This window comes from Mesoplodon mirus (genome assembly GCF_964341445.2).
Source record: "Mesoplodon mirus genome assembly, chromosome: 18".
In the NCBI taxonomy this organism is placed as follows: Eukaryota; Metazoa; Chordata; class Mammalia; order Artiodactyla; family Ziphiidae; genus Mesoplodon; species Mesoplodon mirus.
In genome coordinates this window covers 20,576,182-20,648,270 of record NC_138994.1, presented here as the reverse complement: position 1 = coordinate 20,648,270, position 72,089 = coordinate 20,576,182, and positions in this window count along the sequence as shown.

The following is a 72,089-nucleotide window of genomic DNA, read 5'->3' as shown; positions in this document are numbered from 1 at the left end:
CTTTGTAGTACAGTCTGAAGTCAGGGAGTCTGATTCCTCCAGCTCCGTTTCTTTCCCTAAAGATTGCTTTGGCTATTCGGGGTCTTTTGTATCTCCATACAAATTTTAAGATTTTTTATTCTAGTTCTGTAAAAAATGCCATTGGTAATTTGATAGGGATTGCATTAAATCTGTAGATTGCTTTGGGTAGTATGGTCATTTTCACAATATTGATTCTTCTAGTCGAAGAACCTGGTATACCTCTCCATCTGTTTGCATCATCTTTGATTTCTTTCATCAGTGTCACAGTTTTCTGAGTACAGCTCTTTTACCTCCTTACGTAGGTTTATTCCTAGGTATTTTATTCTTTTCATTGCAATGGTGAATGGGATTGTTTCCTTAATTTCTCATTCTGATCTTTCGTTGTTAGTGTATAGGAATGCAAGAGGTTTCTGTGCATTAACTTTGTATCCTGCAACTTTACCAAATTCATTGCTTAGCTCTAGTAGTTTTCTGGTGGCATCTTTAGGATTCCCTATGTATACTACCATGTCATCTACAAACAATGACAGTTGTATTTCTTCTTTTCCAATTTGTATTCCTTTTATTTCTTTTTCCTCTCGGATTGCCATGGCTAGGACTTCCAAAACTATTCCAAAACGATGTTGAATAACAGTGGCAAGAGTGGACATCCTTGGCTTGTTCCTGATCTTAGAGGAAATGCTTTCAGTTTTTCACTATTGAGAATGATGTTAGCTGTGGGTTTGTTGTACATGGCCTTTATTATGTTGAGGTAGGTTCCCTCTACGCTCACTTTATGGAGAGTTTTTATCATAAATGGGTGTGGAATTTTGTCAAAAGCTTTTTCTGGCTCCATTGAGATGATCATATAGTTTTTATTCTTCGGTTTGCTAACATGGTGTATCACATTGATTGATTTGTGTTTTTTGAAGAATCCTTGCATCCGTGGGATAAATCCCACTTGATCATGGTGTATGATCCTCTTAATGTGTTGTTGGATTCTGTTTGCTAGTATTTTGTTGCAGATTTGTGCATCTATATTCATCAGTGATATTGGTCTGTAATTGTCCTTTTTTTGTAATATCTTTGTCTGGTTTTGGTATCAGGGTGATATGGTGGCCTCATAGAATGAGTTTGGGAGTGTTCCTTCCTCTGCAATTTTTCGGAAGAGTTTAAGAAGGATGGGTGTTAGCTCTTCTCTAAATGTTTGATAGAATTCACCTGTGAAGCCATCTGGTCCTGGACTTTTGTTTGTTGGAAGATTTTTAATCACAGTTTCAATTTCATTCCTTGTGATAGGCCTGTTCATATTTTCTATTTCTTCGTGGTTCAGTCTTGGAAAGTTATACCTTTCTAAGAATTTGTTCGTTTCTTCCAGTTGGCCATTTTACTGGCATAGAGTTGCCTGTAGTAGTCTCTTATGATGTTTTGTATTTCTGAGGTCTCCATTGTAACGTCTCCTTTTTCATTTCTAATTTTATTGATTTCAGTTCTCTCCCTCTTTTTCTTATTGCCTCTGACTAAAAGTTTATCAATTTTGTTTATCTTCTCAAAGAACCAGCTTTTAGTTTTATTAATTTTTGCTATTGTTTTCTTTGTTTCTATTTCATTTATTTCTGCTCTGATCTTTATGATTTCTTTCCTTCTACTAACTTTGGGTTTCGTTTGTTCTTCTTTCTCTAGTTCCTTTAGGTGTAAGGTTAGAATTTTTGAGATTTTTCTCATTTCTTGAGGTAGGATTGTATTGCTAAAAACTTCCCTCTTAGAACTGCTTTTGCTGCACCCCATAGGTTTTGGATCATCGTGTTTTCATTGTCATTTGTCTCTAGGTATTTTTGATTTCCTCTTTGATTTCTTCAGTGATCTCTTTGTTATTTAGTAACATACTGTTTAGCCTCCATGTGTTTGTGTTTTTTCCATTTTTTTCCCTGTAATTGATTTCTAATCTCATAGTGCTGTGGTCAGAAAAGATGCTTGATATGATTTCAATTTTCTTAAATCTACCAGGGCTTGATCTGTGACCCAAGGTGTGATCTATCCTGGAGAATGTTCCATGTGCACTTGAGAATAAAGTGTAATCTGCTGTTTTGGGATGGAATGTCCTATAAATATCAATTAAGTCTATCTGGTCTATTGTGTCATTTAAAGCTTGTGTTTCCTTATTAATTTTCTGTCTGGATGATCTGTCCATTGTTGTAAGTGGGGTGTTAAAGTCCCCCACTATTATTGTGTTTCTGTCGATTTCCTCTTTTATAGCTGTTAGCAGTTGCCTTATGTATTGTGGTGCTCCTATGTTGGGAGCATATATATTTATAATTGTTATAACTTCTTGGATTGATCCCTTGATCATTATGTAGTGTGCTTCCTTGTCTCTTGTAACATTATTTATTTTAAAGTCTATTCTGTCTGAAATGAGAATTGCTACTCCAGCTTTCTTTTGATTTCCATTTGCATGGAATATCATTTTCCATCCCCTAACTTTCAGTCTGTATGTGTCCCTAGGTCTGAACTGGGTCTCTTGTAGATAGCATATATATGGGTCTTGTTTTTGTATCCATTCAGTGAGCCTGTGTCTTTTGGCTGAAGCATTTAATCCATTCACGTTTAAGGTAATTATCGATATGTACATTCCTATTACCGTTTTCTTAATTTTGGGGGGTTTGTTTTTGTAGGTCCTTTTCTTCTCTTGTGTTTCCCACTGAGAGAAGTTCCTTTAGCATTTGTTGTAGACCTGGTTTGGTGGTGTGAATTCTCTTAGCTTTTGCTTGTCTGTAAAGTTTTTGATTTCTCCACCAAATCTGAATGAGATCCTTGCTGGGTAGAGTAATTTTGGTTGTAGGTTCTTCCCTTTCTTCACTTTAAATATATGGTGCCACTCCCTTCTGGCTTGTAGAGTTTCTGCTGAGAAATCAGCTGTCAACCTTGTGGGAGTTCCCTTGTATGTTATTTGTCATTTTCCCCTTGTTGCTTTCAATAATTTTTCTGTCTTTAATTTTTGTCAATTTGATTACCATGTGTCTCAGTGTGTTTCTCCTTGGGTTTATCCTGCCTGGGACTCTCTGTGCTTCCTGGACTTGGGTGGCTATTTCCTTTCCCAAGTTAGGAAAGTTTTCGACTATAATCTCTTCAAATATTTTCTCAGGTCCTTTCTCTCTCTCTTCTCCTTCTGGGACCCCTATAATGTGAATATTGTTGCGTTTAATGTTGTCCTAGATTTCTCTTAGGCTGTCTTCATTTCTTTTCATTCTTTTCTCTTTATTTTGTTCTGCAGCAGTGAATTCCACCATTCTGTCTTCCAGGTCACTTCTCCATTCTTCTGTCTCAGTTTTTCTGCTATTGATTCCTTCTAGTGTATTTTTCATTTTGGTTATTGTTCACCTCTGTTTGTTCTTTAATTCTTCTAGGTCTTTGTTAAACATTTCTTGCATCTTCTCGATCTTTGCCCCCACTCTTTTTCTGAGGTCCCAGGTCATCATCACTATCCTATTCTGAATTCTTTTACTGAAAGGTTGCTTATTTCCACTTCATTTAGTTGTTTTTCCGGGGTCTTATCTTGTTCCTTCATCTGGTACATAGTCCTCTGCCTTTTCATTTTGTCTATCTTTCTATGAATGTGGAATTTGTTCCACAGGCTGCAGAATTGTAGTTCTTCTTGCTTCTGCTGTCTGAGCTCTGGTGAATGAGGCTATCTAATAGGCTTGTGCAAGCTTCCTGATGGGAGTGACTGGTGGTGAGTAGAACTGGGTGCTGCTCTGGTGGGCAGAGCTCAGTAAAACTTTAATCCACTTGTCTGCTGATGGGTGGGGCTAGGTTCCCTCCCTGTTGGTTGTTTGGCCTCAGGCGACCCAGCACTGGAGCCTACCTGGCTTTTTGGTGTGGCTAATGGCAGTCTCTGGGAGGGCTCACGCCAAGGAGTACTTCCCAGAACTTCTGCTGCCAGTGTCCTTGTCCCCACGTGAGCCACAGCCACCCCTGCCTCTGCAGGAGACCCTCCAACACTAGCAGGTAGGTCTGGTTCAGTCTCCTATGGGGTCACTACTCCTTCCCCTGGGTCCCCATTGCACACCCTACTTTGTGTGTGCCCTCCAGGAGTGGAGTCACTGTTTCCCCTAGGCCTAGTCCTGCAATCAAATCCCTCTAGCCTTCGAAGTCTGATCCTCTAGGAATTCCTCCTCCCATTGCTAGACCCCCAGGTTGGGAAGCATGACGTAGGGCTCAGAACCTTCACTCCAGTGGATGGATTTCTGTGGTAAAAGTGTTCTCCAGTTTGTGAGTCACCCACCCAACAGTTACAGGATATGATTTTACTGTGTTTTCGCCCCCCCCCCCACTGTCTCATTGCGGCTTCTCCTTTGTCTTCGGATGTGGGGTATCTTTTTTGGTGAGTTCCAGTATCCTCCTGTCGATCATTGTTCAGCAGTTCGTTGTGATTCCAGTGCTCTTGCAAGAGGGAGTGAGTGCACGTCCTTCTACTCTGCCATCTTGAACCATTTTAGTCTAGCCTATCTTGAATGTGCTCAGAACACTTACATCAGCCAACAGTTGGGCAAAATCATCTAACACAAAACTTAGTTTATAATCAAGTACTGAATATCTCATATAATTGATTGAATACTGTACTGAAACTGAAAAACAGAATGACTGTCTGGGTATGGGGTGATTCGGTGGTTTATCCTCAGGATCGCCTGGCTGATTGGTAGCTGCCCATCATCACAAGAGAGGATGGTCCTGCATATCACTCGCCCAGGGAAAGATCAAAATTCCAAAATCAAAGTATGATTCGTAGTAAATTTGTATTGCTTTCACACCACTGTAATGTCAGAAAATCATAAGCCAAAACACCGTAAGTTGGGGAATGTCTTATTTCCATTATCTGGGGTTTTATTCATGGATTTGTTTAAGATCTTTACGTTTCAAGAACATTAAGTTTTGGTAGCATTTACTTGTTACCAGTGAACCCCTGGATTCACCTTAATTTGTTGACACACCTGTAGATTTACCCTCTACCTACAGCTACCTACAGTCTTGATACACACATGTATATGTCAGTGTACACTACAATTCTTTCTCTCTCCACAATTATAACATAGAAGATGAGGTAACTGAATCTGTCAAAATGTTATCATGGCATACTTCTTGGGACCCTACATGAACCAAGTCATAACCTTCAGGAGTGATTTCTCTGCACCATAGCTTTCTTTTTTGAAAATCCCATACTACCTGAAAAAGACTTCAGAACTACAACACTCGAAAAAAAATGTGTGTCCATTTGAAGAAAATTTTCCTGATACAAAAATATTTGCAGCTATATTTCCCCCTTTTCTGACAATCTTTCCTTGGCTATTTAAAAGGTAAACAGCATGCTTTATTTCTCCCCAAAGATTATTTCCATATAGATTCCATGATAGCTTAGAGGACACATGTAACTAAGTGGGTAGCCTGACTCCCCACACACCTAATATCTGAATAAAGAAGTCTCCCAGCTATGTATTCATTCATAACACTAAGTCCAATGTCTATAACTCTCCCTCCCTGGGACTTGATTGACTTCTCTCCTCAAAGCTTCTTCCAGGACTGGGTACCCAGCAGAACCCTGGGTTACACCATGCAGTATATTTATCTAATGAAATATGAGCTCTGGATACAGTGAGCCATGCTTTGCCACAGACACCCCATCCATCTGCTGAAAATAATCAATCTCGGAAAATAAAAGTCCTGGGAAAGTTAAAATTGGGTACATGCTGAGGATTAACAAGGGGTTCAAGGGCAGAACTGTAGTTATTTTATTGACTTGGAATCAGTGCCTGGGGAAGGGATTGGTCTAAAAAATGCATTTGTCATGTAAAAGCCGGGGTTGCCTACAAGCAACCACACAGGTTACTCAGGGTTGCCTCTCGGATGGAAATCACACAGTTGTCATGACAGCTGATCATTCCAAGTTCTGGACAGACTGATGCTCCTGGTTGGTCGGCTTAGTTAAAGAACCTTCATGCCGTCCCACGGCCCCATCCTTAACCTTTGCCGAAAATAGTGTTAATAACAACTACCATAATAATGGAAATAGCACATAACATTCATTGAGTGCCTGTGACGTGTCAGGAACATTTATAAAGATGCTTCAGATTCAAAAATCTCATGTAGTCCTCCTAAAAACCCTTTGAAGTAGTTATTACTACTGCTGGTTTATGGATCTGCACATAAACTGAGAAGATATGAACTCAGTGAACTCTGTGACTGCAAACCCAGCCACTCTGAATGCAGCAGCAGCACACTGGTAGAAAGTTAGGAAAGATTGGGTATTTGTCCCTGTGCAGTCCATTTTTCCTACTGGAAAAACACAGAATATCCCTCAGCTTTAATAATGCTGATCTCAGATTGACAGGCTAGTAGCTAACCAGGATGGGAAGAAAGGTTTTCCATGGCAGCATCTGGAGTGGGGAGGATGAATATTCTGAGGTGGCTTCCACACGTTATGAAGCTCAGGAAGGGAAAGCACACAGCCATGCCCATCTCTCCTTTGGGCTAGGCTGGCTGCAGGCAATTGCCTTTCTACCCTTGTTCCTGGGAAGAACTGCCAGAGCCACTGCACACTCCCAGCACTTCCTAATTTAGCTCTAAACATATTTATTCCTGAAGAAAAGAATCAGGTTCAGATGGGAAAGTATGCAAAAAAAAAAAAGAATGAGAAGCACTTGAAGCGAAAAGGGAGAGAAAGTAATGTTGCAATGGGCTCCCTAAATTTCACCCTGGATAAGAATGTAAGCTAGTCTAGAGTCAGCTACACTTAAGTGTGAATGCAGACTCTGTAATTTGGACAAAATAACTTTTCTCTTCACCTGTAAAATTAGGTTAAGACTAGAACTTACTGGGTCGGGTTGTTGTCTGGATTTAATGAGTTAAAACACATGAAAGAGCCTGGCAGGTAAAAAGGACTCAACATAGGACAGCTGTTACTGTCATCCTCATCCTCAGCATCATCATCAACAACATCATGTTCCTTCAGCTCCCCTTCTAGCAACCACGATGCTCCCTGCATCCTTACCCTCTCCCCACATCACAGTCTCACACCCTTTTATTTATGCAGAAATGGCAGTTGGGCTTATGATAAATAGGAGAGAATCGGCTTTCCTCTTTGCTTTCAGATATGGCCAATAACAAGTGATCGTATTTTCACCACTTCCTTATCTTAAGTAGAAGCAGAAAGAATGGAATCCTGAAGAACTAGCTATTCTCAACCCCATTTTTTTCCCTTAATTAAAAACCACGAACAGCTCCTAACTTTGCATGCCAGCCACACACATCCAGGTGTCTGATATTTATGCTGAGGGACCATCTCCTAGAAAGGGCTTTTTTTCTCTATATAAAGGTTGCCACCTGCAACGGGCTTTTACTAGTCTCCCATACTTTTCCTTAAAACTGATCAAATTGTTGAAGAAAATTTGGAGGAAAAATGTAGTCTGGCAAAATGCAGTTCTTAAGAACCAGAGCTGGAAGTCAAGATGTCTGGCTTGGAATAACAGGGAGGGACGTACACAGAAGCAAAGTGGGCGGGGGTGGGGCGGGCACTAGCTGAAGAGAGGTTACAGGACAGAGCAGGGAAAAGGGTCCTGATTCCCTGAAAGCCTGGCTGAGTTTCTAGATGTTTCCCATCCTGCTTCAGGAAGGTACTCCACTAGAATATGAACCTCATTACTCTCTTACACATCCATAAGCAGAGCCTCCTGATCATATGTGTACAAACTGGAGCGTCACCTCCGAAGCCTTCATACATCCAAACATTGTCTTTAGAAATGGGGTCTACAGAGAGAGACCGAGTAAGCCAGCGCAAATAAAAATTTCAGAAACACAATCCAAATAAAATAAACCCCAGGGTTTTCCTCCGCTGACCTTGAATCACAAATTATATTTCTTATCCCACACAGACAGACTTTTCCCTGCACAGTCCCAGAGATGAAGCCCAAGTGTCAGCTTCAATATTAGAACTTAATTCTACATTTCCTTCGGCGGATCACTAATTCCAAGGTTCAGCATGCCTGAATGTTCTGTGGTTGAGTAGATTTTAGTGGTCTTTAAGAGATTACCTCAAATGCAAAAGCCTCTCAAAACAAGACCAGAAAGATTTTGAAAGAAAAGAAAAACACTTCCAACTGCTTTATAATTTCACTTTCAAGAATTTAAATTTACTTAAAGCCATATTTCTGAATCTACGTTGTGCCAGGTTTCAGGCATGGGAGATGTCCTATTCTTGGTTTGCAGACAATGTGTTATCGACCAAGTATTTATTGAGTGTTTTAGTCATGCACAGCAGTATGCAAAGGCAAGCAGAGATCTTAATACAGAGGAGACCTCTCTCTGCCCTCCAGGGACTACAGTTTAACTGCAAGCCCTTAATTTTATGTGTTGTTGTTGTTGTTTTAGTTCCTCGGTGCATACAGTTGTTGGACATACACATCATCATTCAGTTTTGGAGAATGACTTCCATCACTGACCATTCGGACCTCCTCTATGCATGACAGCGTTTTAACCTGAAGTTGGTGAAATACATTTCGTTTCAGAAAGCGAGGGGTGCAAATGCATACGTAGAGGGGACACGAATGAAGTCAACATCAAGGCGCAAGAGCTAAGGAGGACTGGGGCAAATGAGGTCTGAATGGAGGTGACGGGCAGGCAGTTGTGCGGAGAAGAGAGGCGAGAGCATCCATTCCAGGTGAAGAAAGTAGCACATGAGAAGTGCAGGGGTAAAGAGCCAGGTGTGCGCCGCGGCCGGGAGCCCAGGGGACTGGCTGCTCTCTTTGCTTTGGCGGACTCGGCGTCATGTGGAGATGCATTCAAATTGAACTTTAAAGTGTAGGAAACAGAAAGTGTTTTGTCCCCTTCGGAGAGTGTCCCATTTTCCACTCAGGCCCAATTTGCGTGCCACAGTCCTGAGTCTGCGATCTTCCTCTCAATGGACGCTTATGTTCTCGCCAGGAAGGGCAGCCCTTGCTAAATGTTATGGTTTGGAATGATCCTTCACAAGGATGGAAAACCGAGTTAATTCAATTAAGGCCTGGGGTCCTGGGCTTTGAACCAGCCACAGTCTCAATTTTATGAGAGGATGAAAAGTTAATTATTTGCCGAGTTGGAGCAAAGTCCACTTTGAAAATCCCTTTCCAAAAGAGTCATTTCCACGTCAGCTTCCCTGTGGAAAATCAAGGCAGGTTGAACCAGGGTCATAAGGAGACTTCGGGAGCTAGGTGCTCAGGTGGGGGTCCCAGGCTCTCCCACCCCCTGCCTTGCCTCTCTGCAGCCCATATTCAGAGGGCTGGATGCATCTGGAAAGTGACCAAAGCTTATGTTTACTCCCACAGGCCACTTTGAAAAATAGAAAACAAAATCCAAGTTGAATTCAGAAATTCAAGTTTTTAGGGTGCTTTTATTTAGGGCAAGGTCTTAATAATTCAGTTGATGGGGTTTTCCTTTTCTACAAACTGGCAGCTTCGCTGCTGTTTTCAGTGTTATTATTTTATTTAACTTTAATGTTTAACTTTAAACGTTAAACACACATAGGTATGCATGTAGATATAATAACCATGGAACAATTCCAGGGATGTTGAAAATAGAAAGAAAGTGAAGATTATCCGTAAACTCACTGCCCAGATAACTGGCTAGTGGTTTCCGCGTATATACTTCCAAAACTTTTTAGGCATGTGTCTACAGATAGGCACACACACCACATAATTAAGCACACACACAGACAAAAAAATCCTTATGCTACCAGTTTTGTTTTATATTTCACAACCATATATCATAGATATTTCCATGTACGTTGGGAGAGCAGAAGGGTGAAGTGCATGGGTTCTAGAAAGGAACTTTAGAGTGGATTGAGAAAACTACCCAACCTTTTTAAGTCCCAGTAGAAATACAACCAATCAATGGTGTGGTTCTGAGACTTAAAGGAAATACTCTATCTAAGCCTTTTAGTAGTTAAACTTAATAAATGCTCATTAAATATTAACTATTGTCTTAACATCAGTGCATATAGATTTGTGTCTTCCCTTATAATGACAGCAAAATATTCTATTGTATGTATGGACAGACCACCATATTTTAGTATGTCCTTCTTGATGGCCATTTATGTTGTTTCTAATTTCTTACTCTCCGAGATGGATCTGTGATGCATATTCTGTATACACAACTTTTGTGGCTTTGGTTTTCATGTAAGAAACCAGAAAGAAATATTTTCTGAAAAAAAGAAATATCACCCCCCCCTACATACACACACACATAGAAAAGTTATTTTCATCTTACTAATGAGTTTACTTAAGTAATCCCAAGGAACACGCTGGAAATGCTACTACAGGATCTAAATCAAAGTAAAGGAACATTGTCAAATCAATGTACTCCTGGCAAGAAGAGTGGATGTGAAGTAAAGAGCCCCAAGTTCTAACTCTCACTTTATTATCAACCCCAAACAATGCCAAACGCTCTAGAACTCAGTTTTCTCTTTAGTAAAAGAAGAGGTTAAATGAAATGAACTGGAAGTTCTTTTCCATTTGATTATAGGATTTATACTCTGTCAGTATTGCTTGTGGGATGTCTTACCATTGACATTATGAGAAAACCTAAGTCCTAAAAGAACACTGGGCCAAGCCTAAAGGACATCAAGATACTTCTTTGCATTCAACTCTAATGCAATGAGATGAATCAAAATGCAAAATGTGACTCTTTCCTTTTATCCCCATGCTTTTATTCTGATACATATCAATAATAGAAACTAATAAAAATGGAAAGACCTTAGAAACATCCAGCAAACAAATTATTCAGCCTTATCATGTGCAAAAAAAGAATTTCAAAGAGCAATGGGGGACATAAGAAAATTAAGATATGATTTCTGCCTTAGCATTGCTGCCATGTGGTAGGAGAGAAAAGCCATGCCCATACAAAGATCTCTGAAAATAGAAAGCTTGATTAGTTATGAATTGGATGCCCTTTTTTGTTTCAAAAAGGGTTTATGTCAGTTTAGAAAACTGCATATAATATAAAAAATTAAAATGCATTAAAATAAATTAGAAAGACAATGCAAACAAAATGACAAATACAAGCATAAGATTAAGGTAGGGAAAAGCCAGATTCATTCAATAAAATGCTAGATACTACATCTTTAACTAAGCATTTTGGCAGCCAGTTCAAAGAGGAAGGGCTAGACAAGGAAAGATAGACATTGCATGGTTACCAGGATCATCATAACAGTAGTTAAGGCTTACATAGGGCTTGCTGTGTGATGCGGCAGGCAAGAAATATCCTGAGACTTTTACATACAGATTAACTCATTTAACCTCATGATAAACTATGAAGTAATTCTATTATTATCCCCAAACTACATTGAAGACACAGACTCAGAGTGGTCAGTTAAATTACTCAGGGGCAGGGCTTCCCTGGTGGCACAGTGGTTAAGAATCCACCTGTCAATGAAGGGGACATGGGTTCGATCCCTGGTCTGGGAAGATCCCACATGCCGTGGAGCAACTAAGCCCGTGCACCACAACTACTGAGCCTGCGCTCTAGAGCCTGCGAGCCACAACTACTGAAGCCAGAGCACCTAGAGCCCGTGCTCTGCAACAACAGAAGCCACCGCAATGAGAAGCCTGCGCACTGCAACAAAGAGTAGCCCCCGCTCACAGCAACTAGAGAAAGCTCTCACGCAGCAATGAAGACTCAACGCAGCCAAAAAATAAATTAATTAATTAATTGATTAAAAAAAAAATTACTCAGGGGCACCCAGCTAGGCAGTCCTAGCTAGGCTAGCATTCAATTCCAAGCGGTTTCCCAAGTCACTACATTGATACCCCTTCTCATTCGACCCCTGGGCTACGAAATAAAGGAAGAGGGTTTGCAGTTTTTTTGTTTTGTTTTTTATTCCTTAGACTTTCTTAAGCACTCTTCTTTCTCTGGAAACTAACATGAAAATATATATTTATAATCAGAAAAATTAATATACTTACAAAAATAAACAAGGCATGTTAAACTTAGGGATCAGTCGGTAAACTCACCACAAGACAGAGCAAGAGGGAGTCACCTGCTGAGGAGGGGTGGTCAGGAAGGCTTCCTGGAAGAGGTCAACCTCAAAGGATTAGGGAAGCATCTCAGGAAACAGGAATTGTGAGTAAGCTAGTGTATTTTTCAGGATCTGTTGACAAAATTGAGCTCCTGAGCAATGGTTGCTCGTTTCCACAGAACCCAAAGACACTGACCTTCCAATACTGATAGATCAAAGAGAGAAAAATCAGTTAGAGCCACATGTTTTCTTGGCATGTATTGTCAGATACCCACAAAGACCTCAAATTCCTTTCAGGAAGCTGGTAATTATGGCCTCTGTGTTGTCTTCTTTCTCTCCTCTGTTTTTCTTCTCACTCATTTATTCCTAAAGTCACAAATCCACAACTTCAGATGAGAATGACATAGCAAGGGAGGGTGGGAGGCCAGGATGGGGAGAAAGAAAAAGGAATAAGGAAAGTGGCTTTTGGACCCTACTCCTTGGTCATTCCTGCCAGAAGACCTCGTTGCAAAGATGCAAAAACCCACCCTCATTAACAGCCTGGTGACAGATATGAGAAAGTTCACCCCTCTGAAGCCACTGGAGCATCCTTGTCTCTGAGAGTCCCAGGCAAACAAAACCCCACTAGCAGATATTTTCGGAACATTCATTTATTCCAAAATCAGATCAGCGAAGGGTTGAGAATATTCTCTGGCAAATCAGCTCAGCCTTTAAGGAGAGGGTTCTAAATGCAGTCATTGATGCAACGATTAATAATTATCTCTTCCCTTTCTTCTGCCACAGAGGATTGCTAGAGGCCAAGAACTGATTAGTGCTGGCTAACAAATCCTGCCCTACCCTTACCCTTACCCCGCCGGCCCCCCGCTGGCTCCCAAATGGAAAAGGGCAGAATATTTTTCAGCTGAACTAATTCATGAAGCTATAAAACTAGCAGCCTTGCTTACCATTCACCATTTGGTATTTAAAAACTCAAAAATAGGAGATTAGACAGATTGGCTTTATTTACCATTACTACAATTAAATAAACAGGCCCTTGTGTGAATTAATCGCCTCACTGCAGTCTAAAATAGTGCAAGAATCTAGACAAGATTTTGAAAAATGTTGAGACTGATTTGAATCAACTAGGAATTGCTAATGCTTTTTGTAGCTTTCAACTCCCTCCCCCCAAAGCAAACACACACACACACATACACGTCTAAACTCAGGAATACGGTTGTGTCAGTTGTGTCTCTGTGGGTTAACCTTGATCTTGCAAAATGAAGATTCATGTTAGTCTTGCACTGCTTTCCTTCTCAACATGGCTAAGAAGAGACAAAGACTACAATGCAGGTGATCTTCCCTTTCCTAACCTTCAAACTTACATTTTATGACCTGCCCAGTGTTTATTTCATCCTGAGATCTTGGACCAGAGCCCCCAGTGGTTGCCGAATAATTCTCAAAACAAGACATCAGTGTGACAAAAAGGGCTAAAATTTACATGAACATAAGAGACTCTTATTCTCTAGGAAAACTCTAAATGCTTCGAGACTCTACCTAAGAAAGATAGAGAATAAAAGAATAGCAGCGTGTGTGTGTGTGTGTGTGTGTGTGTGGGAATAGCCATTCACATTAATTATTAAATTTTTTATTTTATATTGGAGTATACTTGATTGACAATGTTGTGTTAGTTTCAGGTGAACAGCAGAGTGATTCAGTTATACATATACATGTATCTATTCTTTTTCAAATTATTTTCCCATTTAGGTTATTACATGGTATTCGGCAGAGTTTCCTGTGCTACACAGTAGGTCCTTGTTGGTTATCTATTTTAAATATTTTAATTAAAAATAAAGATGAGAGAAAAATTATACCAAACCATTAAGGGAGAACATGCACTGAGGCACCAGCTCTGCCGAGGTGGCCTTATGATCACAGCTATGGGACGGGTGGCACTGAATTCAATTAGCTCAACTCTTTTTTAAAAAGGAATGGAAAACCTTACAAACCACAAACAGTGCATGCGATAGTCCTGGGGACTATCGAGGAGAAAAAAATGAAAGAAGAACAAGTTAAACAAGAACTGTGATAGACCGGGTAATGAAGGAGGGTGGATGCACGCCATGCAAGACCCAAACACAGCAGCAGGTGGAGAAGATGTTGACTTTATTTAGCATTAATTGCAGGAAAGGGTCTATAAAATGTGGTCAAAAATTATTAAACCCCCAATGTTATGCCAACATTATGCCATCCCCTGTTCCAAGGCAGGTGTATTATTGCTGGTCCCCAGGATTAGAGTAAATCATTGCTTTTCCATGTATTCTGAATATTGCATTTCGTTATTTTTTTACTGCCCTGTTTCTCAAGGTTTTGTGGCTTAATAGGCACTGTTATGGATAAAGTCAACGTCGGTTCCATGTTGGGGGAGGGAACGTGGGATAAAGAATACCAGAACACCCCTTCAACACTCCCTCTACACCCTTCAATTCCTAGGTGAGCGTTCTCTACATACATCTCCAGAAACTTCTCTGGGGTGAAACATACTTCCAGCGACGGCCACAGATAAATCTCTTGCATCCCACTAACATTGGAATACGCACTTAAGATTTAAGAGACGTCCCTCAAACTACTCACTCGTCCGTAGAAACCCAGGTTTGCTTACTTGAAGCCCAAAACTTGCTTCAAGAAGCCACAAAATGATGTTAATCATTTCAAACAAAAGACGGGTTGGGGTCACCCAAAAATCCCAAAGGAGTCAAAACATACTTATTAAATCTCAGTTGAAAAGTAAAACATCCAAGTAGCGTTTTGCAGTAGGCTCTCACTACCAGCCAGGAAAAGATTCACAAAGACCCAGAAAAAGGTAACTCAGACTGATAAACCACCTACTGGCAGAGTCCAGACAGTTTTCCATAAACTATTGTTTTTTCGTAAGCTATAAGAGCTCACAGATGGGTTGAGAAAAATAAGACAATTAAAAACATTCTCAGAATTCGTTTCATGAGATCGATGTGCCCGCAGACCATCCAACTTTGGCCACCGGGAAATAACACTCAAGCTACTGGAAAATGGGGCAGCCTCCTCCATCCCAGTGTTCCCTGATTTTGGACATGACCAACACACTGTCCCTTCAAGCTCTCTCTCACCACCCTCGCCCCGCAACATCCTGTATCTTTTTGTCTTTAATTCACAGAAAACAAAAGGATAGGCAGTCACTGAGAGACCTGCTGCCATGTCTCTGCTTCCCAGAATGCAAAGTGATGGGCAGAGAAACACTCGGAGAGCAGCATCCTGGTGACAGCATGGTCAGGAGCGGTAGTGGAAGGTGCACGGCACTTGTCCCCAAAGGCAGGTGCCATGCAGAGGCTGGGGGAAGAGAAAGTGCGATCATGCTACATCAGTGTTTCCCAGCCTTTTTTTCCCCACTATCACCCTCTTCCAAGAAAACTTTTTTGACTTTTTTCCTAATTGCCCCTCTTCTACATGAAATTTACTGTCACAGACTTACTGTGTATCCATTTATATAGTGTATGTATATCTGTGCTTTATATATTTAAAAGAAGAATGTTTTCTTTCTATTTCTCTCTCTCTCTCTCTCTTTCTTTCTTTGCTCTGGCCTAGAAAGAACAAATTATCACCCCCTTGGTAGTGATATTGTTCCTGTTGAGAATGCATATGCCAGCTACTACCAGCTCCTTAGATCCTGGGAGTACAGTTATGTGCCCACTGCAATTTTTTTTCCCCTATAGAGCAGGGCTTCTTAACTTCTGAACCCTTGGTCTTTGGGCCAAATCACTCTTTGCTGCAGGGGCAGTCCTGGGATGTTAGCATGCATAGCATTATCCCTGGCCTCTAGATGCCAATAGCACTTTTATCCCTCAGCCCCAGTTGTAACAACCAAAAATGTCTCCAGACCTTGTTAAATGTCCCCTGGGGCATTTATGGGGACAAAATGCCCCCTGGCTGAGAACCAGTGCTCCAGGGGACAGGGATACATCAGTGAGCAAGGCAGGCAGAGCCCCTGCCTGTTTTGCTACTAAACAGTTAATTAAGTTTAACAGCCCTCAGTTACTTTACCTCTCAAAAAAAATTAAATAATATCGAAGGTCCTCTCCAACTTTATTATCCTATCGCAAGTGATGTTTCTGTGTGTGTTTTTAATTTAACAAACCTGGGCTATTTAGAATGGCTCTTTTCCCCCCTAAAGATGTGAACTGAAATCACATACACAATTAATTCCACTTTAAACAAAGCTCAAAAGCATTTACTGATACTCTTCCAAAATCGGTTTGTGAGTGATTTTATACAGGGAAAGTTATGCAAATATCATCTCCTTGTAGATTACGGTCCTGAGCAGGCAACGTGGGGTCTTGTAGAGAGCAGGGCAGAGCAACATACAGAATCCAGCATACAGTAGATGTCATGCTCTATGAGTGTAAAGCCATCAGAGAGTGTAATAAAATCACATTGAGCCTCGTTAAAGATTTTGTTGACATTTCTTATAAAAGGAATCTCTCTCTTCTCCCACTCTCCCATATTCATTCATTTCCTCTCTCTCTCTCTCTCTCATATAAATTGATGTTTTGCAACTCGAAACCCAGGAGTGAATTAAATAATTGTAGTGGGTGATAAAACAAGACCTTATATTAACATGCCGCCTCGTATCATCACAGGTACTTAATTCTCACACACAGAAAAAGTCTTATGATGTTGACAGTGAAAAAAGTATTGTCCCAACTTAAGCAGTAATGTAAAGAAGAGAGGCTTAGAAAAGTTAAGTGATGGGAATAGAGTCCACTCCTAGGCCCTTTATTCAGGTTATGCGGGAGCCCTGTGGATGATATTGAAAATTCCCTAGCCATTCTTGCTACTGCCAAGTTCTATTTGCCTCAGGTCACCAAAATATTATATACTCCTGGACTTAGGAATAAACTCAGAGTGTCTCTGAGTGAAAAGAGGATTGAGGTCAGTTTTTATACCATTCATGTCTCTTCAACCTAGAAGATTATGTGATATCTCAGTGAACTAGGGGTGAACGTTAAAGGATTCCTTTATTTACCACCTGAAGCAGAAAATTCTACCTAAGTATGGAATTGACTTAATGAGAGGGTCTCAAACTGGATCTAGGACCCATTTGCATCTTGGAGTGCTGATATGCCCTCTAGCTTGATGTTTTCCTTTGCAAAACCATCATCTAAGAGATGGGTGACTCACATGCTTTGGAATCCCTTAAATAACTGGAGAAGGACACTGAAGATCAGGGTGAGTCCCTGATTTTTTAAACTAATGACCTATGTTCCTTGGATCACTGTCAGCCCTAGAGTAAACCAAAGAACTACCCATGAAGAGACTACTGTTTGTTTGGTTGGTTGTTTTTCTATGTAGATAGGTAATGGAGGTTGGCTTCTATTCTCCTTCAATTTTGATGGCCAAATCATCTTGAAAGGAGAGGGTATTTTGAGTTCTTAGAACTTAAAACTCCATTTCCCATTCTGAGGCTGGCTCAGTATCCAGGAACCATATAAATATTATCTGATGACTTGTTCCTTGACGGAAATGATTGAAGAAATTGAGGGACCCCCCCCCAACCCAGTGTCATATTCCCATAGCCACCAGACTTGATCCCCTGTTGGCAAATTCATCTATAAGTTAGCCAAGTGCCTGCTGGGGTCAACATCTGGAGAACGTTGCCAGAAAGCCTAAATGGTTATTATCCTATTTTGGAATCTTCTCACTCTCTGGCCCAAAGTTAAAATAACTGGCTGAAGAAACAGGAACTTCTCCTAAAGAAGCATCCAAAGGGAAAGCCAAGTAGCTCATAAAATCTTACCCCAGTCTGTAAAACAGTGAAAGAGACACTTAGCATAGCATGTTGCTTCCCTGGTTTTCGTTATTTTATGAGGTCTCAGTAAGTTTCCTGGGGCTGCTGTAAAAAAAGATTTCTTTTTTAGTGTCTTGCTAGACTAGATTCGCCCGGCCACCATGCTCTCAGTGCCACTTCCTCTCCATGCCTCCCCTCCCTTTGTTTGGTACACAAAAGTTCTTCCATGTCCCATGCTCATTCTGTCAACTGATGGTTTTTTTGCTCAAAATGCTTCTTTTCTCTCAGTGTTCGCTGCTGATGGGGCTTCTCACAGTTCAAATTATAGGTCGAGCAAGGCTCTATGTTTAGGGTTTTATTAAAAAATGAAGGGATTTTCCTGACAGTTCAGTGGTTAAGACTTCACCTTCCAATGCAGGGGGTGCAGGTTCAATCCCTGGTCAGGGAGCTAAGATGTCATATGTCTTGGGGCCAAAGAACCAAAACATAAAACAGAAGCAATACTGTAACAAACTCAATCAAAGACTTTAAAAATGGTCCACATCAAAAAAATCTTTGGGACTTCCCTGTTGGTGCAGTAGTTAAGGATCTGCCTGCCAATTCAGGAGACACAGGTTCAATCCTTGGTCAGGGAAGATCCCACATGCCACGGAGCAACTAAGCCTGTGTGCCACAACTACTGAGCCTGCACTCTAGAGCCCGTGAGCCACAACTACTGAGCCTGCATGCCACAACTACTGAAGCCCGTGCACCTAGAGCCCATGATCCGCAACAAGAGAAGCCACCGCAATGAGAAGCCCACGCACGGCAACGAAGAGTAGCCCCCGCTCGCCGAAACTAGAGAAAGCCCACGGTGCAGCAACAAAGACCCAACGCAGCCAAAAATAAAATAAATAATAAATTTATTTTTTTTTAATGCAATATGGTAACATCTCATAATCATGGAAGGTGAACGCTGGGATGTTCCTGAAGGAATGGATTTCCCCAGGTGCTGGTTGGGCTGAGATGAACCTCAGCTGTCCACCTCCTCCAAGAATGGCTTCCACTGAAGAAAGATGCCTCACCCAAGGCTGTGCTTTCTTCCATGGCAGCTCGCATCCAAGAACTGACTAACGAGAGTTATAAAGGCCCGCTTTCTCTAACTCTGGACAACTCAGAAGACGCTACTAGCTCCAGAGCTGCCTGTGGTGTTGGCTCTGCATTGCAACCCAGCTTTTCCTTCTGCCCAGGTCTCCTCCCTTCCTTTCTCTGCCACAAGATGCGAACCCCAAGAGTTCTCCCTAAGAACCGTCCTGCACACCCCCTCTACTTGGTAGTCAACCTCCCAGGGAACTCTGACTGTGATGGCTGGTGCCAGGAACGGGCTGATAAAGCAGGTGCCAAGATGGAATTCTGGAACTTGATCACTTGCCACCCAGCTAACGATGAGGACCCCTTACTGGTGTCAGATGAAGCACGATGGAGCAGTGCTATTGTTAAAGGTCCACCAGGAGTGGACGGGGGAGGCTGTATCTGTGAATCTGCATGAGATGGTGCAAAGTATTAGACGTTTAAAAATACAGGAGGTGGGCTTCCCTGGTGGTGCAGTGGTTGAGAGTCCACCTGCCGATGCAGGGGACACGGGTTCGTGCCCCGGTCCGGGAAGATCCCACATGCCGCGGAGCGGCTGGGCCCGTGAGCCATGGCTGCTGAGCCTGCACGTCCGGAGCCTATGCTCCGCAACGGGAGAGGCCGCAGCAGTGAGAGGCCCGTGTACCGCAAAAAAAAAAAAAAAAAAAAAGGAAGAGCAACTAGAGGGAGAGTGCAGTGGGTTGGCCATTGCTAAGCTTGACTGACACCCTAAGAAATGGAAAAGCTGAGTGCGATGGGTCAGCAATTAAAAGCTACGTGGGGAAACCATAAGAGGTCCTTGGTGGCACAGACAGAAGCTCGCCCCCCTCCAGAGGGCAGACAAAGCAGAGGACTAGGCCAAAGGAGGTTAATTCCCCGTCAAGGAGACCAGGCCAAGGCCAAAGCCCTAGTTAAAAAGGACGGGGCCTTGACTCTTGGGATGGGGACATTTGGGTAATGATACCCACAAATACTGCCCCCCCTCCAGATTCTCCTGAGCCCTCTGAGTCTGCAGAAGTCATCCACAACTCCCAGTAAGCTAACGTTTACTCCTTGCCTAAAGGCAGTGCCCGGGCTTCTTCCTTGCAAGGCAACATGTCCCACATTCAGGATTGTCCCCACCTCCTGTCCTGGCCACTGGAGTGACATCTAAGGACGAGGCACAGCCCAACCCAACCAAGGAGGAGCTGGGTTTGCCAAAGGGGGGAAAGAACTAAGCCCCAAGGGGGCTGGGGACCCGCCAACATGCCCTGCCAGGAGCCGGGACAGCGCTCACAGGACTGGAGTATGAGCACGTGAGACTAAGCACGTAGAGCGTAACACTGGATAAAAGAGAGTCTTATTGATGTGCATGCCCTTTCCCCCCAAGACAGGATTTAACCATCCTGTCAAGGACTGTGGGGAACGGCATGAATGCATCCCACGAATGGCTCCCGGATGTATGGGGAAAGTGACGGCCCCCCCTACTAAGGCAGGTAGAAGTACACGAACTCCCATGGCAAACATGGAGGAAGGGATAAAAGGCCAGAGAAGGGGACATTCTAGAATGGCTGAAAATCCCACCTGGGAATAATGTTCATGGGGCAGCCCAGAAGAACCAACATTTTCCAAAGCAATAGGAATGTTTTTCTGAGAGGGGTACCAGCCTCTCTAAGTAGGTCAGTGATGGCTCTGCTCTCTAGGACAGGGTCCTCAGGAGAAGATGCTGAGAGAAAACGGAGCTCACTAGTTGCAATGAAATGATAAAACCTCTAAATAACAGGGACTAGATTACAATGCTTAACTGCCAAAAGCCAAGGGAGTATAATTATCATAATGAACAGTAAGGAGAGGGAACAGCCAAGCCAAAATGTTAGCTCGGCCCCCTTAGTGGTTGTGAAACCTTGAGCATGTTATTTCATATCTCACCGAAATATGTATATTATCCCCCATCATGATTACTTTGGATCAGATAATACCTAAAATATCTTTCCATCTTGACATAACCTTGCAGTCTCTGATGGTAGCTACTAGCCACATGTGGCTATTTAAACTAACAGTTTAATTAGATTAAATTAAAATTCAATTCCTCAGTTGCACTAGCCACAGTGTTCAAAACTCACCTGGGGCCAATGGCTACCATAGTGAACAGCACAGATACAGAACATTTCCATCTCCACAGAAAGTTCTGTTGACAGCACTGCCCTATAATACTATTATAATATATCCCAGTCCTTTTAGGTTCATTTCACACATACATACACACACATAACTTAAAAATACATAAACTAAGAGCTAACAGAGTATGAAATCAACCATTCATAAGGGCTCAGCACTAGGAAATTTATACATAGTATCTCAATTTCATCACACAACATCCCTATGAAGTTGGTATTATGTTCTACCATGTATGGATAAGCAGTCTATTTAGTCTCCTAAAGTGACTGAGACCCTTACCCCAATCATACAGCTTGGAGGTGATGGAGGAAAGATCCAAACTCTTCTCTCATCCTCCCGCTTAAGCACCATACCCTACTTTCTTCCATCAGGCTTCGATGCTGATGGTAATTAAAATGTGACTGTCTTCTGAATTCCAACGTGACAGATTTGTAGGGGCTGGAACTCAAGTAGCTAGTAACCAGCTTGCAGACCCTTGGAGGTAGAGACTCGCCTAGTTTCTTAGTTCTTAGGGCAGCATATTGAAAATAAAGGGAGCATTGCCTGGAAATGCTCCCTTCCCTCTGGCTTTCAAGTTCATTATTTGTTGCCTCAAGCTGACACTTTAACCACTTTGTGCACATCCCTCCCCTGATCTTCACACATATCCTCTTTGTTAATACTTTTTTCTATACTGCAGTCTGAAAACAGCATAGATGTCTGGATGCTTTTATTTCATCAATGTAATAATAGCATAGATGTCTGGATGCTGTATTACTCCATTAATTTAATAATTCTAATAATATTCTGCTTTCACCCTATATGCCGCTTTCAGAGTACACATAGGTGCTTGTGTTTGTGGTGAAAGAAAACTACTCGCTGTTAGGATTGGAGGTTCAGAAGAATTCCCTGACACGGGCAAGTTGAGAACTGAATTTTATATTTTGGAAGGAAAAGGGGGATTCCCAGGTACAAGTTGTGAAATCTGACTGACTGAAGTTCAACTGGCTTTCAGTATTTTTGGGGGTGAAATGGTACGGCACATTTTGAGGGACAATAACGTTGCTTAAAGGCAACCTGGCTTGGAATCAGAAGACTTGTGTTTCGGTACTAACTCTGCCATGCATGCCTGTGGGACCCAGACAGGCAATTAAACTATCGAGTCTCATTCTCCTCCTCTGAAAATGGTAACCACGGTAATCACCAGCCTTACCTTCTGTACTGGATACTGCGGTATGTGGCCCAACTTACCCCTTTTTGACCAAGGAAATTATTTTCCCAGGTATGAGAAGTGTTGTCTGTTGACAGCTCACACACCAATCTTGTCCAGGAATTGCCTTTAGCCTAAAGGAGACACCTTACCCAGGTTTACGCACCATCCCAAGAGCAGCCCACATTCAGTGACTAGGGTATGTGGTATACCAAGGTCCAGTATCCTTATTTGAACTCAAGACATCTCCAAGGGGCCATTCTGGCTCCAGGCCTCATCCCAAGAGCAGCCCACATTCAGTGACTAGGGTATGTGGTATACCAAGGTCCAGTATCCTTATCTGAACTCAGGACATCTCTGAGGGGCCATTCTGGCTCCAGACCTCCCCGTAAGATCAGCCAATGCCTGTGTTGTAATTACACTGCAAGTCAATGTCTCCCTCTGCCCAATCCTGCTTTCCTCACTCTTTTTGGGTGGTTTCTTCAAGAGCCCTCCTGAATTAAGCACACATAAGCAACTCTACATCACAAAGTCACCTGGAAGTCACCTGGATCCATGACACATGCCATAAGAGTTTTGTTTCTTCACTCCCATCCCACAAACATCAAACCAAACATACTATTAAAAATATTTCTTGTGTTTTTATACTGAAGCATTTTTCTATGAAATACACAAACCAGGGGAAAACTTTGGAAGACTTAACTCTTTATATGCTGGTGAAATAACTGTAATCTGGATACAGCCATTGGAATGGTCAATTTCTTGGCCATTTTAGTGGGATCTAAGGTTAGAGTTAACATAGCATGACCTGCTTCAGAATTTTAAAACAATCTCATCAGAAAAGGTTTTATTAATATCACCCAAGACACTTCATGCTACCCACTTTCCTCTTCACAATGTCTTCCCCAATACTCACAGTCAAAATGAATCATTCTCTCCTTGCTGCTTCTGTATCATTCTGTGCAAGTTGGGCACAGTTATTCGTATATGTGCTTTTCTTCCTTACTGGACTGTGACGCTCTTGTAAGTCAGGGACTACATATTATTCATATTTTATCCCCCTAGTGTCAAGTACCTTACCTTTTACTTAATAAGCTGTCCACAAATATTGGCTGAATGTCAATTTGGGTAATTATATTTATTGTAGTTTATATGCATATATAGGCCAAATTTTCTTCCATTTTCTCTGAAGACTACAGGAAAGAGAAAATGTCTTAACCTGAAGCCTGAGAGATTTAGGTATAAAAGCTGTTTTTATAGTTGTGAAGTCTGTTATATGTTACAAATGGCTACTAACACCCATACAATTATGGCCAATTGATTCTTAACAAAGATGCCAAGACCACTCAATGAGGAAAGAATAGTCTCTTCAACAAAGAAAGAGAAAAGTAGAAGAAAGTGAAAAGGCAATCTACAGAATGGGAGAAAATGTTTGCAAATCAAATATCTGATAAGGGTCAAGTATTCAGAATATATAAAAAACTCTTACAATTCAACAACAAAAATATAACCAACTCTATTTTAAAATGAGCAAAGGGCTTGAATAAACGTTTTCCCCCAAAAGATATACAGATGGCCAAAAAGCAAATGAAAATATGCTCAACATCATTTGTCAATAGGGAAATGAAAATCAAAGCCACAATGATATAACACTTCACATCCATGAGGATGTCTAGAATTTTAAAAACTAACAAAGATAACAAGTGTTGGTGAGGATACAGGGAAATTGAAATCCTCACACAGTGATGGTTGGAATGTAAAATGGTTCAGCCACTTTGGAACTGTGGAAAACAGTTTGGCAGTTCCTAATAAGTCAAACATAGAATTACTACTTGACTGCATAATTCCATTCCAAGGTATATAATCAAAAGAACTGAAAACAGGAACTAAAAAAAAAGTACATAAACACACGTATTCATAGCAGCACCATTCATAATAGCCAAAAGGTAGAAAGAGTGAATAAACAGGTAAACAAATTATGGTCTATACATACAATGGAATATTATTCCATCATAAAAAAGAACGAAGTACTGATACATGCTACTACCTGGATGAACCTCTAAAACATGCTAAATGAAGGAACCCAGCCATAAAAGGTCACATATTGTATGATTATCTATTAAACATCCAGAAGACAGAAATCCATAGAGACAGAACACAGATCTATGGTTTCCAAGGGCTGAGGGGCGGGGGAAACAGGGAATGATGGATTAATATGTTTTATTTAGGAGCGATGAAAATATTATGGAACTCGATAGAGGTGGTAATTGCACATTTTTAATGTAATAAATGCCACTTTAAAATGTTAGTTTTATATTATATGAATTTATATAAAAATTTGTACTAAAATACCTCAAAAATTATTTTTTAATGTTTAAATAGCGATTACTAAGCTTTGAAACGTCTCCTGTGTTAGCCCTCTAGACCTTACAGGATTGTCTAAACATATCATTGTTCTTAAGTCAAGGGAATAAGTTGTTTTCCCTTCCAGGTTCTTTTTAAGTTGGCAGATAGCAGACAGCAGTATTATTCATCAATATCTTCTTCTGTTCTATTTTGGGGTATCTATAGAATGATACTTCTTTGGTGTCCCCTTGAATTAAGGAAAGCCATTTGACTATTTCGGTCCAGGAAGCTTTAAGCAGAAGTTACTTGTGTGATTTTGAGTGGTAAGAAATTCTCCATGTTCTCTTCCTCTGCCGTGATAATAGGAAAAACAAAGCATGGGTTGACATGGAGGTGTTACAACATGGAAACCTTCTGGAATGCTGAGCTCTTGATGGAAGACAGCTTTTCCACACCCAGCATCCGCTATAGCCTAAGACTGTTGGTCACAGGATGGCTGCAAGTGGCTTTATGCTCCCTTGCTGAGATCTAACACGAGAAAGAAAAATCTCTCTCCAAGACATGAAATACAAGATTTTCCCTTTGGTCTAACCTGAGTTAAGACAGGTCATACCATATAAGGGACACACTTACTCTAAAAAATTATTCGTCGTTTATCTGAAATTCACATTTAACTGGGTATCCATATTTTATCTGACAACTCTAGTCCTGACTGACTTAGACTAACACACAACGTCCTCTAGAGGGAGGCAGGGAGGACACAGGAACAAAATCGAGCTGCGTCTGTCTGTCTCATTTTTACAAAGGAAGAAGGCAAGCTGGATGCTAAAAATGCAAACATCAGCACATGCTACACCAGATGTCCATTAAGGGGGTTTCGAAGAGTAATTCCAGGATGAGTTGTTTTCTCCAACAAATAATCTCAAGGCTTAAACCCTGGATTAGTAAGTATTATAATTCAATCCAATTGTACAAATATTTATTTAATACTTTTTATCAACAAGGCGCTGTTGAAGATTCCGGAAGCCCATTGAGTCTCTGCTACCAAGGTGTTTCTGAAGGGGAGAATTAAGTAAATGCAGGACCAAATGTGAGGGGCACCATGAGAAGGATCCAGAGAGCCATGGGCCTCCAGGGCTATGCTTTCCTGGAAGGGCCAGCTTTGGAAACGTGTTAAAGGGTAATGGATAAAAAGCGAGATGATAGAGAACTGGGAGATAAAAGCTAGATGGAGAACGTAGGGCTAATTTTTACAGAGAAATTTCAATCCAAATCTGAAATCTCCAAACGTCATGCAGCTGAACTATGGTAAAGAAGATTTTTGAGCAGTGGCATGGCATGATCAAAGCTGAATTTTGAGAAAAATCAGTCTGACAGCAGTGTGTGGGATGAACTGTATGGAGAAGAGAAGGGAAGTTGAGACACCATCAACAGAATGGTCCAGAGCAATGCGATCAGGTCCAACACCCTCTCTTGGTAACTTAGATTTTGTAGGGGTTACTTTACCATCTCAAAATGAAATTCACATAGAATATAACCTGCCTACAAACATAATTCCTGGAAAGTAAGCATAATGCCCTAACTGTAGCATAAAGAAGCAATGAAGTAACTATTTTATAATAAAACATAGATTCTAGTACAGGGGTCATTAAACTACCAAATATAACCCTCAACCTGTTTTTACATGGCTCTATGGTCCATAAGATAAAATGTTTCTTTTCATTTTTAAAGGTTTTTTAAAAAATGTTTATATAAATTCTTATATAGCATCCTTGATGCCCTCTTGGCCCTCAAAGCCTAAAGTATTTACTATCTGGCTCTTTACAGGAAATATTTGCCAACCTCTGTTCTCAGGAATGGCTATATAATTAGCATGACCCAGTGCAAAGTGAAGATGCAGGCTCCTAATCAAAAGTATTAAGGGTTTCAAGACAGTGATAACAAAGCAGTCAACCAAGCGCAGCGCCCACACCCATGAAACCAAGCCTGCCTGTTCTAGTATATAAATACTCAGATGTTCAGTACATAAATACTCCACCACAAACATAAGGAACTCGTCAGACATGCGTCCCCGTGAATACACCAACTGCCAAGTGGGGACCAATATAAACAGGGCCCTGCTCGCTGTACTATTCTGCACAGCAGTCCCAGTACAAACATGTTTTATCAACAGCTCAAGTACCATGATGGCGCTTCCATTTTTTTAAAAAAATAAATTTATTTATTTTTTTGGTTGTGTTGGGTCTTCGTTTCTGTGCGAGGGCTTTCTCAAGTTGCGGTGAGCGGGGGCCACTCTTCATCACGGTGCACGGGCCTCTCACTATCGCGGCCTCTCGTCGCGGAGCACAGGCTCCAGACGCGCAGGCTCAGTAGTTGTGGCTCATGGGCCCAGTTGCTCCGTGGCATGTGGGATCTTCCCAGACCAGGGCTCGAACCCGTGACCCCTGCATTGGCAGGCAGATTCTCAACCACTGCGCCACCAGGGAAGCCCAGCGCTTCCATTTTTGATGTGATATTTCTAAAATGACAGACAACTCTTGGGGAATTTTTGAATAATGTGCAGTATAATCTTTTAAAAATGTACGTGAAAGTTGCATTTCTGGGATATTTGTAGAATGTTAAAAAACATAAAGAACTGTACTTACATGTGAGATAGAATTAGCTTCGAGGCTCCAATATTAGCAAGTTTTATATAAATGTTCAGTGAAAGACTCAGGGTACTTCTTTGCTGTGAAGCACTGGCCAGCACATTGCTGAATGAACAGCATCACTAACCACTATGTGCTCAAAGCTACTGGTATCTCCATGGCATCCCCGTACTGTAACACCCCGAAATGCCCACAGGCATTTTCAAACCACCCTTTAGGAGGTGGTACTATCTGAGTTGACAGCCATTAGAGAATCTAATAATGATTAGATATTGTATGGTAAGGGTGAGATATTGTAGAAATGGAGTTTTTGGCCTTAGCTATTGGCTGGAAGGGGGAGAAGGTAAGAGGGAGAATTTAAAGATGAAAAACATGACCTCATGTACTAACACAGTCCTTTTAAATGCACCAAATCAGAATTGCTTAGGTATCTCACTTTCTCTTTGTGACGTCCCTTTGAGGTAAGTAGGACAAACACTAGTAACATCAGGATCATAGACCAATGTAGAGCTACCTATACTCAGCATTTTTAAATTTTACATTTCACAGAGTGCAGATTCAGCATGAAGGTTAGTTATTAGTTGACCTATTAAATGTTTTTATTAAAAATATATATTCATTTCAGAGCTAATTATCAACACTCATGATACGTAAGACCTATATAGTGGGAATGTAGAAAAGAACAGTCTGAGACCTAGAAAGAGCAGGCAACTCGCCCAAGTGCCCATGACATGTAGATGGCAGAGCTAGGCCTGGGATTCAGCTTTTACGATTCTTCATTCTGTATCCATCCAATTTTCTTTCCCTCATGGGGTAAACTAATTGGCCCAGTACCTGCTTTGGATAGAAGGCATTTCGACATGCAACTTAGAAGAGCAAGGAGAACACCATCAAAAATGATGACATCCAGGGGCTTCCCTGGTGGCGCAGTGGTTGGGAGTCCGCCTGCCGATGCGGGGGATGCGGGTTCGTGCCCCGGTCTGGGAGGATCCCACGTGCCGCGGAGTGGCTGGGCCCATGAGCCATGGCTGCTGAGCCTGCGCGTCCGGAGCCTGTGCTCCGCAGCGGGGGAGGCCGCAGCAGTGAGAGGTCCGCGTACCGCAAAAAAAAAAAAAAGATGACATCCAATTCTCTTCCTAGTCTTAAAGAGGCACTCACTTGACAGCCCTCTCTAATTGAAGGAGAGACGGCAGTTCTCAGACCACTGCCAGGAGGTGAAGGCTAGTGAATCCCCATGAAGAGAGTATTCATATCTACTCTTACGTAGAGCCCGAGGAAAACACAGAGAAATGAGACACTGGAGTGTTTTAAAAAATTGTTATTGTTGAACCAGGCCCAGAATCCCACTACAGAACATACAGGTCTGGAACTTGGCAAGACCCAAAATTAATGGTATCGTCATGCAGTTATACATAATAACTTAAGCCGCACACCAGGAAGGAGGCTCAGATACGGTGACCACCTCAGCCCATGCATAAATAACCCATGTTAATATCGTGAAAGAGGTCACAGACTGGAGTAATGTGCTGATGTCTGGCTGCTTCTGGCAGGAGAGCCAGTATGGTCTAACCAGATGGCCGTTAATTAGTGGTGGCTGTCCCAGCAGAGGGCAGCTTGGGCAGGAATGGTTATGTGGACTACCCCCTCATGCCTGGCTCCTAGAACTCTTGGCATAATGTCAGGAACGCCACTGTGGTTACTGCCAACAGGTCTGATGTCACCGATGGCAGCCTCTTGGGCTACCAACATCACTGGAGGGAGGCCTCTCTGGAGCAAGATCTTTGCCCATCAGCAAAGATGCCGTGGCGCAAACAGGCTGGGGAAATTTGGGAGAGGGATGAAGGTGGAGAGAATCCGCGCAATAAACCTGCCTTCCGGGGAGTTCCTAACTGGAATCTTTGGGTTTTGGAGCTGTGATTGCTGCTTATTCTCCTTGAACTCAACATACTCTGAACCCTTTCAACAGTAGGAAGAGATATGAACTAAACTAGTTTCCTACTACATCTGAGTTAAATGGCAAAGGAAAATGCCCATAGGTCATTTTTTTTTTTTTTTAATTTATGGTTGTGTTGGGTCTTCGTTTCTGTGCAAGGGCTTTCTCTAGTTGCGGTGAGCAGGGGCCACTCTTCATCACGGTGTGCAGGCCTCTCACTGTCGCGGCCTCTCTTGTTGCGGAGCACAGGCTCCAGACGCGCGGGCTCAGTAGTTGTGGCTCACGGGCTCTAGAGAGCAGGCTCAGTAATTGTGGCTCACAGGCACAGCTGCTCCGCAGCATGTGGGATCTTCCCAGACCAGGGCTCGACCCCGTGTCCCCTGCATTGGCAGGCAGATTCTCAACCACTGCGCCTCCAGGGAAGCCCCCATAGGTCATTTTTAAAGAGCCAAGCAGCTGTAGGATCACAAGTTCTATTGCCCAGATATAAAACAATCAGGCTTCTGTTCCAGATGTAAAGTGAACGTGACTTACTGTGTCCAAAATGGAACACAACAGCGAACAAAAATACGTCTTCAATTCTCTAGGTCCCAAAAGTCCAGAGAACACTTGGGCCCTGAGCAGTGAGGCAAGCTCCTCTTCTGAACTGAAACAAATAAAATAATAAGATATTCTTGTGTCCCTGACCCTGAGCTGGGACATGTGAGAATAGGAAACATCGTGTGCCTTCAAAGCTAGGTTTGTTGTTGGCAAGGACCAGAGCTAAGCTCTGCTATCCACAGTAAAAGTGTGGATTGGCTTCTGGACAGGTGAGCAACGGGCCAATTTCCTGTTGGGTTTTTCCATTGATGGCCTTGGAGTTTTACGTTTCAGTATGTGATGGTAGTAAGAATCACACTTAACCAACTCAGCTTCCTCAAACTGCGTAGAAACAAAAGGGAAGTAGGATAATAATCTTTTGTGTCTTCAGAACTTTAAGCACATGGCTTCATTCACTTGTCTGGTCCCTCAGTATCTTGCCTGACAACATTCATAGGTTCATTCAAATGCAGTTTCCAAGACTGACGTGGTTTGCTCCATTACACAGAAATCCTAAAAGGCCAGGAAGAATATTTCTGCATGTAACTTGGGGGATGCTACATTGCCAGGATGAGAGAGATACCTTCCCTGTAGCATGAAGTATATTGTACAAACACCTAGTCATAGAGAGGAGGCCTTCTATTTCAGAGGAGGGAACTTCAGGAAGTCCGAGGGAGCGGGATTGCATCTTTATCACTGGGAGCTTGTAAAAGTCATGAGACTGTGGCGAAGTATATAAATCACAAGAAGAATCAATAGGAAAAAAAAAACCCTGAAGTTTCCTATATATATATATATATATATATATATATATATATATATATATGCATGTAATATTTCCAATCAAATATTCTCACATGGGCTGAGAATACCCTGGATAGGACAGATTGCAATGATTCAGATGTGAACTTCATGGATTTAAGCTGAAAGTTATCTCATGTCGAAAGTTATAAAGGTAAGCCCCAAGGCCCAGAATATTCTTGATTGCCTGAGTGCTTTCATTATTCCTCATTTTTGGGGTAAACCAGAGAGACAAACAGATCCTGGTATGAGCTTTGATTCAGCAATTTATTGACTCTGTGACTATGCAAGTCTTCCTCTGTTAAATAGGAATTATATATACATACATTTTATGTGTTCATTCATTTAATTGATATTTAGTGTATGCCTTTTGTATTTGGGGCACTGTTTATGATGTTAGAAATGGTGCAATGAACAGCAGCAACAAAAGATTTCATGGGTCTTACATTCTCATAGGGGAACTAGATAATAAATATATTAAGTCAATATATAATATGCAAGTAGTGGTAAAAAGGCAAATAACACAGGGAAGAAGGATAGAGATTGGGGGGTAGGAATGCCATTTTAGATAGTTTGAAGAACAAATTCTCTCTCCAATAAATGAAATTCAAGCAAGCATCAAAATAGTGATGGAGAGGTCATGAAGATATCTGGGAGTAGAAAGTCCCAGGCAGAAGAAACAGCAAACGTAAAGGTTTGGATGCTGGATGTGTAGGAAGAAATTCCAGGTCAGTGGAGCAGAATGAGCCAGTGTCCAAGGTCAGAGTGCACGTGGGGACCAGAGCCCATGGAGCCTCACATATATTTTTCCTCTGTGATATTCAAGTGAAAGACTTTATTTCCATGTGTTGGTAACCATAAAGCTCTGAAGCTGCAAGCAGAGCTAACATTTCTTGAGTGCTTGCTCTGTGCCAAGTCCTGTCCGAGTGCTTGCCTGGAGTCACATCATTCACTCTTCACTACCACCTTAAGACGTAGGTGCTATTATTATCCCCTTTTACAAGTCAGGAAATTTAGGCTTAAAGGTTAGACAGTTTGCCAGAGCTGCCCTGCTGGTAAGTGCTAGAGATTCCAAAGTAAACACGAATAAACCACAAAGAGGTTATAAGGCTCACCCTTCTGTTTGAAACCCCCTACTCTGAGACAAAATTCCAGTAGACTTAGGCTTGGCTGTGCTCTTCTTAAGCAAGGAAGCAAAGTAGGGGGAAACCAAGGGATGGACCCTTTGGAAGAGCCTGTCTCACTCCCCAGACATTCCCCTGGCTTTTAGACCCCTCATTCACAAGAATCCTTCGCTCCTTGCTGGCCCCTCGGTTTATGTTTCCACTGATGCTGAGAATCATGCTGGGTGCTGAGAAGCCCTCTGTATCCTTCTCCTCGTGGGTTAGAGGTGGAGGAGAGTCTGGGCTGCAGTGCCAGGGACCACACCTCTGTCAGGAAGATGTAATTAAAAAAGAAGAAAAGGGGGGGAAAATGAGCCACCCACCCCCATTTTTCTGAAACATGCATTCATGCGCACACATCCACGCAGAAGCCAGGAGACGTCCATCACCCAGATCCTTGGGATTCTGATGAAAACATTTTCCACCTGGTACAGTTAGGCATTAAACACCCCTCAAACCCAACCTGAGACTTGGATCGTCAGTGGAGATATTTTTAAAAGCATGACACAGAGGAGTGTGACACACTCGGCTTTCTCAGTGGGTGGGGAGAGTGTTACTTCATGTTGTTCTTGTCACTCAGCCCAGCATTATAAGTGTGCACTTTATTACTGCACAGAGAATGCTCTGCAGCCTGGCCCAGCACAGCCTGTTCCCAGCGAGGGGATGGCAGCCCGGACGGGCGCAGGAAGGGGGAGCAGAGAGTTGCTGGGGACACCAGCTGCCCTCTTGGGTTCCCGCTCTGTGCCTTCAGTTCATGCTCAGTAGGGTATGAAGCGTCCTACTGCTTTTTTTGATACTCTCTATCCCACAGTTGCTGTCCTTGGGGAAATTCTAGATATTCGTATATTTAGTGACACCTAACTGATTCCTTAAATGGCTATTTTTTTTTTCACTCTCTTGTTCCCCCTCTTTTTCCTAATGGGAGTTTTTTCCCAACATCACACATAAAGCTTATGGTAGAATTAGGACTAAGTTTCTGTGTCTCACCGCTTATGTGCAGAGGTGTTAGTCACCAAGGTCCTCACCATTTCCTTCGGGCAGGTAGGACAATGATATACCGGGGGCGGGGGGCAGTGGGTGTGTCTGCCCTTGGACACAGACAGTAAAAAGCTGAACTGACAGTAGAGAATTTAAAGGCAACAGAGAAAACAAGTGACAGTCAATCTGCTTTTCATTGGCACCTTGCACTGGTGATTCTAAACAATTTCAGTGGTAAAAGACTCCTCCCCATCTGAGAAGACCACTCCCACCATCACTCCCCACCACCACCCTTTGGTGAGCTACTGAGTACCAGGAAGATAGAAGATTGGTTTGGGGGAGAGTATTTTATTTCAGCAGAAAACCAGGGATCTCTGGATGGAGTTCTTTTCCAATAAGGGGAATCAGTACTTATTTTTTCATGGATGGCAACCTTATTTTATCTGTTCACCCTAACAGGAATATAAACAGCATTGTTTGAGGAATGATGAGTAAAGAAAAAAATATCCGCACAAGCAGTGTGACAAAGTGGAAAGCTTAGAAGGTGGATCTCAGCTCCCACATTTAATCCAGTAGCAGCAAGACTGTCTAAAGTTACTGCTAAAACAATGCTTATGCTTAAGCCCAGGCCAAGGCATTGCCATGCCCCGTTTAGAAGAAAGGTCTGCAAACGATGGCCCACAAGCCAAATCCAGCCCAGGCACTGTTAATGTGTTAATTAATTCAAATATTATCTGTAGCTGAATTAGCGCTGCAACAGCAGAATTCAGTAGTTGCAACAGAGACCCAAGTGACCCTCAGAATCTAAAATACTATCGTTCCTGTTTTAGGCAGTTCAAAGTGCTTTGTAACAAGCATGCCATAGAACAGGGGGCTTAAACAATGAACATGTATTTCTCGTGGTTCTGGACGCTAGGGACTCCAAGATCAGGATGCCAGCAGGGGTAGGTTGTTGATGAAGGCCCCCTTCTTGCTTTACAGATGGCTGTCCTCTCATTGTATTCTCACATGACAGAGAGAGGGGAAGAGAGCTCTCTTTTGTGTCGCTTCTTATAAGGGTACGAACCCCTTCATGTGGGCTGCACTCTCACGACCTAATTACTCCCCAAAGTCCCCATCTCTGAGTATCATCACATGGGAGATGAGGGTTTCAGCGTATGAATTTGGGGGTGGGGTCACAGGAACATTAGGTCCCTAGCATGGCTCTTTATAGAAGACGTTTGCCCGACCCTTGCTCTGGAATAGTGCGATGAGCTGCTAGTCGGACCTGTTGCATCTCCTCTCGGTTGATTACAACCCATTCACCAGGGAGCCAATGTTACCTATAAAACACAAATCATATCATGATACTCTCCTGCTCAAAACTGGCTGCTTGTTTCCCATAACAGTGAGACTAAAATGCAAACTTCAGGCTCACCCAGGCTGAGAAGAGCCTTCATCATCTGGCCTCTGTCTGCAGTCGTAACTCCTCGGTCTATTTGGGGTGCTCTGAACTCGCTCGTCCTCCTCAGACCTGACATGTTCCTGACCACCTCATGACCTTTGCGCTTGCTCTTTTCTCTGCTGGAAGGCTTTCTCCTCAGATCCTGCTGGAGCGCAGGCCTGCCTATATTTCAGGAAAGTCTTTGCTTTACTGTCAATTTCTTAGAAAGTCTGTCCTTGATCATGACTAACAAATAATACTTCCATCCTTCCCCTCCCTCTGGTACATCCTATCCCTACACCCTTTATTTTTCTCATAGCATTGATTAGTTCCTTCCATTAATATGAGTTGCAGAGAGACATGCTGATGGATTTGTGTGTGCAACAAGAAGAAAAGAAAGGGTTCAAGGATGACTCCTATATCATGATGACTTCATGAACAGCTGGAGAATGGTGACACCATTTATTGAGATGGGAAAACCTGTGAGAGGATCATATTTTGGGAAAAGGGAGGGAGGGAAAGATCAAGATGTCCATTTTGGACATATTATATTAAACATATCTATCAGATGTCAGAGTGGAGATGTCTAGTAGGCAGTTGGATATATAAGTCTGGAATTCAAAGGACAGATGGGGTCTGAAGATAGAAATTTGTAAGTCATCCACATATTGATATTGGAAGCCATGGTCTTGAATGAGATCTGCAAAGGTAGTATAGACACACAAGAGGGCCAAGGGCTAAGCCCTAGAGCAAATAAATATCTAGAGAGTAGAAAAAAAGAGGTGGGACAAAGGAAAGGAGATTAAAAAAAAAAGAATCAACTGAGGAAACAGGAAAAGCAGGAGAGTATAATATCCAAGAAGCCAAGTGAAGAAAGACTGCTATGCCAAATGCTGCTATAATCTCCAGGTGAGGATTGAGAATTCAACTTTAAATGCAGCCAAGGGCTGAGACAAGAGCAGGAAAATGAGGACAAAAGGCTTGTGGGATAGGATTGAGAAGAATTTATAAGGTGAAGATAAAGTGGAGTATAGATAACAATTTCAAAGAGTTCTGCTATATGACAAAAGAAGACAAAACAGACAGCTCGAAGATGTTGTTACCAAGGAAGGTGGAGATTATCTAGAACGGGAGATACGCCGAAGCATTTACAGGCTGATGTGGATGAGACACTGGAGAGTAAAGACAATATTAAGGGACAGACAGATCATCCTGGAGAGAAGTCTCTTCGTAGGTAATTCAAGATGGCATCTGGTGCCCCAGCAATGGAGCAAGTCTCTGAGGGGAGCAGGTGACAGTCTGAAGGGAAAGCAGAATCCGTGGGTACTAAAGGAAGTGGCAGGTAACCCATTTGGAGATGGATGAGGAAGTTCTCTTCTACCTGCTTCTCTTTCTCGGTGAATAAAAGATGAGTTCATCAACTGAGAGTGAGGGCTGGCTGCAAGAAGAGAGAAGATGTGAAATCGTGGCCTTGGAGAGTGGGATTGGGGTGTGACCGGGAGAATGGAGCATGGTTACCAAGCAGTGCTGAGGGCCCGGGTGAGGTCTGTGGCCAAAAACGAACACGTGACAGCTCTGCTTTATATTTCCCTCCTGCCATATTCAAACATTCTGGTGCAGGCTCAGAGTCCATGGACAGCTGGGTGGAAGCAGAGTAGGAGATTTTCGGGTCAATAGGCTGGAGGGAAAGATGGGAGTTAAGAGTTTATGCAAGGCAGTGATGATAAAAATGGAAAGAAGGGAATGAAGGGCACGAAAGACTGAAGGAACTGTGCCAGATGGAAGAGTCCTTGGGTTAAAGGTCTCGGTAGGGTCCACGAATTGCTGTGGTCAGGGTAGGAGAGGGAATCAGCTGGAAGATAGCAGATGCTGGCTGGAAAGTGAATCCTTAAAAATGAGATTCAGGAAAAAGAGGAGTTACTGACTGGCTGGACGTGGCCCTGCAGGGAGGGGCTGAGGAGGCATAGAGGATGAGATCATTGGAAGAGAATAAACCCCAAACCCTAGAGACCTGAGTAGTGAAAGCTTAGCTACATGATGATTGAAAGCACCAAGTATGGTAGGTAAAGGTGAACCAGGTGCAAAGCTTCCTGCAGGTGAGGGGGTGATGAGAGAAAGGCAGTGGTTAGCTCACCAAGGGAGGGGGGGTTAAGGGCACATCGTCTGATGCAATGGGCATCAAAGGAGCAGGGATGGAGAGAGTGATGGAGACGATGAAGAAATATCTGGAGCTTGGAATGTGGAGCAAGTCAAACACAAAAGCCCCTTCTAGGCCCTGTGTCCATGGGGAGAAATGAAGAGCCGCTGCTGAAAAGGAAGCCGTGACCTGGAGGGGAGGCTGGTTTCAATCGCATCAAGCATTCAAGGAGAACGTTCTTAGAAAAGGGTAAGGATATGGGGTATTTTGACAACAAGAGACCTGCAGTTACAGGGCACAGTGTAAGGATTTTGAGGGACTGTTCGAATTTATCCGTTTTTTTTTGAAAGATACCGGGGGGCCTCCCTGGTGGTGCAGTGGTTAAGAATCCGCCTGCCAATGCAGGGAACATGGGTTCGAGCAGTGGTCTGGGAAGATCCCACATGCCGCGGAGCAACTAAGCTCATGCACCCCAACTACTAAGCCTGAGCTCTAGAGCACGAGAGCCACAACTACTGAGCCCGTGCACAACTACTGAGCCCACGTGCCACAACTACTGAAGCCTGCGCACCTAGAGCCCGTGCTCCGCAACAAGAAGCCACCAAAATGAGAAGCCCGCGCACCTCAACGAAGAGCAGCCCCCACTGGCTGCAACTAGAGAAAGCCTGCGTGCAGCAATGTAGACCCGCCGCAGCCAAAAAAGAAAAAAGGAAAAAAAAAAAAAAAGATACCGGTTGTATTGAATTAACACTCATCCTAATGACTTCATCTTAACTTGATTAAATCTGCAAAACCCTATTTCCAAATAAGGTCACATCCTGAGGTACTGAGGGTTTGGACTTCATATCTTTTGGGGGAGACAGAATTCAACCCATAACAAGGTCTCAAAGTCTGAGCGACAGTGGATTTTCTTATAGGCATGGACTTTTGATGGTAAACTGCAATGGGATGCATGATGGAAGGAATTTTGATGGTTTCTTGGGTGGGTCAGCAGCCTTCTTCCTGGGGTTGCTCTCTGAGAGTTTATAGGACAAGATTGGTGGTTAGCACAACAGGGGAGTTGTAGGATCACCAAGGACACATTAATCCCAGAACTACACAAAGGTCGCTGGGACTTCCTTAAAGACAGCTGTGAGTGGGCTGGTGGTAGGCAGTGGGTCTTATACTGCTCCTCTCCCTGTTCACTCTGCTTACTATATTTCAGCTTCAGTGCTCTCTCTCTGTCTCCAAGAAAATACCTAGATTGTCCCAGCCTCAGGGCCTTTGCACTTGCCATCCCATTGCCTGGAAACTCGTCTTGGATCTTCTCATGGCTGGCTGTCTCATCACAGAGAGATCATCTCAGAGGCCACCTGCTTAGAGAGGCCCTCCCTGGCCATCATACCTAAAATACCATCACCTCCTTCACTATTTTCTTCAGCATTTTCTGAAAAAGTACCATCTTCACATTATTCGCTGTTTAATGTTGTTTCCCCAACTAGTCTGTAGACTTCATAAAACAAGAATATTGTCCATTTTTGTCCACCAATGACTCCCCAGGGTGCAGAACAATGCTTAGTGTGTGTAGGTGCTAAGTCAGAATAACAACGGCAAGAAGAAGAGCAATAATAATATTTGACTGATGATAAATGTAAGTGTACACGAAGCACACGTCATTTAACCTCCCTCAACCTCATTCATAAATTAAAGACTTTGACCTAGGTCTTACCTTTAAGATCCTTTCCAATCTTATAATGCCAGTTAGATAACAGCCTGACATACTCAAAAAGACCCACAGGAATGTTAATACCCAACGTACATGCTAATGTCTCAAGGCCAAGAGAAGAAAGGTTCCATGCATTATCCCTTGAAAAAAAAGTATCTTTTATCAGGTCAAGATAACTGATCTAATATGAGCAAAGAATGGTTTTACTGACACCTTTTCTTCCACTTCACATTAATCCTTTAAGCTACAGCTCAACTATGTGCTTAAAAGGTAAGGCCAGGAAAAAGATGGTCCCACAGGTGCAGCTGTGCTGACTCAACCACCATCTTGGACCTTGGGGTGAGTTCCATTTGGTTTTGATTTTTCTTCTCATATGCTTAGACTACATGAATGGGCCTTCCTAAGCTGCAGAAGTAGTCTCATTCTAGTCACAGAGACCTTTGTCAATTGATCTTAGTCCAATTTTTTGTTAAGAAGTTAAAAAGAACCAATTTCATCCATTTGCTTCTTTCTGCAGCCATTATTAATTTAGGGCCCAGGTCTTGCCCTAAGGAGGTGGGAATTCAACCCCTCTTTCAAGCTCTAAATGTTTAATATTCCCTCCCTTCCAAAGTCAGTAACTGAGCATAGGTCATCTGGTGTCCCACCATCCTATTCACTTATTCTTTGGCCAAAGGATTCAAATGCCTGAAGAGGTCGTTCAAAATAACAAAGGTCACAGTTATTTGGCAAAAGTCTCGCCCTCACTGCCTGTGGTCCTATGTTTCCTCTTTCCGTTTCCTCTTTCATTTCTGTGTTCCACTTCACTGCACAACAGGGGTATCTTTCTTCACCCCAAGTCACTGCAGCCTAACCTCCCCTTTTCCCTTCCTTCCCCTGAATTCCACCAGAACCCCCTCCTAGACAGGTTAATGTGCCTTTTGGGGTCGTAGGATCTTTATGAGGCTGAGAGGTGGAAGCCCGCAGCCAAGCAGCTCTGCCGGATGGGAAGCTCCGCAGTAGGAAAAAGGCAGGAAGAGTACGGGAGGCAAAGCCTGCCTTTTCTGATGACTGGTCTAGGGCTTCTTACTTGAACTTTTGGTTTTATAGTTCTATAAAAGGCAGCTGACAAAAGAGATCCCGTTTTGGGAGGGTCCAGCTGGCTGGGCTGAGCTGGGCGAGGCAGCCCCAATATTTGAAAGCCAGGCCTGATTTTCATCCATGATGTCAGAGAGGCACGGGGTTCCCAGTGAGCCAGAGGGTGGGAGAGCAGACCGCCCCAGCCCACGCCCTGCCCCGTGCCAGCAGCAGTTTCCAATGCTGCCTTCCTGGCACGTCTGCAACAGCCTTTTCCTCCTCCGAGACGCTGCAGAGTTTGGAAGGGAAGCTCCCTCGCTCAGCCTGTGGGTGTCTGCTGGGGCAGGAGAGCCTAGAGTCTCCCTCTCTGGCCCCCGGCTACCTCACGTCCAGGCTCGGCCCTGCTCTCTGCTTTCACTTCAGCAGCTGATTCACTTCGGGGCTGGCTGCTCTGAGACCCCAGGCCCCCCACGTCTAGACTTGGGGAGCCAGCCTTGGCCTCCCCCTCTGACACAGGGGCAGACACTGGACAATAGCACTGCCCAGAGGGAGGAGTGCTGGGGGTGGGATTTTTTACAAACAAGTCCAATCTGGAGAAATGAAGGAAGCCTTTTTTTTGCTTATTCACATCAAACCACTCTGTTGCACTGGCCCGAGCCCTACAATTTCCTGTGGACAAAGCAGGTCGGCTCTCCAAGCCCTCAGGGGCTGGGGGTGAAGCAACAGCTACTCACTGAGCCCTGACTCCTAGGACGTTCTTTCTCCCCAGCCAGGAGAAGCCGCTGCCCAGCTCCAGGAAGACCCTGGAGGAGGGAGGGCAGGAGGGAGCCAAGAAGAGCGGTCGCAAGGGGCACTGAGTGCTTACTTGAGGGTTCTCGATTCTCAAAAGGGGGCAGGAGCAGCGGAGGGGCTCTGGCAGCTCACAGGTCCCACCATGGGTCAAATTTGCAATCTGCGCACTCAGCATTTTCCTTTGGCGGCAGCTCAGATTCACCCTGCGAGGCCTGGCAGCAAGGGCAGGAGAGCAAGGTTAGAGCCAAACTCCACGTAGCACTGCCCAGTGGCTTGAAGTACTAAGACCATCCACCTCCAGCAACAATTCTCATGCTGTGCAATTTAAACATGTTCCATGTTTCCTCAGCTTTCCTTTGTGCCATCCAGCCACACGTTATGCCTGCACCCATTGACACACAGTGTCAGATGTTATGGTCAGGACCTATTACCACCTGGATACCAGTGCGCCGCAAAAAGACAGCCGGTGAGGGAGCTGACATCACACGGTGCTTCGTTGACTCACTGATGCCCCAAAGACCAGGGCTCTCTGAACAAAGCTGCCCCGGGGGGCAAAGGTATTAGAGGGAAGGTGGTTTCCTCTGTACCATGAGGGACCAGCATGAGGATGGCCCCTGGTTCTCATGGCCTGTGCCTGAGGATGCAGAAGTTCCCAAGACGGTACCCTTCTCCCTGATAGAGAGGGCCCCAACAGGAGATAAATGTAAAGAAATCTCTCCCAAAGAGTAAAAATGAAGCTTCTCCTACTTGAGGCAGGGAGGAAGGACACTGTCACCTGCCGCACATTCCTTATATCGTATTCCTCCCTTTTCTTCCTTTTGCTTTCTCCTACTCATTTATTACTCATCAAATATTTATTGAGCGCCTGCTCTGGACCGATTGATATCCTCCTTCTTACAAGACACTACTGTATGATAAGTATGTAAATCGAATCAAATATGTAATGCCAAAAAGAAAGTAATCTACAGCAAGAGAGCAACCCATGGGCTTGGGGAAGGAGGTGAGGTGAGTTGTGGGGTGGGTGTGCCATGGGTGGGAGCAGGCATGGACCTCTCTCTTCGGCGATCTTGGTGAGGCCACAGAAGCTGCTTGCTTAGGTAACATCCTTTGCAAAGCACTTTTTCATTATCTCATGGACCCTTACGACAGTCCTAGAGGATAGGACCATGGAATTCGTGCCCATTACAAAGATGAATAACCTGGGGCCTGCAGTTAAGTAAGTGGACTCTTTAGGCCAAATATTTACTTACTAGAAGAAAAGGAACCTGACCCCACAACTTAGAGTTACTATCCAAGGACTCAAGCACCTATATCAGAACAGATACATATAGCTTCCTCAAGGAGTGGTTTTCTTTTTTCTTAATTCATACCTTGGTTAGTGTCTTAGCTCAGGCTGCTACAACAAATTACCATAGACCAGGTGACTTAAACATTTCCCACAGTTTTTGGTTTTTTTGGCTGCGTTGGGTCTTCCTTGCTGAGCATGGGCATCCTCTAGTTGTGGCGAACGGGGGCTACTCTTCGTTGCGGTGCGCAGGCTTCTCATTGCAGTGGCTTCTCTTGTTGTGGAGCAGGGGTTCTAGGTGCGCGGGCTTCAGTAGTTGTGGCTCATGGGCTCTAGAGCGCAGGCTCAGTAGTTGTGCCACACGGGCTTAGCTGCTCTGCAGCATGTGGGATCTTCCCAGACCAGGGTTTAAACCTGTGTCCCCTGCATTGGCAGGCAGATTCTTAACCACTGCACCACCAGGGAAGTCCCAGCAGGCAGATTCTTAACCACTGCACAAGCATTGAAGTCCTTTCCCACAGTTCTGAAGGCTGGTTAGTCCAAAATCAAGGTGCCAGCAGATATGGTGTATGGTGATAGCCAACTTCCTGACTTATAGACATTTGTCTTCTCATTTTGCCCTCACCTGGGGGAGAGCAGAGAGAGAGGAAGCAACTCTGCCATGTCTCTTCTTATAAGGGCACTAATCCCATTCACGAGGGATCCACTCTCATGACCCATTTGTCAGCCAAAGGCACCACCTCGTAATAGCATCATACTGGGGGTTAAGATTTCAACATACGAATTTGGAGGAGGGAATATAAACATCCAGTCCCTAACAAGTAAAAACAGATAAAACTGAAAATATCATTCTAGCTGGTCCAAACCTTCATGTTGCCTGGATTTGAAGTCAGAGAGATGGCAGCATGAAGACTTATCCCACCGTTGCTGGCTTTCAAGATGAAGACCATAACCTGAGGAACACAGGCAACCTCTAAGTTGGAAGAAGCAAGGAATTGGCTTCTCCCGCAGAGAGTCAGGAAGGAACTCAGGCCTGCCAGCACCTTGACGTTAGCCCAGCAATACCCATTTTATACTTCTGACTTTCAGGACTGTAAGATACTAAATCTGTGTTGTTTTAAGCCTCTAAATTTGTGATAATCTGTTACAGCAGACACGTGAAACTAATACAGATAGCCAACCTTCAGTATGGATGACTGGTTAAGTCCCCACTGGTCACATCGTCAGCATGAACGTGTGTTACTGTATTGTGTACATGAACCACCAAACAAAAAAAAATGGCTATGAGGGCTCTGAGGATTTCTCTGTCTAGCTAATTCCCTCAGGCTACTTAACGGAGTCTCCCTTTGCCATGCTCACACCAACATCAGTGAACCTGCCCCCTCTGCTTCCTTTTTTTTTTTTACATCTTTATTGGAGTATAATTGCTTAACAATGGTGTGTTAGTTTCTGCTTTATAACAAAGTGCATCACTTATACATATACATATGTTCCCATATACCCTCCCTCTTGCGCCTCCCTCCCACCCTCCCTATCCCACGCCTCCAGGCGGTCACAAAGCACCGAGCTGATCTCCCTGTGCTATGCAGCTGCTTCCCACTAGCTATCTTCCTTACATTTGGTAGTGTATATATGCCCATGCCTCTCTTTTGCTTTGTCACAGCTTACCCTTCCCCCTCCCCATATCCTCAAGTCCATTCTCTAGTAGGTCTGTGTCTTTATTCTTGTCTTATACCTAGGTTCTTCATGACATTTTTTTCTTCTTATATTACATATATATGTGTTAGCATACGGTATTTGTCTTTCTCTTTCTGACTTACTTCACTCTGTATGACAGACTCTAGGTATGACAGACTCTAGGTCTATCCACCTCACTACAAATAGCTCAATTTAGTTTCTTTTTATGGCTGAGTAATATTCCATTGTATATATGTGCCACATCTTCTTCATCCATTCATCCGATGATGGACACTTAGGTTGTTTCCATCCCCGGGCTATTGTAAATAGGGCTGCAATGAACATTTTGGTACATAACTCTTTTTGAATTATGGTTTTCTCAGGGTATATGCCCAGTAGTGGGATTGCTGCGTCATATGGTAGTTCTATTTGTAGTTTTTTAAGGAACCTCCATACCGTTCTCCATAGTGGCTGTACCAATTCACATTCCCACCAGCAGTGCAAGAGTGTTCCCTTTTTTTTCCACACCCTCTCCAGCATTTACTGTTTGTAGATTTTTTGATGATGGCCATTCTGACTGGTGTGAGATGATATCGCATTGTAGTTTTGATTTGCATTTCTCTAATGATTAATGATGTTGAGCATCCTTTCATGTGTTTGTTGGCAGTTTGTATATCTTCTGTGGAGAAATGTCTATTTAGGTCTTCTGCCCATTTTTGGATTGGGTTGTTTGTTTTTTTGTTATTGAGCTGCTTATAAATTTTGGAGATTAATCCTTTGTCAGTTGCTTCATTTGCAAATATTTTCTCCAATTGTGAGGGTTGTCTTTTGGTCTTGTTTATAGTTTCCTTTGCTGTGCAAAAGCCTTTAAGTTTCATTAGGTCCCATTTGTTTATTCTTCCTTTTACTTCCATTTCTCTAGGAGGTGGGTCCAAAAGGATCTTGCTGTGATTTACGGCATAGAGTGTTCTGCCTATGTTTTCCTCTAAGAGTTTGATAGTTTCTGGCCTTACATTTAGGTCTTTAATCCATTTTGAGCTTATGTTTGTGTATGGTGTTGGGGAGTGATCTAATCTCATACTTTTACATGTCCCTGTCCAGTTTTCCCAGCACCACTTACTGAAGAGGCTGTCCTTTCTCCACTGTACATTCCTGCCTCCTTTATCAAAGATAAGGTGACCATATGTGCGTGGGTTTACCTCTGGGCTTTCTATCCTGTTCCACTGATCTATCTTTGTTTTTGTGCCAGTACCACACTGTCTTGATTACTGTAGCTTTGTAGTATAGTCTGAAGTCAGGGAGCCTGATTCCTCCAGCTCCGTTTTTCGTTCTCAAGATTGCTTTGGCTATTCGGGGTCTTTTGTGTTTCCATACAAATTGTGAAATTTTTTGTTCTAGTTCTGTGAAAAATGCCAGTGGTAGTTTGATAGGGATTGCATTGAATCTGTAGATTGCTTCGGGTAGTAGAGTCATTTTCACAATGTTGATTCTTCCAATCCAAGAACATGGTATATCTCACCATCTATTTGTATCATCTTTAATTTCTTTCATCAGTGTCTTATAATTTTCTGCATACAGGTCTTTTGTCTCCTTAGGTAGGTTTATTCCTAGATGTTTTATTCTTTTTGTTGTAATTGTAAATGGGAGTGTTTTCTTGATTTCACTTTCAGATTTTTCATCATTAGTATATAGGAATGCCAGAGATTTCTGTGCATTAATTTTGTATCCTGCTACTTTACCAAATTCATTGATTAGCTCTAGTAGTTTTCTGGTAGCTTCTTTAGGATTCTCTATGTATAGTATCATGTCATCTGCAAACAGTGACAGCTTTACTTCTTCTTTTCCAATTTGGATTCCTTTTATTTCCTTTTCTTCTCTGATTGCTGTGGCTAAAACTTCTAAAACTATGTTGAATAAGAGTGGTGAGAGTAGGCAACCTTGTCTTGTTCCTGATCATAGTGGAAATGGTTTCAGTTTTTCACCATTGAGGATGATATTGGCTGTGGGTTTGTCATATATGGCCTCTATTGTGTTGAGGAAAGTTCCCTCTATACCTACTTTCTGCAGGGTTTTTATCATAAATGGGTGTTGAATTTTGTCGAAAGCTTTCTCTGCATCTATTGAGATGATCATATGGTTTTTCTCCTTCAATTTGTTAATATGGTGAATCACGTTAATTGATTTGCGTATACTGAAGAATCCTTGCATTCTTGGAATAAACCCCACTTGATCATGGTGTATGATCCTTTTAATGTGCTGTTGGATTCTGTATGCTAGTATTTTGTTGAGGATTTTTGCATCTATGTTCATCAGTGATATTGGCCTGTAGTTTTCTTTCTTTGTGACATCCTTGTCTGGTTTTCGTATCAAGGTGATGATGACCTCATAGAATGAGTTTGGGAGTGTTCCTCCCTCTGCTATATTTTGGAAGAGTTTGAGAAGGATAGGTGTTAGCTCTTCTCTAAATGCTTGATAGAATTCGCCTGTGAAGCCATCTGGTCCTGGGCTTTTGTTTGTTGGAAGATTTTTTATCAGTTTCAATTTCAGTGCTTGTGATTGGTCTGTTCATATTTTCTATTTCTTCCTGATTCAGTCTTGGCAGGTTGTGAATTTCTAAGAATTTGTCCATTTCTTCCACGTTGTCCATTTTATTGGCATAGAGTTGCTTGTAGTAATGTCTCATGATCTTTTGTATTTCTGCAGTGTCAGTTGTTACTTCTCCTTTTTTATTTCTAATTCTATTGATTTGAGTCTTCTCCCTTTCTTTCTTGATGAGTCTGGCTAATGGTTTATCAATTTTATCTTCTCAAAGAACCAGCTTTTAGTTTTACTGATCTTTGCTATCGTTTCATTTCTTTTTCATTTATTTCTGATCTGATTTTTATGATTTCTTTCCTTCTGCTAACTTTGGGATGTTTTTGTTCTTCTTTCTCTAATTGCTTTAGGTGCAAGGTTAGGTTGTTTATTCGAGATGTTTCCTGTTTCTTAAGGTGGGACTGTATTGCTATAAACTTCCCTCTTAGAACTGCTTTTGCTGCATCGCATAGGTTTTGGGTCGTTGTGTCTCCATTGTCATTTGTTTCTAGGTATTTTTTTATTTCCTCTTTGATTTCTTCAGTGATTACTTCGTTATTAAGTAGTGTATTGTTTAGCCTCCATGTGTTTGTATTTTTTACAGATCTTTTCCTATAATTGATATCTAGTCTCATAGCGTTGTGAGTCCTTCACAGTGCTTCCATGGCCCTTCAGGCAAAGAACTTAGAGTTTTCCACATCCCCATCTCCATGGAGCCTTTTCCCGTGAGCTTCACAGATGGGGCCATGATTACCTGTAGCTGCTACTTGAATGTCCAAATTAGCATCACATCAGGATAACCTCTGCCCACGGGTACGTGGAGAAGTCTTGGCATGAGCTTGTTCAGGTCCAACCAACCTTTCCTTTTTGATGTTTGTGGTCCTGACCTCCTAGGGAAGCCCTGGGCTTTGTGGGGTTTTTTTTTTTGTCTTACTAGTGGTGACTTGTTGAAGCTACATTTTGCCAATAAATATGAGTGAGGTCACTTGTGCACAGCTGTTAGGCTATCTCTATGCCCCACAGCTGGGCCCTGTCACATGGCACCAGCCTCAGTGGGGAACCACTGTTTAAAAAGATGGAGGGAGAGATACACCAGAAATACATCTACACGTGGAACAACTCCTACAGAACACCTACTGAACGCTGGCAGAAGACCTCAGACCTCCCAAAAGGCAAGAAACTCCCCACGTACCTGGGCAGGGCAAAAGAAAAAACAGAGACAAAAGGATAGGGACGGGACCTGCACCAGTGGGAGGGAGCCGTGAAGGAGGAAAGGTTTCCACACACTAGGAGCCCCTTTGAGGGCGGAGACTGCAGGTGGCGGAGGGGGGAAGCTTCAGAGCCGCGGAGAAGAGCGCAGCCACAGGGGTGCGGAGGGCAAAGCGGAGAGATTCCCGCACAGAGGATCGGTGCCAACCGACACTCACCAGCCCGAGAGACTTGTCTGCTCGCCTGCCGGGGCAGGAGGGGCTGGAAGCTGAGGCTCGGGCTTTGGTCAGAGCGCAGGGAGAGGACTGGGGCTGGCGGCGTGAACACAGCCTAAAGGGGCTAATGCGCCACAGCTAGCTGGGAGGGAGTCCGGGAAAAAGTCTGGACCTGCCGAAGAGGAAAGAGACTTTTTCTTCCCTCTTTGTTTCCTGGTGTGAGAGGAGAGGGGATTAAGAGCGCTGCTTAAGGGAGCTCCAGAGATGGGCGTGAGCCGTGGCTGAAAGCGCGGACCCCAGAGACGGGCATGGGACGCTGGGGCTGCTGCTGCCACCGCCAAGAGGCCTGTGTGCGAGCACAGGTCACTGTCCATGGCCCCATTCCGGGGAGCCTGGGCAGCCCGCCACTGCCGGGGTCCCAGGTTGCAGGGACGGCTTCCCCGGGAGAGTGCACCATGCGCCTCGGGCTGGTGCAACGTCAACCAGGGCTCTGCTGCCGCAGGCTCGCCCCGCACTCCGTGCCCCCCCTACACCCCCGACCTGAGTGAGCCAGAGTCCCCGAAGCGGCTGCTCCTTTAACCCTGTCCTGTCTGAGTGAAGAACAGACGACCTCCGGCAACCTACACGCAGAGGCGGGGCCAAAACCAAAGCTGAGACCCGGGAGCTGTGAGAACAAAGAAGAGAAAGGGAAATCTCTCCCAGCAGCCTCAGAAGCAGCAGATTAAAGCTCCACAATCAACTTAATGTACACTGCATCTGTGGAATACATGAATAGACAACGAATCATCCCAAATTGAAGACGTTGACTTTGAGAGCAAGATTTATGATATTTTCCTTTTCCTCTTTTTCTGAGTGTGTATGTGTATGCTTCTGTGTGAGATTTTGTCTGTATAGCTTTGCTTCCACCATTTGTCCCAGGGTTCTATCTGTCCGTTTTTTTTCTTAATAATAATTTTTTTTTTTTTTTTTTTTTTTTTTTTTTTTTTTTGCGGTATGCGGGCCTCTCACTGTTGTGGCCTCTCCCGTTGCGGAGCACAGACTCCGGATGCGCAGGCTCAGCGGCCACGGCTCACGGGCCCAGCCGCTCCGCGGCATATGGGATCCTCCCGGACCGGGGCACGAACCTGTATCCCCTGCATCGGCAGGTGGACTCCCAACCACTGCGCCACCAGGGAGGCCCATTATTTTTTATTTTAATAAATTTATTATATTTTATCATACTTTATTTTATTTTACTTTATCTTTTTTCCTTTTTTCCTTCCTTCCCTCCTTCCTTCTCTCCTTCCTCCCTCCCTCCCTTTCTTCCCTCCCTCCCTTTCTTTCTTTCTTTCTTTCTTTCTACTAATTCTTTCTTTCTACTTTTTCTCCTTTTTATTCTGAGCCGTGTGGATGAAAGGTTCTTGGTGCTGCAGCCAGGAGTCAGTGCTGTGCCTCTGAGGTGGGAGAGCCAACTTCAGGACATTGGTCCACAAGAGACCTCCCAGCTCCACATAATATCAAACGGCAAAAATCTCCCAGAGGTCTCCATCTCAACACCAGCACCCAGCTTCACTCAACGACCAGCAAGCTACAGTGCTGGACACACTATGCCAAACAACTAGCAAGACAGGAACACAACGCCACCCATTAGCAGAGAGGTGGCCTAAAATCATAAAAAGTCCACAGACACCCCAAAACACACCACCAGACGTGGACCTGCCCACCAGAAAGACAAGATCCAGCCACATCCACCAGAACACAGGCACTAGTCCCCTCCACCAGGAAGCCTACACAACCCACTGAACCAACCTTAGCCACTGGGGACAGACACCAAAAACAACGGGAACTACGAACCTGCAGCCTGCAAAAAGGAGACCCCAAACACAGTAAGATAAGCAAAATGAGAAGACAGAAAAACACACAGCAGGTGAAGGAGCAAGATAAAAACCCACCAGACCTAACAAATGAAGAGGAAATAGGCAGTCTACCTGAAAAAGAATTCAGAATAATGATAGTACAGATGATCCAAAATCTTGGAAATAGAATAGACAAAATGCAAGAAACAGTTAACAAGGACCTAGAAGAACTAAAAATGAAACAAGCAACAATGAGCAACACAATAAATGAAATTAAAAATACTCTAGATGGGATCAATAGCAGAATAACTGAGGCAGAAGAATGGATAAGTGACGTGGAAGATAAAATAGTGGAAATAACTACTGCAGAGCAGAAGAAAGAAAAAAGAATGAAAAGAACTGAGGACAGTCTCAGAGACCTCTGGGACAACATTAAACGCACCAACATTCGAATTATAGGGGTTCCAGAAGAAGAAAAGAAAAAGAAAGGGACTGAGAAAATAGTTGAAGAGATTATAGTTGAAAACTTCCCTAATATGGGAAAGGAAATAGTTAATCAAGTCCAGGAGGCACAGAGAGTCCCATACAGGATAAATCCAAGGAGAAATACGCCAAGACACATATTAATCAAACTGTCAAAAATTAAATACAAAGAATACATATTAAAAGCAGCAAGGGAAAAATAACACACAAGGGAATCCCCATAAGGTTAACAGCTGATCTTTCAGCAGAAGCTCTGTAAGCCAGAAGGGACTGTAAGTCTGTGAGTCAGAACCATGGAAAGGCACTTGGCAGATAAACTGTACACCAGAGGGGGGCTCCTTGCTTACTGTTTCCTTTTAAGAAGACATTCAATTTCATAACATAATTGTACTGATGGATTCTGAGGGTGGGGATTGTCCTTGCTCTCAGCATAACTTATTAGAAGAGTTCAAAGCCCTGATTTGCTTCCCACCTCTCCCTGGTTGTATGTTCTCACTGAGCTCCACCTTCTTACCTCGAAAAGGGGAGATAATAATAGCAACCTCACAGCATGGTTATAGGAAGATTAAAGGAGTGAATGGTTGAAAAATGATTGGGTTTGACGTATATACACTACTATGTATAAAATATTTAGATAACTAATGAGAACCTACCGTATAGCACAGAGAACTCTACTCAAGGATCTGTGGTGACCTAAATGGAAGGAAATCCAAAAAAGAAGGGATATATGTATACATATAACGATTCACTTTGCTGTACAACAGAAACTAACACAGCACTGTAAAGCAACTATACTCCAATAAAAATTAATTTAAAAAATGAGAGAGGGCTTCCCTGGTGGCACAGTAGTTACGAGTCCACCTGCTGATGCAGAGGACATGGGTTCGTGCCCCGGTCCAGGAGGATCCCACATGCCGCGGAGCGGCTGGGCCCGTGAGCCATGGCTGCTGAGCCTGCGCATCCGGAGCCTGTGCTCTGCAACAGGAGAGGCCACAACAGTGAGAGGCCCGCGTACCACAAAAAAATAAATAAATAAATAAAAATGAGAGAGAAAAAAAGAAAAGTGAGTAGCACATTATAGACAATCAATAAATATTGATTTCCTTGCTTTCCCCTTCTTGACTGCCTCAGATTAAGTGATATTATCCACATTGGTCCTGATTCCCCAACTGGGGACTAGGTTTCTGCTTTCAAAAATGACCACACTTAAATAGTTCCTAAAGTGGCAGAAATCACCATGTTTTAAAAGTCTACAATGAGAGGTAGAGGTCCTACAGTCTCCCTCCTCCGGTATTTCCTTCTGATCTTCTCAAGCCCACTCGTTTTTATTCTGTCCTCAGCAGCAGTGACACAAACTGGTTCCCACTTTCTGTTTACAAATAATGCAGCTCCTTGAAGTTTCTTCAGACTGTTCCCTCTGTGTCCCATGGATGGCATCTGGGAGGCTCCTCACTAAACATATTTCTTTTTTTTTTTTTTTTTTTTTTTGCGGTACGCGGGCCTCTCTGTTGTGGCCTCTCCTGTTTCGGAGCACAGGATCCGGACGCGCAGGCTCAGCAGCCATGGCTCACAGGCCCAGCCGTTCCGCAGCACGTGGGATCTTCCCGGACCGGGGCACGAACCCGCGTCCCCTGCATCGGCAGGCAGACTCCCAACCACTGCGCCACCAGGGAAGCCCTGAACATATTTCTTGACTGAAGTGTTGTTAGTGTTCACACATCCACATCCTCACGTCCACTGTTGTGCTATGAAGATTAGTTCACCGGGTCTCCATAACACAGTCCTTCCCTCCACACTTTCATGTCGAAAGGATGCCATGATGCCTTTAATAAGGGAAATATGTCCCAAAGACCTTCACCTCTAGGCTTCTGGTAACCCAAGCCTGGGAACACGGAAGGCCATTCCCATCTGATAACTGGTGTCTTGGCTTAGGTGAAACCAATTTCTAGGAGGCAGAAAGCCAAATTCTTGGCCAGGCCCAGGGCAGGCATTCCATTCTGTTGTGTTTACTTGCCCAATAAACCTTCTTCCTGGGGGTAGAGATGACTCTTGTTGGGGCCCCAGTCCCCAGAACAGGAACAGAAGCCTGAATAGACTTCTTTTCACCCATGCCCTGAACTCTCCCAGACCCACCAGAAGTAGGAAAAAGTGAGCAGACGGGAAGGACTTCCTGAAGGCTCTGGAATTGGTGTGGGTTCTTGAGGTAAGATCTGCCATCAGCTTGGTCCCTGGTCTGGCTCTGCTCAGTCATCTGTGGGGCCTTTCCTGGGCCTTGGTTTCTCCTCCGTGAAGTGACAAGAGCAGGATCCAATGATCCCAATGGTCTAGTCAAGCTGTCAAGACTCTGTTTCCTTTCTCCCATTTTCAATGCTATGGTGACACCTTTTTATCCCAGGCTGTGAATGGCACTGCAACAGTACCTAGAAAAATATTTTTGGCATATTATTAAATGTGTTTTATTTTTCGGTGCTAGCTGTTCCCCTGTTTATATGGAATTACTTCTTCAGGGAAACTGAAGTCATTAGAAATAATGACGATTAGTCAGTCAGTGAACATTTATAAGTGCTACTCTGGGCTGGGTCCTTGGGCAGAGGACAAAAGGCAGACAGAGCCTCTCCCTCAAGGAGTTTATATCCTAATGGGAGCAGACAGAAAGTAAACATGGAAATAAGAATAAGAATAACATAATGAAGTGCTCTAGGGAAGAGAAAATTGGGTTGACTGGGGAGGTACTGTTAAGAGCAAGGGCTCACTGCCTGACAGGCACAGAAGCCAATACTATGGCAGCAGCTTTTGAGAAAAGAGCTTTATTGCGAGGTGGGCCAGCAAGGAGACAGGAAGCAAGGCTCCCAAATCTGTCTCCCCGATCCAGGGTTCACGGTGAAATTTAAGAGGTTAGGGGGGCTGAAGCTGATTGACTGACTAGTGTCAAATCCAGTAATCAAGCTACTCTCGGCCTGCTGGAAGCCAGATTTTCCTTACTGAAGAACTTCTCCCTTAGTCAAAAGCTATGGTGGCAACATTTCTATTCTTTGGGTTCCTTAAGCTGAAGATTTTGGTTCCGGGGTCATCCTGGAGATGGGGATTTCTATCTTACACATGTACGGTGCTGCCCCTGTATAACAACTCAAGGTTTGATTAATCAACAACGTATTTAAGGAAGCAAAACCAGCTTAAGCTGGTCAGTGTTTTCGGGCTGTTCCGATACCACAGCCAGGCTGGGGGAACAGAGAAAGGCCCTTTAAGAAGGGGCCATGTGAAGAGCAGATGGAAAGGAAGGAGCGTTCCAAGAAGGAACAAAAGTGCTCAGGCTTGATGTCTTTGAAAGGCCAGAAGGAATCCAGAAAGATTAGCAAGGGCCAGATCACGAAGGCCTTGTTGGTGAGGATTAGGAGATTAATTTTAATTTGAAGTGTTTTGCAGACTTCAGTGATGTGAATTGAGCTACTGAACTCCAGAAGAGTCCATGCAATCCTAAGTGTAGATAAAGTAAAATAATTTATCACCGCAGCTCAGTGGTAATCCATAGGAAGCGTGTGGTGGATGTTTAGTAGACAGAAACCTCATTCCAAGTTAATTCGGCAAGTCGGCCTCGGAGGCCTGAGACTGGAGGATGTGTCCCACTGATGAACTGGGGGGAGGTTGATGAGCCAGAGTGAAGAATGCACTAGGCTCAAGGTGTGCTCGGGCAAAGGAGTGGGATAAGGGAACACAGGAGGAGATAGGTAAATGTGCCTGGGAAGACACCAGAGGAATGGAGGGACTCTGGTGGGGATAAAGAGGGGAGTAGGCTGGGGACCCCTGGTTTCTGAAATAGAGGATGAGAAGTTTGTCACATGAGAGAATTAGGATCAACAAAGACCCCACCTCCCATCTTTTCCACTCCTCATACAGACCTTACACATAGGAGACTGGCTTGACCTCAGACTAGAGACTCATTTCCCCCGACCTTGCTTTTCTCATCAACTCTTTCCTAGTTAAAAGAGTCAACATGTGCTTGTATTTTTTTCTTACCTCAACATATGCAATTTTCTAGGTATTCCTTACCGATTCTAATTTATATTAGAAAATGTTAAGTTTGTCGGTTGGTTATGAAAAAATAATATCTAAAACAATTTTTAAAAACAGGAATAATAACGCCAATATTACTCCTTCCAGAGTATTCTTCGTATTTGATACATTTATTTCCAGCCCTTTTATGGGCAAATGCATACATTTATGTATTTTCTGTCATTGTTGGAATAATATTGCATATTCTTTTCCCTATGAACTTTTATTTTTTTCTACATGAATATGCCTTAAACTCATTAACTCAATGGCTGATAATATTCCTTTGTAAGGTCATACCAGTATTAATTTAACTATGTCCTTATTATTTCACTTTTAAAAAGTAGTTGGGATTTGATACATGTTATTACTATGTAATGGTCTTTATAAAAATTTACACGTACTCTCAGGTTGAATTGTCACAACAGCCATACAATTAGTTGGGTACTATTTTTAATTCCCATTTTACAGATGAAGAAACTGAGGCTTACTGAGGTTTGGTGGCCTGCACAAAATCATCCCAGCTAGTAAGAAGTAGAGCCAGGAATACTATTACTTCAGGGAATATTCTCACCTTTATGAATTTGTATCTGCAAATAGTTTCTCAAGATCCCATCTCAGAGGTGGAATTTCTGGATCTAAGGGTGTAACCTGTGCTTTTCTTTTTTTAAGGTTCTAATGTACAGTACTAAATCACTTTAGAGCATCACCCCCAACCAACAGTATATGAAGCTGTCCACATCATGACATCCTTACTCCAAACATTGTTACATGATAGTGGTTAATTTTGCTGTTCTTCGATTGCTCACCTAGTGAGGCTGAACTTCCATTTTTTCGTATGTTGATACTTTTGTATTCTTCTTCATTGAACTGCCTATCCATGTCCTATGTCTGTTGTCAACTGGGAGTTTTTCAATAAATTTGGAAGGACCTTTTGCATACTTACGGTATTATTTTTGCATTGGCATATTTGTGTCAAGGGTCTCATTTTTTTTTCTCAATTTGCCTGTTTAATTGTGGGTTTCTTTTTTTTTCATGTAGAGCTAGATTAGCAAATTTTTTCTATAAAGTGGCAGAGAGTAAATATTTTAGACTTTGTGGGTCGTATGTTCTCTGTGGCAACTACTCACCGCTGCTGTGGTAGCCAGAAAACAGGGATAGATGTTATATAAACTTACGACCTGGCCAGATTTGGTTCATGGGTTGTAGTTTGCAGACTCCTGGTGTAAAAATATGTCTAATATTATGTTAGGAAATCCTCCATTGCTCGTCTTTGAGATTTCCTTCATTCCTTTTATACTCATAACACAGATACTTGATAGGCACCTCCTGCCCTGTAGAGACTGCCAAAAACCCACCCAAACTCTGGTTTGGAAGTTGGTAACAGTTCAACAGCTTGCTCCCCCTAGGCACTCCTTTTATCTTCCCCTCCACATACGTCATGATGTCTTCCCTGGCTTTGCTTCCTTTTGCTTCTTCTGGGTCTCCCTTCTCCCTGCCTTGTTGTCAAGGGAATTCTCTTGTCCCCCAAAGAGCAGTGTTTATTACCCAGCCCCCTTTACTGCCTCCCTTCCTGCTTCATGAACTTTCTCCAACAAATGAGTTCCATTCATAAGTGCAACTGTGGTGAATAAAATTTTCCCCATCTCATTATACACAGACAAACAACCCAAGCTCTCCATCAGAGATCTATCCATCTCTATTTTATTTTGGCTTCTTTTTATGCCTCTGACGATCCAGTCCTTTTGGTCTTTAGATTGTGGTGTATGCTTTAAGAAATCATGCCAACTTTATTTCAAACAGTTAACCACTTATCCCCAAAATAGACTTTGGTATATATAGAAGAGTGAGTTTATGATTAAATTTGGCATTTAAGATTATAGGAAAAAGAATCACTAAATAATGCTGGGACATCTTCTCTGCACCTCCTCTCTGCCTATCAGTTCTTCTACAACCACCAGGCTGTTGTAATTACAATCTATTCTAATAGCTCTTAAAAAAAATCTCTCGGCTACTTGTACCATTCCTGCTTCCAAATAAATGCTACATTCACTTTTTCAAGGGTCTTTTAGCCCATATTATTAGGATTTTTATTAAAATTATTTAAATCATAATATCGTATCAGAATAATGTATATCTTTATACCATCTGATCTTCTGACCAGGAATATCTATCCAAATCTTATTTGGCACCTCTGTAGGAAATTTTCTTTAGTATTTATCCTAATTAGTATCAAAAAATTTCTTAATGTCTTATTTGAATTGAGAATTTTGAAAACGCTATTAACTCACAATTGATGATCTAGGAGCACAGTTTACTAGTATTTTCATGTGTGATTTTTACTTCAATAATCATTTGTGAATGGATCTTTCATTTCCTTCTATAAAAACTGTCTAATTCTTTAATGGGTCTTTGTTCTCTCTCCTCCATATCAGTCATTTTCCTTTTTGGCTTTTCTCACTCTCTTTAACTTTTTTCTTCTTTCTGGGAGTTTCTTAAGTTTGTTCCACGTCACTGATGCTATTTCCTACAGCATCAAGTCTATTACTTACCATGTCCAGGACAGACATTTTTTACAACTACATGTTCTGTTTCTCTACAGTAATTCTATTTCTCTTCATATCCTTCCTTTATATCCTCTGTTCATTTACTTTGTTTTACTCAAAAGATACAAAAATGACTTGGACTCTGAAACAAAAAGGAAAAAACCAGGAGGAGAGAACAGGTTGGAATGAGAAGGTTAACAGAAAAAGAGTTGGTTTTATTTGTTTATTTTTAATTCTGCTTCTTATAGAAGGTAATTTTCAGAGGCATGCTTTTCTTTTAGTTTTTAGGATAAAGTTCTGCTTTCTTAGTGTTGACTGTTCTTCTCCCATGGGTATAATGTTGACTTCCCTCTCTCTCTCTCTCTCTCTCTCTCTACTTGTCCTAGAAGGAGGAGAGTTTTATCCAAAAGGAACATTTGCAAACAGCTTCCACATTTGGACTCTTCTTAGCCTCTCATGCTGTTCACTTCTGAGCTCACTGAAACTGTATCTTACCTGGAGGACAAGGTGAAAAAGTAAATGAATCCATAAATCAATGAATTACAAATGGGAAGGCAAATGAACACATTCCTCAAATCCCATATCCAGAAACATGATGGAGATTCCCACCAAGATGTCCACAGCTGAGACCTCCGGTTCTAAGACTACTGAGCCCTGTCAGCCACAGAGAGGTGCATTTGTTAAAGGCTTCTCTGAGATGTCAAAGATAAGTTCCACGAGGCTTTACAGCGGGAATTCACAGAGCCACAGGAGCCTGCCAGAACCGTAGGAGGCATATACACTCTGCCCTGCAAATCTTGTTTCCAAGCACAAACGGTGCAAGCAGCAACGCAGCCTGTGACTCAGTGATTCCCAGCTGTGTGGGTGATGATCGCCTGAATCCCAAGGTTAGGCACGGGCCACAGGGCACTGAGGATTGGTCTGAACGGCACAGGTGCTTGGGAAGAGGGCAAAGGACTCCTGAGAGGAGGTCTCTTGGGGACCCAGTGACAGGCACGGGACGGTTAAGATGGATGGGAGGGAATGAATGATGAAGCACCACACAACCACTCTGATCCTCTTATCCAGCATTAAATCATCCTTCTGAAGGGCAGGATCACAGTGTGGTGAAGAGCTCAAGGTCTGCCTCTGATGTAGTAACTTCTATTATTCAGCCATCTTGGTTCACCTCTTCATCAAGGCTTGGGGAGGAGGACCAGCTCGCCTGCTTGTCACTAGGCAGGGTCATGTGACTAGTTTTGGCCAATGTGCTGTGAGCAGAAGTGATGTGAATATAAAACTGCTGTTGAGAGACTCTTCAGCATCCCCTTCACTGTCATGGCAATCTGGAGGGAATGTCCCAGATTATGACATTTCAAGACGGTGAAGCCTCCTTCAGTCTGGGGCTCTGAGTAATTATAAGGGTCTGTAGTATACATGAGAAATAAATGTTTGTTACTTTAAGGTATGGAATTTAAGCTATTTGGTGGGCTTTGAGGGTTACTGAGGACCATGGCATAACCTCGATTATTTTGACAAATATATCCTCTTATTAACTGAGTGATCATGAGCAACTCTCTGAACATCTCTGAGTGTCTATTGATTTCTTCAGCTATCAAATGGAGAAAACTGCAGCATTTGCCTTAGCAAAGAGATTAAAATATGTACTGTCTGCAAAGTGCTAACGAATGTGTCTAGCATATAACAAGTGCCTCACAAATGTCACCTCTTAGCCTTATTTGATTCTCCAGGAGACAGAAAGTAAAATGAGTATTCTTCTGTAAAAGCATCTCGGTTTACATGTGAAAAGGGAAAGAGAGAGAGAGAGAGAACTTTGGAAACATATCTCATTTACAGAAAAATTAATGGGATCCTCATCCAAACAACCAACACTTTATTGTCCAAGTCCCACATGCCAGTGTGTTCAAGGTTCCATGAGATTTGAGCTACTTGAGCTCTTTAAAGATAAACATCTAAGGAGAGTAAAGGTTCAAACTCCCCAGGACAACATTCCCACATGTCATTTCTATTTATCTTCCTCTTCATTATGTCCCAGGATGGTAGTGGCAGACCTCTGGGAAAGCAGGATTGATTTCTAGAGGCTCTGATTTTCTCACAGCAGGGAGGGAAGCTGACTCAGGGTGTGGCACCTTCTCCACACACATTCTCCTTGGGGTGTCTCAGCATTCCAGAGGTGTGGTTAGGTGAGTATCACTCCACCCAAAGGGGCATCTTCTTGGCCAAGCCTCATATGACCCAAACTCCCATAAACAGGATTGTGCAGTGGCAGAATGATGGGGATATATTTAGCATCCTCCACTGTCTCCCCCAATAGACTGTTGGATACATCTTCCAAGAACAATCTACCTTCAATTAAACCACCTTTCTCCAAGCAATTCCTTGACGGTCTCCTACTCAAATATCCCACTGGCTCAAGCAGGCTTCCTGGATGAGGACTGACACCATCACAAGCCAGATATGGTGGCAAAGGGCCACAAAACATCCCAACACAAAGCAAGGGGAGGCCTCGCACTGAGGCTCCTGCCCCAGCATCACACTCAGGAGAGCCAGCTTCTCAACAGGTGTTGTTCAGGCTCGTCCCAAATACAATCACGTAGTGGAATCACCAGTGTCTCAAGACAATTATGCAGTCCTTTGAAGCCAGCAAGGTTGGTCAAACTCAGAATCCAAACCCCTTCTCTGGTGGGGATAATAAAACCAAGACCAATTCTCTCTAAACACACATCCAGCCCTCCAGAAAAACACACAACCTCCCATTTCCATCCAGGTTGGCTTGTCAACATCCTCCCCTGTACCAGCCTAGTCTCACTGGTCCTGAAATTTTTTTCCAGTGAGTGAACATCCAAGGACGACTCACCTCAAGGATCAAAGACAAAGCCTACTTGCAGAGCTGGGAGGAAAGCCATTTGCATATGACATTGGTGGATGCACTGGACACTGGCGACAGAGGGGTGGTGTGTGTGCACGTGTTGTGTGTCGTGTGCAGTGTGCAAAGCCTGTATTTGTAGGTCTTTCAAAGTGGCTGAGCCAAAAATGCAACTGTTGAATCCCAGGCAGTTTTTTTCAACATGACTTCAAAGGGAGCAACACTTTTTTAGACTCTCCACAAAAACTGGATAAATGGTACTATCGCCCTGATTCTATAAATACTGGTGCTGGAGGCTAATCTGAAGACCCTGTCCCCACTCCTGCCCTCTGTCTACACTTTGTGACTCTTGTAGATATGTGTCACTCTACTCCTCTCTCCTTTGTCAAAGGTAGAGAGAAAAGGATGACTTGTGCCAGCAGTCTGGACCGAGTTAGAAAACCTCATCAGTCAAGACTGGTAAGTCCCCAGCTGCGGAGACCTCGAGCCTGTAAGCCTAGGACAGCAGGGTAGAGAAGAAAAAGAGTCACTGGATACATGTGTACTTCTTGATGGCCTCTCAGGCTCCTAGTTGTTTTTCTTCCTCCACTGAAAGAACGAAGACTAACACTACATTAATTTGGGGACATCTAAAAGGACACAGCTCAACCTAGTTCCTACTTTAGGGACTCAGTCCTCCATTAGCCTCACAAGGAAGTCCAGAACTATCCTGGGAAAGTAGAATGAGGAAGATCTACTTTTGTTTATCTTCGAAATCCTCATTTTCTTACCTCACCCATATTGCCTCCAAGAAGCTAAAAGATATAAAATAGTAATTGATGGGCTCTAATTTACCTTCTAGGTCTAAAAGTCTGTAACCCTGGATTTAAATGATATTAGGATCATCTGTATCTGTAGGTCACAAACTAGCAATTAGCCATTTGACATTTCTCCCTGACTTCCCAAAGATAAAAGCTCATCTCAAAGATAAAAGCAACTTGATTCTTCCTTGTTAATACTGTTTATCTAGGGTTAAACCCCTGAAATCGGTTTCTATAATTCACAGAAAATCATTTAAAAATCCCAGGTAACCAGCTTCCATTGATCCAATAAGGCTTTTCCACTGGCTGCCTCTAATGTCCAGAAGTCAGTAAGGAGTTCCATCATATTTCCTTCCTGAACTTTCTGCCAGTTGGTTTTACAGGTGGAGCCCCCATTACCTACAACATCATGTGCTAAGAGAAGGCATTTCTATGCAGATACACTTTTAGCTACATTGAATCTATCAGAGAAGGTGCAGGTTTTCAAAGAGAAAAGCAGTCTTTGCCTTGTAGAGGTGATTCCTACCCATGTTCAAATCCCTGTATCAGAAACAACAAACACTGATCACCTACCTACTGGGTGGGCTCAAAGCAAAATTTTGCCTTATAGATTTTTTCCACAATATTTTAATATTTCCTCTGTCTTCTAGCCCCCCCCAAAAGTTATTATTTTAAAAGGGAATATTAAAAAAAGAGCAAGCAAAAGGCAAGCTTCCTTACTCTCCAAGCCCACTCTCAATCTCTAAAGTGGCAGGGAATTGTCTCATCAGAGTCTCTCTCACCACCACCACCACCAATGTTCTGTGGATGATACATCACTTATTTCCACACTGAAACTGCAACTAACAACTTCTGAGGGCATCTGCCAAAGGGTGTGTTGTAGCCAAAGGCAGTTAGGGTCCATACAGGAATCCTGTTCTCAAACTTGGGGACCCGGAGATGCCACTGGAATTTGCCTAAAGACCAGAACCAATCATAACAGAACTCCCAGTGGAAAGCTCAAGATTTCCTATAGACTGCTCTCCCAGCCTGCTTCTTGCAGAAAGATGCTGTGGATATCAACGAAGGGACCCTGGACATGCTCTCTCTGTCAGAATCTGCCACCCCCGATGGCAAGATGCTTACATTAATTCTCTCACTTCTTATTTTAAGTTTGAGGAACCCATCTCTCTAGTCCATAACACTGTTTGAAATAGTCACTTTTAATAACCTCCTCCTTTATTAAGGGTGTTTGTTTACTGACGTCCTACTTATTCTACTTGACACTGTCTTCACGAAAGTACACAGAAACCAAAAGTATCAACATCACAGAATCCTAGGCAAGTTTTAAGACAGGAAAGCTTGATTTAATTTGGTGTGTTACATCAATTTACTGGGTGAGAAGCATGGAATGAGTTGCAGAAAGAAATCAATCAGAGGACTGATGGAGAAACCAGGTTGCCTTCCAGGCCCTTCCAAGTGACTGGGCTCACAGATAGGCTTTACTGTTTAGTTTAGACTAAAGCATCACTGAATTGGCAGAAAGACATAGAATGACAGCACTAAGCAGAACTTCTTTTTTTTTTTAAATAATCTTCAATTGTTTTTTATAATTTCAAAACCCAAATTATCTAATTTGGGGGACTTTGATAATTTTTACACGAGGAAGGAGATTCCTATTAAGTGATACAAACAGATGATTAGTACTCCAGACAGTTGAGACATTGAAGATAAATGGAAGATGGCTTCACAGAAGTTAACAAACTTGGCTAAAGTCTTAAAAGACAACAGAGACGGTTGGAATCCATCCTAAACTCACTGCTCACAAGAGTTAAGAACCAGTAACTGCAGAGGTATTCAACAGGTGTAAGACCACAGCCTGCAGCTTCCTAGAACACACAAATAGCTTCTTTGCTTACCTAAGTGGTGCTAGATTTGGCAGGGTAAGATAGTAGAATAAGATGTTAATTATTTTAGTAAAATAATGAGTAAAACAGATTGTAGAATGTATTAATTGCTTACTTTTTATACCTAATCATCATGCACAGCATGGCCAATCTAAAAAAATTCTGTTCTCCAGGATTCCATTACTAACCCATTTCTCTTTCTTACTTTTCACCAAACTAGAGTGCCTAGAGATGATATGCACTTTTTTGAAATGCGCAGAGCAAGCCAGGTATAAAGAGAGGCGCCTGGTTACTTATGTTGCAACTACGAATGATGTTGCCACCTTGCATTGCCTTTTAACACTTAAAAATGCCCGTCTTGGGCTTCCCTGGTGGCACAGTGGTTGAGGGTCCGCCTGCTGATGCAGGGGACACGGGTTCGTGCCCTGGTCCGAGAGGATCCCACACGCCGCAGAGCGGCTGGGCCCGCGAGCCATGGCTGCTGAGCCTGCGCGTCCGGAGCCTGTGCTCCGCAACAGGAGAGGCCACAGCAGTGAGAGGCCTGCGTACAGCAAAAAAAAAAAAAAAAAAAGCCTGTGTTCACAGCAAACGTGGGGCAGCTCATTTGAGACTCTCTGCTTCTAACACTCAGCTCATTTGAGACTCTCTGCTTCTAACACTCTTACTAGGAAAATGTAGCCATATCCTCAGCATTAACTGTCACCTGTATGCTGTTGGCCGACAACTCTCAAATCTATTGATGCTTTTCCAGTCTCTGTATCTCTGCAGAGTTCCAGGGCTACATCTGACCGTCTGGTAAACATCTCCAGTTACGTGTCTGACAAGCACTTCCGAATCACTGATCTCTAAAGCCAAAATGAAGGCTGCTCCACAACAAGGGAAATGAGGGCCCCATGACGTATATATTAAGGGAAAGTCTGCAGTTTGAAAAACATCCAAATCCTTACCCTCTCCAACCATGCTCTACAAGGTCGGTTTCCATCTCCCACTCATTACTCTCCAGGCATGTGGGCCTTTCTGTTTGTTTACTGCCCAGCTCATTTCAACCACAGGGGCTTCACACTTGCAGTTCACTCTTCCTAGATGCTTCTCTGATCTTGGCATATCTAAGGTCTGATAAGCATACACAGCTCAGCTCAAATGGCGAATCCTTCAAGAGGATTTTTCTGACCTAAAAAGCTCCTTTTTTCTCATTTCCATTCTCTATCACTCACTGGATCCTGCATTCTGGCCTTCAATATCTAAACTTCTTATTCTTTCTTTAAATGTTTTATTCCCCCAACCATGTGTGCAGGATCTCTGCTGCCTTGGTCATTACTTCCCTGGAAGAGCATCTGGCACACAGTAGGCATTCCCTAAATATCTGTTCAATAAGTGACACCATGAATCATCATCCCCCAAAGACCTGTTCTTTCATCTTTTCCTCTTCCTTGCAAACATCATGGCCATTCACCTAATTACTCAAACCAAAATATCATCCTAGATCCTTCCCTCCTTCTTATTCCCATTAAAATCACGAAAAGAAAAAACATATACCTTCTGAAGTACTTCTCAGCCCTAAGCCCTCCTCACTGCCGCTGGGCCCTGCCAGGGCAGAGGGACTGCTCTGTGTTTACACAACTATCACCCTCTGGTTCACCGCCTCCCCCCGACCCCCGCAACTGCACCTTTCCCATTTACCCCTAGATCTTTCTAAACCCCGATTTTGATCATATCACTGCTCTTCTCAATCCTTCAGTGGCTTCTCTTTGCCTAAGGATACGATGTGAGTTCCCTATTATGTCCTGCAAGATATTTCATGAACCAGGTTCTATTTGCCAGACCAGCCTCTTCTCCTACCATCTGCGTATTAAGTTCAAGCATAAAGCACACGCTCTCCCTCCACCACCTGGTGGATGTTATCAGGTGCTCTGATTTGCCTAAAATGCATGGACCTGCTGTGTGACAAATTGACCCTAACTAGCAAAGGCCTAGCTCAAGCATTTTCCAACTTGTCTGGATAAATCTAGGTGCACCTCACTCAATCTCGCCTCCATTATAGGGTTTTTCGCACTGTTAGGACATTCTTTTTACATGTCTGTTGTCTTAGGTGATGAGGTCTTTGAGGGGCTGTGTCTTCTTCACGTTCGTATTCTTAGCACCTAGCATAGGGCCTAGCACTTTGAACTTTTTGTCCTTGTTGAATTAATAGGTAGAGAGATGTCAGTCAGTCTACAGAAGTAAATTCTTGTGGTGAGTTTTAATCAACTATAATCCTCTGGAATTTCTTGTTGACTACTGGCTGCTGACAAGGAGCCATTATTCAAATGCTGAAAAGATATCAACTCCCGTAAGAGTATCTGTTTCAGGCTGGGAAGGTATAGAGGTCTCCAGTAAGCACTGCAGAATGTGGTAGAGGAGCCACACCCAAGCCTTGCTGGATCTGAGCCCTCCTTACTTCAACCACGTGAAATACCATTTGAAGAGGTTTCGTTTTCCCAGTTTCTTCTATAACATAGCCATTCATGCACTTTTTGTTTTTTAAACAATGAGAGAAGACTTCTGCTTCAAGCCCTGATGGAGTTGCTGGTACTGAAGTTGTTCTTCCCTGTAAACAATGATAAAATTGGCCAAAATATATAAGGCACTTGTTTTCAGGCATTTGGCAAATAGGTGGCCTGGGATTGAGATTCCTGAGACAAGGGAAATGCATAAGGTAAACCCCACGTTCACCTGGGCTCTCTGCCGGGGTACATTTCCCAACCATGGCACAGGCAGTTAGAACCCAAAGAGAATGGCAGTCCTGCTGAGCTGAGGAAGCAGAAATCAAAGTTTAGGAATGCTAACACAAGTACCAATTTCAGGGCAGGGTACTGGAAAGGGTAGAAGTACATGGGTCAGCAGGGAGTGAGGAGTGGTGTGAGAGGTCTGTGTAGGGTTCTCTGCAAGACCTTAGCCAGGGGCTGGGCTGCAAATGTGTATGATGAGATTCCATGAGGGCTTGTAGAGAGAAGCTGCTTTACGGTTGAGAATGGAATGGAGATCCTAGAGGTCACAGAGTACATGGAGACACTGGATTATGATCCCATCCAGAATAGAGAGACACTACTAATGTCTCAGGCATGCAACTGGACACCAGTGGGTCCATTCCTTAGATACAAAGCCCATGATTTAGAGCAGGGATCAGCAAACTATGGCCCATGGACTGACCACATATTTTTGTTAATAAACTTCTACTAAAACACAGTCATACCTATTTGTTACATATTTTTATGACTGCTTTCATGCTACAATGGCAGAGTTGAATAGTTGCAATGGAGACAATATAAATCATATGCCTAAAATGTTTATCATCAGGCTTTTAAAGAAAACTTTGCCAACCCTAGCAGCAGAGTGAGGACTACCCTAGATTGCCCTATCAAAGCCAAAAACCAACAGGATCAAGGAGAACCTCTAGTGCATTATTTGCCTGCCAGGACATACCCTAACACGCTTTAAAGGAAGAGAATATAATCCAGGCTCCTTACAATGTATTATCCATAATATTCATCAGATGATTAAAAAAATACTAAATGTGCAAAGTAGAAGAATGTGACTCAAAATCAGGAAAAAAAAAAAAAAAGCAGATTGCCCTTGCAGTGTGGGTGGGCATAATTCAATCCATTCAGGGCCTGAGTAGAACAAAAAAAAAGGCAAAGGAAGGAGGAAATTTCCTCTTTTCATTTCTTGACTGCTGTTTGAACTGGGATGTTGGTCTTCTCCTGCCCTTGGACTGGGATTTACACCACTGGCTCGCCTGGTTCTCAGGCCTTTGGATGCAGGCTAGAATTACCTCACTGGCTTTCCTGGGTCTCCAGCTGATAGACGGCACATCATAGGACTTCTCAGCCTTCATAACTGCATTAGCCGATTCCTCATAATAAATCAGTCTCTCTCTCCCTGCCTCTGTTTGTCTGTCTGTCTGTCTGTCTCTCTCTCTCTCTATATATATATATATATATATATACACACACACATATATACTTATATGTAGACATAAATATATACATATATATGTATATACAGGCACACCTTGGAGATACCATGGATTCAGTTCCAGCCCACCACAATAAAGAAAATATCGCAATAAAGTGAGTCCCACAAATTTTTTTGCTTTCCCAGTGCATATAAAAGTTATGTTTTTACTATATTGTAATCTATTAAGTGTGCAGTAGCATTATGTCTGAAGAAACAATGTACATACCTTAATTAAAAAATACTTTACTGCTAAAAAATGCTAGCCGTCATCTGAGCCTTCAGCAAGTCATAATCTTTTTGCAATAGTAACATCAAATACCACTGATCATAGATCACTATGACAACATAATAATAATGAAAAAGTTTTAAATATTACCAAATTATTACCAAAATGTGACACAGAGATAGGAAGTGAGCAAATACTGTTGGCAAAATGGCACCAGTAGACCTGCTTGACACATGGTTGCCACAGACCTTCAATCTGTAAAAAACGCAGTGTCTGTGAAGCACAATAAAATGAGGCTTGGTTTCTCTGGAGAACCCTGACTAATACAGTTCTTATAGTTTTACCATAAATGAGGTGGTACAACACTAATTCTAAATATAAAAGCCAACAGAGGAAATAAAATGGAAGATAAAAATATTCAATTAGTCCCCCCCCCAGAAAAAAGAAGGGAAAAGAACACAGAAAGAAACAACATATGGGACAATTTGGAAGCAAATAGCAAGATGATCGACTTATCTGCAACAAAATTAATAATAATGTAGAATGTGAATGGACTAAACACTCAAATTAGAATGCTTATTAAACTGGATAGAAAACCAAGACCCAACTATTTTCTATCTACAAGAAACTCATGTAGTTCTCCTACATTTTAAACAAAAAGTTGGAGTAAACACCACCAAATACACATATTCAACATTTATATCTGTAAACACTTCTTTAACAATTGATTTGCTTGGTTTGTTTACCGCTTATGAATAAAGAACTAAAGTGCTACCTAAGTAACTAGATAGGTAGATGAAGAGATAGATGGTAGGTAGACAGATCAATTCCCCCGAAAACATTAATGAGTGTACTATTTAGGATCTCTATGTTCAAACTTCCAATAAATCTCTTATGGCCTCCAAACACACACCCAGCCCAACATATTCTTTTTTTTTAATTTACATGTCTTATCTTCTCTCCTAGACTAAAAGCTCATTGAGAGTTCAAACACTGAATAAATGTTTACTGTTTATTCAGTACATATATCAGGCATTGAAGATATACCTAGGAACCAGTTTCACCAGATGCTTACAGACTAGTGGAGGGAAATGACAAGTAAGCCGACGATTATAATAAGCTTATTATAGATATGATAGATATTGGATGGATAAATAGATGAGAAAGAATGAATGGACACATTTCCCCAATTTGGTAGTTTTAATTTCTAAATCAAGTCCAACCAAGGGCTGAACAATCCCGAGGCATCTCCAACGCAGTGGCAGCTGGCAGAGAAGAAAGCAAAATATCAGGCAGGAACTAAAACCCCTTAATAGGATTTGCCCTGAAAACCTGGCATTTCATAAAGCAACAAAGTAAAGGCATTCTACCCTCTGCTCAAGTGGAGCACAAACAATATCTTTCCAATGCATCACATGAACCATAATGCCTTTGTTGTTCTTTAGCCTTAATTTAATTGTAAAGAAATGTAGTATCACATTTTGTTCCATGAAGAGGAAAATAATCCATGCATTATGCCAGCCAATAAAAACAACTCAATATGAGGTCGAAACTTCTGATTATCTTCATTTCCCCTAATTCTAGGTTTTATTTTTTAATTTTTTTTGGAGTATTTGGCGTTAAATCAAACTGAAGTCTAAAAGCAAGTCTTACATAGTACTGCTACTGTTGTTCATGTTAGTGTAGGAATCCAGCAAAAAACTTGAAAGAACATCGATTCACCACGATAGGCTCTGGCAGTGACCAGATAGCAAGAATTCAATGTCACCTCCTGTAAAAGGACCCAGGGAACCAACATCATAGCCTTATAAGAGAGAGACCAAGGCAATCAAATAATATGGAATTTGGAATCCACTCATCTAAACACACAGTCTTGAGTATTTCAGGAAGGGTCAATTAATTGACTTTAAGAAGCCAATTAGCTTTGTCATCTTCCAGCAGAACCGCTCATACCTTATCTCAATGAAAACATTCTATAAGCCGCTTACATGGTACAGTGATCTGTAGGACAGATACTGTACTTTATTGATTGCCTCACCCAAGTACCCACCCATCCACCACCCTTCCATGCCAGCCTGCCCTTAGAGTTTGTTCAACTATGCATTCCTCCAACATGTGACTCAAAGGGGATGAATACTTATTATTCCTACTCAGTCGTGGTAACCCTTTTTCTCCTTGAGAGTGACTGGTTTGAAAAAGGTCATGTGACCCATTTCTCACCAATGAGATGTAAGAAAAGTCTGAAAAGGGAAAGGCTTCAAGGAAAGGTTTCTTTGTCACTAAAAAGAACCATTCTGCAAAAGCCCTTTCTGCAGCATGGTGATGTGTCTGTCTGTGATATCTGACAGCTGCCACAGCCATCTTTCAAATGTGACAAAGATAATAAGCTAAGGATGATAAAACAGTCAGAAGGAACCCAAACCCATGAAGAGCATCCCTGAGCAGAAGAATTCATCAAACCTGCATTTCCCTATCACAGGACATTTTATTATATGACTTTATAAATCTTTCTTATTAAGGTAGTTGTGTCATAATTTTCTTTTTCCTGAACCCAAAGGGAACCTGATATGTCTCTCTTTTTTTTCCACTTCTAGGGTGATCACTGATTCAGGATTGCAGAAGACCAAAGATGAAAAGGGGCACTGGAGAATAATATATGGAGGGAAAAGGACTTGAGTTACCATGTGAACTGAAATCCAGGTGTGATATCACCCCTGAATTACTTTGTTCATTTGGGGATATTCCACCAAGTTAGCATCCTCCAGTTTGCATCATAACCCACAGGTTACTAGGCAAGAATAGAGCACAGGCGTTTAATCCTAAAGCCATGTCTTTTTTTTTTTTTTTTTTTTTTTTTTTGCAAATCGGTGGACCAAGAGCTTGTTCAAACTTCTGGAGTATCCACATCCCACTTTCATCTCTTTCAGCTTCAATAAGCCAAACTACAGTTCACAAATAAGCCTGATATTTGAGAAATAATTGCTTTGCTGGCCTTAATGTATAATAATGGCAATTTTTAATCAAGATCCTCCATTCTCAGCTAATATCTAAAGCAATAAAGTTACTTGTGAACCAAGCAATGTAAGGATGAGACCAACAAGTAATTCTGTAGTCATTTTAAATATAAAATCAAGCAAATTCGCTTCAACAAGCATTACAAAATGGCCTATTATGTGATCAGTGTGGTTCCAGTCCTATTATTCCTTTGATTAATATAACATTTGAACATAATCCCTGCCTTTAGAATTTGTATTGTCTATAAGGAAAGAGAAAATAGGTGTGTGACAAATAATTATAAGTAGAAAGAAAGCAAAAGTGTTATACAGTTCATACTATATACTTAAGTGTGAACAGAACTATGAGTAAGTGATGGGTCATAAAATGTAGTGGGCGAGGGAAAGCTTTTTGAAGGAGTTAACTGTTGAACCATATTTCAAATGAAGTAATGAATATAGATTAAAGACACTGGCCTGGATAAGAAAAATCAGTTCCAGTAAGTGATCAGCTATGAAGCAAAAAAAAAAAACCCAAAAACCAGAAACTCAATATATGCAGGGAATGGTAAAGAGGACTTAAGTGCCTAAAACAAAAGTGGCCACATTTTGAAATACTGAAATATGAGTCTTGATTTTGGACTAATATTTACTAGCATATTGTATGCTAAGTTTATATCTACCTTATCTCATCAACTCTCAATACAAACATATAGGAAAAATTCAGCCATGAGGAAACTGGGGCTTAGTGAGGCTGAGGTCCTTGCCCAATTGGGCATTGTTGATAACAGGTAAATCTCAGAATCCAATTTATTTCTCTCAGACACTAAAATTTATGTTTTCCATAGGACCTCTGCCTGGCAAGGTACACAGTTATCAAGGGCCTCAAACGACAGGAGGAAAGAAGAAAAACAACAACTCCATTTGATCAATGATGCCAAAGAAATTTCCATAAGTAGTACTAAGTGGAGACGTCTCACCCAATTTGCCTCCCCATTTCCATGTGAACTGTACACACAAAGCACTGCACTTTAGATGTGTAACTACTTTCCCAGACATGACAGATGGCTAGTTTCCTCTCAGCATTTTGCAAGGCAGTGTAAGACCATTCCTTATATCTTGTCCTCCTTATGTGCTATTTCTTCCTCATGGCTTCTTAACATCTCAAAATTTTCTTTTTTTTTTTTGTAGGCTGAGAGGAAAAGTCAGTTATCTTAACGCCATCTGGAATCAGCCATCATAACACGTTTTTAATAATTTAAAGGAAGATTTGTCAGTATGTTGATGAAGACAGCATGGCTGATGAAAACATGCAGGGGAACTCAGCCCAGGTTATCTGAGTTCTGGCCTCAAGCCATCTAATATTAAGGGTTGTCTGCAAAGGCACAGTTGTTATAATTTTTCAAGCCATTATAAAAACATGAATTGGAATAATATTGGAAGACAGCTGATGTCACAGAATTCAACATGTAACTTAGGATAAAGTTTGCCTAGAACCTACCCATTAAAAGTATTTGTTTTTCTGGAAGGAAGACATGAGATGGAGGGAATTGGGGGTATAGAAGAGTGGTTACTGATATTTGTGTGTGAAACTCTGTTTTTATTTTATTTATTTATTTTTTTGCGGTACGCAGGCCTCTCACTGTTGTGGCCTCTCCCGTTGTGGAGCACAGGCTCCGGACGCACAGGCTCAGCGGCCATGGCTCACGGGCCTAGCTGCTCTGAGGCATGTGGGATCCTCCCGGACCGGGGCATGAACCTGTGTCCCCTGCATCAGCAGGTGGACTCTCAACCACTGTACCACCAGGGAAGCCCTGAAACTCTGTATTTTAAATAGCTTTTTCATTTTCTGCTCATTCCAACCTTTTAGTTATGGTATTATCACACCCATTTTACAGAGGAAAAAAATAAGTATCAAAGAGATTAAATAATTTGTCCAAGGTCATGGATTAAAACCTAAACTGGGGGCCTCCCTGGTGGCGCAGTGGTTAAGAATCCACCTGCCAATGCAGGGGACATGGGTTCGAGCCCTGGTCTGGCAAGATCCCACATGCTGCGGAGCAACTAAGCCTGTGCACTACAACTACTGAGACTGCGCTCTAGAGCCCATTAGCCACAACTACTGAAGCCCGCGTGCCTAGAGTTCCACAACAAGAGAAGCCACCGCAATAAGAAGCCCGGGCACCACAACAAAGAGTAGCCCCCGCTCACTGCAACTAGAGAAAGCCTGCACGCAGTAACGAAGACCCAACGCAGCCAAAAATGAATAAATAAATTTAAAAAACATTTTTTTAATTGAAACAAAAAAAACCTAAATTGACCTAACATCCAAGCCAACGAACCATCAAAGGAAACACTTTGAGAACTTTTATTCAGAGTAATAGAATATACAGAATATGCCTTTTCATCCTATCCCATGTCCTAAAAGAATAATATCTGAATTTACCAAAGTAGTCTTTAAAATATGAACTTCATTTATAATTATTACAAAATATTTTCTATATTCTCCATGTTGTACAATAATAACTATAAATGGAGTATAACCTTTAAAAGTTGTGAATCACTACATTGTACACCTGTAACATATATTATACATCAACTATACTTCAATTTAAAAAATAAATTAAAAAACAAAATCTGATACTTCACTGCAGTTTGTCTTCAAACAGTTCATCTTCTTTAAAATCTACTACTACTTGGTGCAGTGGTTGAGAGTCCGCTTGCCAATGCAGGGGACGCAGGTTCGTGCCCCGGTCCGGGAGGATCCCACATGCTGCGGAGCGGCTGGGCCCATGAGCCATGGCCGCTGAGCCTGCGCGTCTGGAGCCTGTGCTCCGCAACGGGAGAGACCACAGCAGTGAGAGGCCCGCGTATTGCCAAAAAAAAAAAAAAAAAAAAAAAAAATCTACTACTACTTGACTTGGTGCTGCAAATGGGACTCAGAGCACCCTGATGAGATCCAACCAGTCATGTTCCTGTATGTTGGTCAAACCCACAGCACACATATGAAAGTTCAAACCGAACAAGGACTAGCCATGGGCTTCACATTTTGAGGAATAGTACGAGAGATACTGCAATGGGGACAAAACTGGAGTTTACATACAGTTACCATCAAATGAACTAACAGCACAGATCAGCATCCTTTTTTTTTTTTTTTTTTTTTTTTGAGTTAACAGCTCAAACGCTTGATTCTAGGGTTGCATCAATCTACCACAGATCGACTTAAGAAAACCTGTTCCCGAAAGCTACTGGTTTCAAATCAAACTCCGGGAGCAGTTAGGAAGAGAGCAAATAGAGGCATTTGGTTTTCAGGAAACAATTCCTGGTCTGTCCCATTTGCAAGCACAGAGGCAGCAGAACTGAATCTTACAGAGATCTGGTTGGGGGGTGTGGGGTGAGAGGTGGACAGGGGACCAGGAAAAAGCAGTCTGAGTATGAGACCCCCTGCAGTTGGTCAGATTCAATTGCTAAGTCTCAGGAAACCCTGAACTATTTCTCCTGGAAATTAAATTGAGATTTGAAACTAATGAGGGGCCGAGGTATAGAAGCGTGTTGGATAGCATGTGCTGCTAATTATTTCATCCAGAGGAGCCAAAGGGA